Source organism: Acanthochromis polyacanthus, chromosome 6 (genome assembly GCF_021347895.1).
Source record: "Acanthochromis polyacanthus isolate Apoly-LR-REF ecotype Palm Island chromosome 6, KAUST_Apoly_ChrSc, whole genome shotgun sequence".
NCBI classification, from domain to species: domain Eukaryota; kingdom Metazoa; phylum Chordata; class Actinopteri; family Pomacentridae; genus Acanthochromis; species Acanthochromis polyacanthus.
Window position 1 is genome coordinate 13,829,146 of NC_067118.1, and position 72,089 is coordinate 13,901,234.

A 72,089-nucleotide genomic window follows, 5' to 3' on the forward strand; every position below is an offset into this window, starting at 1 on the left:
AGTCTGTTTGTTCCCTCAGTGTTTGTTGTCCTTTAGTGTGTGTTTTTGGCTTGTGTGTTTCTGTCTCCCTCTGGCTGTGTCTTCCCCTTCTGTCTCTCTTCCACTCGCTCGTCCCTTGGCTCTGTCATCTCATTTGTTCATCACTCTCACCTGTTGCAATCAGTTCTATTCATCTCACCTGGTCCCCTTCCTTCCTATTTAAGCCCTGCCTTCCCCTCAGTTCTTTGCTGGCGCATAGTTAGACCTACATGCAGCTTCTGTCTTCACTCCCCACTTTCCCTCCACCGCTGGATTGTATCACTTGTTGGACTTCGTCATTTTTCACCCTTTTCTGGATTTACCCCTTAGGACTCGATGCTTATTTGGACTCGAGTTTGCTCTTGCGTTAGTCGTTTGTTCTCCTTATGTAAGTACCTCTTTAGTCTTGCCGTTTTGCCTCTGTCTAGTTTAGCTTTTTGTCTACTCCAGTCTCACTTTCAGTTTGTAAAGGTTTTTTTTTTTTGATTTTGTTAATAAATTATTTTAACTATGCCTAGTGTTCTGTCTGTGATGTCTGCGCCTGGGTTCTCCACACCCCCCATTCCTACATTATGCGCCAGCCAAGATCGAACCCAGCAGACAAACAGTCCAGAACCTCAGACCACCCATTAACAATTTTCTTTTCTTGTAAGGAGAACGCTGAGTTTTTTAATTTTATGCTGGAAGTATGGAGGGAGTAGGTGGACGCTTCAGTAACGGAATATAGGGATAAACTGGTGATTATAGGACGCAAAGCTTCCGCCAAAAGGCTTGACCTGATTAACCACTTGCCGGATTACCTTCTGGAATTTTTGAACTCTCATGTGAGCTATGAAACCCCTCCAATCGCTGCACAGATCCTTTTGTCACTCAGGATGCCCGTTTGCCGGATAGCTTCCCAGTCACCATGACCTCCAGCGAACTATGTGACTTCTTGTTGGACAGAGCTCTGGGACTCGATAATTTTCAGTCTTGCCAGGACAGTTTACCACCAGACCCCGTACTTCAGTTTTCTGATGAGCCCCCTTCCCAAAAGAAATCTCGACGGAAGTGGGGTTCTAAGAACCTCCAGATCTTGCCGCTTCCCAGCGTCCAGACCTCGCCGCTCCCCAGCGTCGCGAGGATTCCGCCGCCGAGCGTCGCGACCACGGACGCTCCAGCCGCAGTTCCCGAGCAGGTCGACCCTTCCGCTACGAACGCCCCAGCTGCAGTTCCCGAGCAGGTCGACCCTTCCGCTACGAACGCCCCAGCTGCAGTTCCCGAGCAGGTCGACCCTTCCGCCATGGATGCCCCAGCCGCAGTTCCCGAGCAGGTCGACCCTTCCGCCATGGATGCCCCAGCCGCAGTTCCCAAGCAGGTCGACCCTTCCGCCATGGATGCCCCAGCCGCAGTTCCCAAGCAGGTCGACCCTTCTGCCTCGGACACCTCAGCCTTTGCCGTAGAGCGGGTCGACGCCGCCACCTCAGCCTTCGATCCTGAGTGGGTTGACACCACCTCCGACCCCGCAGCAGGTCCCGAGCGGGTCGAGGGCGACTGTGCTGCAGCAGCAGCAGGTCCCGAGCGGGTCGATTACGATGACTCCAAGTGGGATTACTACGACGACTCTGAGTGGGTCGAGAACGCCGCCCCAGACGCAGCAGTCTCTGAGCGAGCCGCCGGCCTTCAGAGTGTCTTTGCAGCCGCCGGTCTCCAGAGCGCCTCGGCCGTCTCTCCAGCCGGTCTCCAGAGCGCCTCGGCCGTCTCTCCAGACGCCTTCGTTTCCGAGCGCCTCGGCCGTCTCTCCAGACGCCTTCGTTTCCGAGCACCTCGGCCGTCTCTCCAGACGCCTTCGTTTCCGAGCGGGTCGACGCTGTTGACATCTCCAAACAGTCGATCCCTGCTGATGAACCACCCAGCAGAGGAATTACGCTGGAGCCAGAAGGCCCATCCTCCAGCCAAGAGACTGTTAGGCCCGAGTCAACTGCTGACTCCCCCAGCCAAGAGACTGTTGAGCTTGGGTCAGCTGACCAATTCCTTGGAGTAGAAACTATGCCACTGGAGTCAGTTTACAAAAACCTTTTCCTAACTGCAGTGGCTCCCCCTGTTTCTAAGTCTACAGAGAGCTCCCGTCACAGCTGGCCTCCAGCCCAGCTGCCAAGGGGTTCCAGTTTCGTCCACCGCCGCCGGCCTCTAGCCCGGCTGCCAAAGGGTCCTCGCCTCGTTTGCCGCCGCCTTCGTCGACTGCCTCCAGAGTGGTTCCGCCGCCAGCCTCCAGCAAACTGTAGGTGCACAGGAGGCGCACATTGAGAGGGGGGTACTGTCAGGATTTTGCCCTGTTGCTGCTTTTTTTGTTCCTTTTTCCACCTTTCCTCCCCTCATTTGGATTTAACCCTTTTAGATTCTGTTGTTTTTTGCTTTGACCTAAGTCTGCTTGTTCCCTCAGTGTTTGTTTTCCTTTAGTGTGCGTTTTTGGCTTGTGTGTTTCTGTCTCCCTCTGGCTGTGTCTTCCCCTTCTGTCCCTCTTCCACTCGCTCGTCCCTTGGCTCTGTCATCTCATTAGTTCATCACTCTCACCTGTTGCAATCAGTTCTATTCATCTCACCTGGTCCCCTTCCTTCCTATTTAAGCACTGCCTTCCCCTCAGTTCTTTGCTGGCGCATAGTTAGACCTACATGCAGCTTCTGTCTTCACTCCCCACTTTCCCTCCACCGCCGGATTGCATCACTTGTTGGACATCGTCATTTTTCACCCTTTTCTGGATTTACCCCTTAGGACTCGATGCTTATTTGGACTCTAGTTTGCTCTTGCATTAGTCGTTTGTTCTCCTTATGTAAGTACCTCTTTAGTCTTGCCATTTTGCCCCTGTCTAGTTTAGTTTTTGTCCACCCTTTTTAGTCTTGCCATTTTTGCCTCTGTCTAGTTTAGCTTTATGTCCACTCCAGTCTCACTTTCAGTTTGTAAAGGTTTTGTTTTTTTTATTTTGTTAATAAATTCTTTTAACTATGCCTAGTGTTCTGTCTGTGATGTCTGTGCCTGGGTTCTCCACACCCCCCATTCCTAACAGCAACAGTTTGGGACAAAACCAAATATTAATTGTTTCTATATTTGGATTAAAAAAAATAACCATCACCATTTGTCAAAACAATAATATTAATAATGTTGCATGAAGACAAACCTGTGAGAGATGGTGTTTTTCGCTGGCAGTCAGCACAATAACAGTAGCTTGTCTCGTCAGAACATTGCAGCAGTGGTCATCCTTCAGGGAAAAAAGAGGGAAATAATTATAGGTAAGGTACTTTATTGCATATTATTGTGCATTGAAGAAAACTATCAGTAGACTAGACTTACCTTAGATTGGCCAGATCTGCAGCCATCTGCAAGCTCACTTGGACAAGCCGCTGGGATGTTCAGAATATTGTCATTGGTCTGGGACAATGTAGGGTGCTTTGGAAATGTATGGAGACCATTGTCGAAACCAGAGTACAATGACACATTATCAAACGTTCCAAAATGTTCAGGATCGTCACGTTCCGGATAGTGTTGTACTCTGTTATCCTCCATTATTGCATCTTCCACTGACTGTACTCTGTTGTCCACTGCTGCATCCGTCATTGGTTGGCCTCTGTTCTCCAATGTTGTACTCTCTGTTGGTTGGCATCTGTTTTCCACCACTGGATCAGCAGGTCTGTATGTCCAAATGTTGCTGGTGTTTCTGTCTGCCACTGATGTGGGTTCCCTTCTTGTAGAACTGCAATTTGGATGAGTTGAATAATTGATTAGATGAGAAAAAGAAAATTAACTGCAGATATTTTGCGTATTTTTAAGTTTTTCAAGCAAAAATGTCAGTATTATCAGGTTTCAGTTCATTTACCCTGTAAGATTAGCATTTGCAAAATTACAACATCCCTTTAACCAAACATCCAAATATTATTGGACAGGATTTGTAAAGATTCAAGTAAGAAATAAATGTGTTTTTTAATAAACAGTCAAGTCATGTCTACAACAAGTAGATATTTAATTATTGTGAAATACGTTTGTCATGTTTGATTTTGAGCTAAACAGTTTAACCCTTTAAGCTTCAGTCAATTCCAGCCGTTTTCAGTACAAAAAATCGCTAATATTCTATTTTTAAATAAAAAAAATTATGAAAAATACGGGGAATATTGGACGGGCATCACGAGGTGCATTTCCTTGAAAATGACTGATTCGGGGATTTTATGCGACTTCAGGACATGTTTTGGACAAAATAGTTTACTGGCTTGTGTCGCCTGGATGTAAAAGGTTGGATTATGGCCGTTTTTTGTGGAATCTTTTTTTTTGTGTGTAGTAATGAACCCGGAAATGTGAGTCGCGCTGTGTGCGTTGAAGCCTTGTATAGAGAACGGATGGATGAATATTTGTTTTTGTCGGACAAATGTGTTTTCTCACCCACTGTAGTAATCGCATCTGAAAGTGGTTTATACCGGCGGATTCATGAGAATCTAAGCTTTCCATCGGCGTATAGTGTTTGTATAATCGTGTTTGCAGCCGTCAGACATTCTTGAAATTCCTATGCAAATTAGTAGGTGTACCGCCGGCGGTACACCTACGACGCACTGAAGCGTAAAGGGTTAAAAAAACAACCTTTTAAGTGATCCTGTTTTTTTCCTGAGTTATGTGTATTTGCCCAATAGCTAATGACAGTCGTTTATTTGATGAGGCGAGCTTTATACGGTGATTGACAGGGCAGCACCACTGAAGCATTTTTGTAAACATGTCAGCCGCCATCAGAACGGAATAGAACGAACCAGACGCTACGTTTCATGTTTTTAAGAAGGACAAACAGCTGCACGTACAGCTTTTTGTTAACAGGAAATATGTGCTTGTGACATGGGGGAAAAGAATTTCGAGTAAATGTAAATTTATGTCACAGTTTTACTGCTAGCTGAGGTTAAACATATGTTTTCTAAACTAAACAGAGCTAAAACACCCATGCAAGTCAGTGTCAGCTGTTTGTGTTTGCGTCCCATACAGATATATGTCAGTTTGCTACTGAACCGGAAATATATTTAACAATTCAAGGCTTGGATGAATAAGCAATAAATGATTTATTCTGAAAATATGTGGCTCTTGACTGAATATTTGATTCACCACCATGTCAATATGTTTTAGATTATCACTCTCATATGTAGTATTCACATACATATTTTATATTTTCCCCACATGTTTTAAAGAATATTTGTGAGATTAATATAATAATAATAGTAACAGCCTTACCATTTTGATGTCGATGTCCTCCCGCTCCATGACCTGCCGCTGCGTCCATTGTCAAGGTGCTCAGAGTGGCTTCTTTGAATGTGATACCAAATAGAATTGTAAACTCGATATTCTTAGACACAACCATCAATTCCGCAAATTACACGAAAATCTGGACTACGGCTATGTGCAGAATTAATGACTCAGTAAAGATTTGAGGGTTAGACCCACAAAGACAAAGCAAATAACACAGCGCCAAATCATTTTCTGTACCCTTCTTGTCTTCGCTAAACTGCCCGCTGTTTGTCCCATGAGCCCAAGATTATATGGTTTAGTCCATTAGGGGGTAAGACTTCTTATCATAATTATCTGGCTGCAATAAATAATCATGCCCTACATGGCATGTGTACGTAGATAATTATTGACTATAATCTGATTAAGCAGTCTTAATTAAAATGGACTTGTAGAAATGGAAAAAAAATTTTCGGCTGACAACAGCCCTCCCCCTCCACCTTCCTGGAGAAGATGGTATAGTCCAATGTACTGCGCCCCAGGAGGAAAGACCAGAAGACCGTTACCAAAAAAAAAGAGAAGAGCGCCGAGTGGAACATACATCTCTGCAGCTAAAACTGCTGCTGTTTTCTGGATTAATATTTTGAGTTCCAGTTTGTGGATTCAAGTAAAGTCAAGCTATGGATACACTGGATGAAATTACAACCGCCACAAAAGTCCAGGCAATTTCCGCCCAAAATTTCTACTGAGATTTACAGAAAGTAAATTGAATGCTGTTCTTGAACTGTTTGGAGTACATGCATGGTTGGGGTCTCATTTGAAAGCTGACAACCTGAATTTTCGCCCAGTGCAGTCAGAATTACTCTAGGTGCTACTGGCACAGAGTATTTCATGTTGGCACACACTGAATTAGGATGAATTTTTTCTCGCCTACATTTTTTCCCTAATAAAACACCTGAAAATCAGTGTGGCAGCACTGTAAGAGCTTGAAAACACAATATTGCAAAAGCCTGGGGTCTTACATAGTTCAGGTCAAAATTTCAGAGCAATACTAGAAGAAATGAGTGTTTCACACATGTATTTGTACTGATATGCTCCGCCCCTGTCAATGTTGGATACAATCTTTATACACTGTACACACTCTCTACACAGTCTTCTCCATAGTGGCTTTGGCAGTGGTCTTCCCATCCTGGAACCCCCTGGCAATGTTGTCTGGCTAGGCCGATGGTGCACGTCATGTTAGCTCTGTCACACACCATACGCCATGGCCTTGGACTCACGTAGGGTTCAGGGTTGCTCCATACACCAGGCCAAATATCCCTCTCTTTGGAATAAACTGTAGCCAAATATTGGTACTTTACCCAATAGTTGCTGGTCTCGCTCAGGCATGGAACTACCCACTCCTGGATCTCTTGCTTCTGCAGGCCCCACCAGGTAGAGGATTCACTCCTGGTGTGTCCTTCACTCCAGGCCTGTAGAATACCTTTAACAGTGTTGTTTGCCGTCAGTCCGCTGCAGTTGTAGGTCCATGTACCGTAGTATCTGTTCCATTCTTGCCATAATGGGCATCTGGGCGAGGCACCGTTACTCACATACTCTTCTCCGTCCAGTGCTTCAGCTACTTTCTTTACCACACATTGGTCAATCTTCTGGAAATCCCCTCTTGGGGCCCCAATCAGCTCTGGTGGCGTAGGAAGCTTCTGCACATACATGTCAGTTTCTGTTGGTCCTGCCAGGCCCTGGCCTGTTCTTGCATAACCCTTCGGGAATGCTCCTCTAAAGTGCTTTACTGGAACTATCCACAACCAGGGCAAAGTGTCATTAAGCCAGTTCTCATGGTGTGCCCGTGGTTCAGCTCCATACATGCCTTTAGTGACGTAGAACATCAGGTGTGTAGCTGGAGTTATTACCAGATAATTCTGAGTTTTACAGTCGGCTAGCATGTTCCAGTAACACGGGTTTAAAGCTAAGAACTTGTCTGTTACACAGGCCTTAATTATATTCCAGTAGCGGCCTCGATGACGGTTACTTCTCGGCTGGAAGTCTGGATCTACTAACTGTATAGTAGCTTTCTGGGTAGTTGTGCTCACCCCAGGTGCTGGTGTATGGGTGGCTGAAACTGAACCCGTTTCAGCAATGATGGTGGTTGGAGCTTGGGTTACATTTCTTGAGATTTCAGTCACTGTCGGAGGCTGTGCCGTTGGAGGCGGTGGGACATCACATGTGAAATTGAAGTATCCCCAAAACATCCCATCTGACGGGAGGATTCTGGTACACGTCTCGTTCTTACATTCTCTATTAGTGTATTTAAAATCCCTTTCTGGGGAGGTCTAAGTATATTTTACCATTACATTCCTGTATATATGGCCTTCCAGTATGCAATTCTACATCCATGTATGGTGCATACACTAGTTGATACGGCATTTTCACAACGACAGGTTGACCTTACTGTTGGCTGGGTTCAGGATTCTTCTTTCCTCTCCCAACTCTCTTGGTGAGGCCTTTGATTCTTGACCAAACACTCTCCTTCTCTTTCTCCCCCTTCTTGGCAGAATCTTCTTCAGGCTTCACTTCTCTCTGTACCTCGGACACGTCTGCCCCCAGCGAGTACACACCCACGAATGGCACAATGACCATGCGCACTCGCACTTTCACCGTCATCGTCTGATGCGGTCTTGTAGGCGTGGCTGCCCTTGACACCCAGGAGTTCACCAATTGGACACTTCCTTCTCGGCGCCAGTCTTCTGGTGTCACGGTGTACTCTGCAGACTTCTCTTTGGCTCTCATGCCCCGAGTGGCCCCATGCATCGAGGCTTGTGACGCTGTAGTAGAGGTTCGTGCCTCTGGCACCTTCTTCTCTTGGCACTGGTCCAGCGTCTACTAGGGGGATGGTTGAATCAGCATACACTTCTTCTACTAACCTATCCCAGGTAGTTAGCTCCCATGGTCCTTCCCAACCATGCGCTTGTGCCATCTCTCTGTGAGGGCCTGGAATCATTTCCATACCTGATGTATACTTGGGCCCATCTGGGTCACGGTAGACCCTAAACACCAGAGGGACTTGTGTTGTCGCTAGTGGCGGAGACATCATTTCTGCTGAAGCCGTGCTGTAAGGCCAGGCCCTCTGGATGGTCTTCTTCCAGAGCGGTTGCTCCCGGGCCTCACCCTTGGTGGCTCCCTTTTCTTCATCCTGTATTGGTGGATACAGTGGCGGTGCTGATGGCTCTCTCTCACCCTCGGGGGTCCAGGCTGAGGTCGATGCTTCTCTTTCGTCACCTTCAATCTCCCCTGGTTCCAACGCTTGGAGAGGATCAACCATCTTCCTCACCTGCCATCCTTCGGCTTCATCAGTCTGCACCAGCTGCCCACATTTTCTCTGGAGGCTGCAGCTGCTGCAGTAGTTGAGCATGTCTCCATCCCACTGACAAGCACACTCCGTAGTCTCTGGCCTTACCCCGCGTAGATCCCATTGGGTGATGAAGATCAGCCTGGGTAACTTATCTATTCTGCATATCCCACAAACATAGGCATCAGTTACCTTTACTGGTTTATAGTGCAGACTTTTCATCTCTCTTCGTTTTGGCTTAACCTTCGTAGGTTTTTCTTGCCCTGGTCCTTCCCATTGGACCGTCAGGGTGGTTGGCTTCCAGCAAACCACACAGTTGTTGTTCATCTTCTTCCATTCTAACATTTCTTTTTCTTCTGACAGGAATCCCTTTTTAGCGTAGTCCAATTTCTTCAGGGCTCTGCCTGCCCAGAGTCCCGTAGTACTTCTCCGCATAGTAACCACCCCTTTAACGTTGGCTACTCCGATGAAGGGTGGTAAGCCTTGTGTGCTCGTAGCCATGGTTTTTGATTCCTGGTTTTCTCTAGTCTGGAACTGGCTTAAGCTGCTCCACTCCTTGGATTTCTCCTTTCTTTAGCAAAACTGTGTTGCTATCCAAAACTTCTTTTATTATGTCAGGCTTCTCGTATTTGGCTTTCACCGCTGTGCCTGTGGGTGCGTCTCTGGCCTTCACCCACACTCGCTGTCCAACCTGGAATGGCACTTTAGGGCTCGGTGCTGCCATCTTATCTTCAGAGCCCCGCCCTATTTCTTCTGACACAAAGGGGCGTTGATTCAGCTCCTCGGAAGGGGAAGGCCTATCAGCTCGATGTCTGTCGTTCAGGGCCTTTCCTATTTCTAGGGTTTTGGTACTCCATTCTTTGGAATTTGCATTCTTGCCTATCCAGTTCTTTACCAGCCCAATGGCTCGTTCGACCACTCCGTTTGCTTGTGGCGTGTATGGGGGTGAATAAATCCTCATCACCCCATACTGTTGGCACCACGCATCCACTTTTGCATTCTTGAAGTGTGTCCCATTGTCTGTTCTCAATTCTTTTGGCACCCCTAGTATGCCACACATCTGTTCCAACATGCTAACTACACTGTTACCGTTAGCTTTCTTCACTGGTTTAGTAACCACATAGCCTGACATTGAATCAACCAGCACTAAAAGGTATTTCTCACCTCTTTTCCCTGTAACCCCCATTGGGCCTGCTACGTCCATGCAGATAGAACCCCAGGGAATAGTGCTCTTGATGGTGAGCCCGTCTACTCTTTGCCCTCGGCGTCCTGCGTTGTATCGACCACATACTTCACAGGCCCTCAGTACTTGTCGCACACGGCGCTCTGGAATCCAGAGTTGCAGCTTTTCCAGCTCCCTACGGGTAGGAAGTGTGCTCACATGGCCTAGCGCCTCATGTACGGCCCGCACCACTTCTTCCACGTACTTCTCTGGGACGATTTTTCCTTTAGGGGTTTGGTCCCATTCCTCGATCCCGACAAAGACGAATTTTCTCATCTGGACGAAATGATCCACTTCGTCGTTTCCCTTCCAGTGGGCCCCCTCTCTCGTATGGGCCCGTTGGTGCCTCACTTCGAGGTCCATGTTCGTTCTTAACTCGGCAATTTTTTGCCACAAATCACGGTGTGCTACCGTTTTGCCTTTAGCAGTTTCAAAACCATTTTCTTCCCAAATGGCTAAGTCTTCATTCAGAGCTTGTGCACAGTAAGAACTATCTGTTATTACTCTAGCTCTCTTAATCTTTCTTTTCTCTAGCTCCAGCAGGCCTTCTAGGACTGCTGTAACTTCTCCTGTCTATGCACTGCCTTCTGCTTTACCTTTCTGTCGGTAACGCTCTCTTTCACCTTGCTTAAGGATGAAGCCCCAATAGGCAGTGCTGTCTGGACCCTTTCTCGATCCGTCGGTGTACAGAGTCCATTCATATGGATCCTCTGTTTGTTCTTCAGGCTTCGGTGCTTTCTTACTTGCAGGCTGAGTTGGCCCAATCTCGAGGTCTGGGTCCAGCAAGATGTCTTCCCATCTTCCCCATCTCGCATTGGTCGCCTTGGTACTCTCTACAGTGGCCTTTCTCAGGAATCGGTGTACTTGGCTCTGGGTGTTGACTTTGATGCCCTGACCCTGTGCCAGGTCCTTCAGGGCACTCCAGTATCTTGCCAGGACTGCCAATTCCTTTTCTTCTGGTGGGTACTTCTTCTCCACGGATGTCAGTGTGTAGCTCCATAGAGCCACAATTCCTGCTCCTTCGTTACTGACTTTTACCACGGCGTCGTCGTCATCACAGCTCGTCTCAGCTACCAATCTGGTTGTCAGGCTCCTGGGTTCCAACCGTAGGGCTCCCTGGATCGGCTTCTTCAGTTCTTCCAGATGGTGCTGGTCTGTCGCTGTCCATGTCCAAGTCTTGTCATGGTCCTCCTCAGGCTGGTCTTCAGCTTTCTTCAATCTTGCATACAGTGATCTGGCGTACTTCTGGTACCCAGGGACATGGTCTCTCACGTAGTTGCACAAACCTAGGATCTGTTGCAGTTCTCTCAGTGACCCTGGAGGTCTAATTTGCTCCAGTTTCTCTCGGTATCCTTCAGAGATCCCTAGGTCGGTTGAGACCTGGAATCCTAAGTAGTTTACCTCAAACTGGCCAAATTGACACTTTTTCAGGTTCAGCTTTAGGCCTGCTTCTGTCAACTTCTCAACAATCTTTTGCAGCTTTGCCAGATGTTCTTCCTCAGAGTCGTCTGCGATGAACACGTCGTCTATGTAGATTGTCGCTCCAAGTCCTTGTAGAATATCCATTACAGCGGCTTGGAACACATTTGGCGAGTTCTTGAAGCCTTGGGGCAGTCGGGTCCACACATAAGCTTTCCCCTTATGCGTGAATGCTGTCTTGCCTTGTGAAGCTTTGGCTAGGCGCAGGGAGAAGAATCCGTTCGCCAGGTCAATGCAGGACTTGTACTTCTTGACCTGTAGGGTCTTCAGGGTGCCCTGGGGATTGATCAAACTTGCCTTGTTCGCGGTCGTCCGTTGGTTAAGGGCTTTAAAGTTGATCACTGGCCTCCATCCTCCACCTGCCGACTCAGGTTTCTTCACTGCCTGGATTGGGCTGTTGGTTATTGGATTCGGTTCCTCTCGGATTATCCCCAGTGCGCTCAGCTCTTTGACGATCAGGTCCATTTCTTCTACTGCACCTGGATTGAGGGGACATTGGCGGACCGCTGGATGCACTCCTCCAATGATAGTATGGGTGTACTTCTCCCCAAGATCCCCACAATCATTCTTGAATCGTGCCACCTTGGCTTTGGAGATGATTTCCTTCAGCCGCTCTTTTCCTGCAACTGACAGATCACTCTCTTCAACCTTCTGTGCTGCGACTTCTTCTACATCGACTGGCTTGTACCACTGCTTGAGCTGGGACTCTTCTTGTTGAGGTGTGAAGCGGATCATGCGTGCATGCAACTTCTTTAGTCTTTCGACTGGCATGTTCTTCTTGGGTTGATGTAGCCGCTTCAGGTCTTTTGTTGTTACCAGATTAAAAGGCCCAAGAACCCATACAATTCCTTTCCAAATTGCATATGGGAACTCTCTAACTGCTCCATCAGCTAGTTGGGCCTGTAGGTGTCCTGCTATATCGAGGCTCTTGCGGGTCATCGACACCTCTGCCCTGGAGTCTACTTGGTAAGGGACTCCATCCACATCAGTGTAGATTTCATCCCCCTTCCAGTAGGCATGTTCCAGGGTGACCCGCGCCTCTTGGGCCATCATTTCTCAGGCCCCTGTGTGCCTGCTGCTTGGCAAGCAGCACGGAGGGCGTCTCTCTGCTCCGGGGTCAGCTTTCTGTATTCTTCTGGGGGCAGGTAATCACTCTTCCTTTCACCAGCCGGCTTCTGGGTCTGTCAAGGCTGGAATGGTTGCTTGTTCTGGGCTGGTCTGGTCTGGTCTCTGGGGGCTGGTCGGTTAGGCCAGGACCGAGAACGCTGTGGTTGGTTTGGTTCTCTTGTTCGTTGAGGGGTCTCTTGTGGTGGCTTAGTCTTTGGTGGTTGCTGTTGTGACTCCTTTTCTTTTCTCGTCTGGTAGAACCTCCTCTTCAGGTCCCACCCCTTTACGGCTGCATTGAGCTGGGATACTGTAGTTTCATATGGCATGGCGGCGAAGTCCACCTCGTCCCTCTGGCCTTTAGTCAGGATCCTCAGGGCTCTTATATACCTTGTTGGTGGGACTTTGTCCTTGATCTCATGCCAAATGAGGGTGAGGGTCTGTCCCTTCTCCAGCCTTGCTTTGGCTCTGAGTAACCAGCTCTCTTCGTCATCTGAGTCTTCAAGCACCAACCGGTCATAATGGCTCTGAGAGGTTTCTCCCTCTTTCACTGTGTTACCTGTTGCATAGGTCAGCCACAGCTTTCTGGCTTCTTCGCACGTAGTAGTGTTCTTCACCAGTGACCAGTTGTCTCTCAGGTAATTTACCATGCTTTGCCCAGACTCTTTGTCCTTCACCAGCATTTTGACCTTTTTGAATTCTGTGAAGCCTTGGGCTGGTGTCAGCAGGCTCATTGCATTACCTGCTGCTCCAGCCGCAGATGCTGCTGGGGCCTCCTGTGGCTGTGGCTGTTGTTGGGGTCTCTCTCCGGTTTCTTCATCCTCGGAAAAGTCTTCCAACATTGCCCTTTCCACTTCTTTGGAGTAGCTATATGCTGCCCTCTTCATTCTCCGAAGCATCACATCATGGGTTATGGCGATGAAGGCCGTTCTGAAACCAGCTGTCAGCTGCGTACATGCTGCTAGAGTTCCATAACTAGGCATCATCAATATGTTAGCCCATTCCCCAAAAGTAGCACTCACTGGCAGGATTTTCCTCTCATCTGGTTTTTCAGCCCAGCTGACTGGCACATCATAGCTGGTCTGGCCGATCTCTGGCATGTATGCTTGCCTTCCATCTCTGGTTTTTATGGGGCCGAAGCTTAGATCTCTTGCCAACCTTTCTGAGGTTCTTCTTACTGACACCATTTCTACTGGTTTCTTCTCACCTTTTCTGGTGCCCACTCTGAGGTCTTTTGGAGGGTTAGGTGTCTGATGGGGGACTGATTCTAGTGACTGGTCATCTTCTTGTCCTTCTTCTTCATCAGATGATTCACTGCTGCTCACCACGATATCTGGTTCTGGTGCTGGATTGACGGTAACACGTCCTGGCTCCAAACTGGTGCGTCGTCTAGGGACAGGAGGCGTTGGTCCTGGAGTGATGGGTGAAACTGCTGGGCCTGTAGGTACAGGGGTTCTTGGGGTTCTCTGCTCCCTTGGGTCCTGCCCTGTGGTTTGCAGGTTGGTATAATCACCTTCGGGGTTTACTTCTCCCATGGCCCCTTCTTGGTCCCGTAGGTACAGCCTCTGTACCACAGCTCCCGGAGGAGTCTCTTGCTTCCATATTACCATGGACTTGGGTTGAGGCTGGCTCTGGACGTAGCTGTGTTCACCTCCAGGGTACGCTCCGGGCAGGGCTGCCTCTCCAGGTGTGGACGATTTTCTCTCCTGTTCAGGGCTGAACACTTCAGGCAGCTTTGCTCCGTCTTCTGCTGGTCGATCGGTTTTCCCTTTTGCTTTAAGGCCTCTCGCCTTCTCTGCATCTTTGCAGGGCTTCAGTATGCGATCCCTCCGTTCTTTGTTCTGAGCTTGAGAGGTCATGACCACCAGTTGCTTTAACTCATTACAGACCTCATGCGCCATCAGCTGCCATTTTGCCGCTCTCGTGGCTGCCTCCTCTGCCACCTCCCAGGGCAGCGTGTTGGACCTCAGTCCATCAGCACAAATGACCACTCTCCTGTACTTCAGGTCATTTGCTTTCGCCAGTCCTTTGATCAGGGCACCATACAGCCTTCTTCTGTACGACTCAATGTCATCCCCATCACGATACTCATCTTCTATCACATGGATTATTGAGTAGTACGTTGAATGTCCTCCGCTGGTTACCACCACAGATCTACATCCGTCTGGACGATTTCTATTCTCCTTACTGGCTTCTTCTCTTTCCTTTTTGTACTCTTCGCCACCTCTGCTTGTGAGCGCCTTTCTGAAAGTTGTATTTCTGACTTTCAGGATGGAGGAGGATATCACCAGCAGGGCATCTGCGTGGTACTGCCAAGGGTCTCCCTCGATGTAGTAAGCTGTAGCCCCCGTCTGGTTGCTGAACTTCTTACCATCTGTGGGCAACGGTGGTAAGGTGGGGAGAGTCCTCTCAGATCTGTCGCTCATCGACTCGTCCTCAATGAGGTCCTCATCAGCTGGGCACTTCGCGGCTTTGTGGGTGGCAGTATACTGCTTCAGGGACTGGAGGACCTTCTTTCTGGATGCGATGAGCTCATCAGTAGCATAAATGTCCCTTTGAGTTGTGGGGGACAGTGCTGAGTAGTCCCTTGCGAGGCTTGGTCGGGGCGTCAGGTGCGGACGACTCGGTCCACCAAACTCTGCCTGCAGAGTCTCCCAGTTGGCAAACCCTGTTGGCTCCGGCGGCCCGGCATATTCAGGTCCCTCTGCATCCGGGTCTTCTTCTTCTGAGTCATTCACCGACCCTGAGTGCGTCTGCTCGCTTCGCCGGTCTTCTTCAACCGTCATCTCACTTCTTGATGCTGCATATTCATGTATAGGCTTCAGCACATCTCGCTGGTCCTTTTGCACTGCTGTTGCCCTCACTTTGTTGGAGATCAGAACTGGAACCACTCCCGTCTCTTTGGCAAGCATCTTTACCACAGCGTCATATGCTGCAGTAGGACTCAATATCATGGCAACTTTTGACATCGGCAGACTTCTCGTTGACTCTGTCAGGTAGTTACCCCACCAGGTTATCCAATCCCCCACTTCTTGCTTCGTTTTGGGTGGCTTGGATTTTCCCTCCAGTACTGTTAGCCAGTATTTTCCATTCTTTTCGTGGGAAACGTAACACCCGTCCTGGTCGAGGCCCTTCTGAATTTGTTCCTTCAGTTGCTCTCTTGTCAGCTTCTGGTTAAAGTTGTGCACATGCTTCTTTATTTCTTCTTCCCAGGTGTCCCACCCTTTACCTGCCAGGACAATCTGGTACGGGAAGGCTGGAGTGGAGTCTGGGTGAGTCTTCTTTGAAGTGGAGTCCTTCACCACTTCGTTGATCGTTGTCTCTCCCGGCACTGGGGCTTCGGAGGATGGATCTTCTTCTCTTCGCTCACCGGACCCTCCGGCTTTTGCGTCGTCTTGTGAGGCTGTCGCTTCTTCTTCTTTATCAATGACGAGTACATCTTTGTCTTGTTGGCTCTCAGCCATCGTCTTTGTCGTCTTGAGTCGTCTGCTCTCTCAAAACCTCTCGTAGGACCGTTGAGCAGGGATGAGTGCAGACTTCGTCTGGCTGCTCCGCGGTGCCTTTTTTCCGGGATGCGCTGGCCCAAGGTCACTGCGGCTTCTTCTAGCCTGCGGTTCTCACTGTACCTCCCGTCAGGCGTGATGATCCCGAGTCTCTCTATCGGCCGATCACCCGTGCTGTGGATCCTCGGTCAGAAGGTCTCGTCTTCTCCTTCCCCGATCTCCACAGCGTGGACCCTCGGTCAGAAGAGATTAGCCCTCTCTTCCCCAGTTTCCACTGAAAGGTTCTGGCGGTTGATTCTAGGTGTCGGTGCCGGACCCTCAGAATCTTCTTTTGGACACTTTTTTCTTCACTCGTGCCCACCCAGGGACGCCATGTTCGCCAGTCTAGCCTTTTTTAACCCTTGCCTCAGGTTAAAGTTGGTCCAGCTCTCCGTTTAAAGGGTTAGATTCTATCTGCCTATTAGTATTTCACCTAACTGGTTTCAGCAGAATAAATTAAGCTGGAATCGAGAGACACTCGCCCAGGTTCTAACTGCCTTGCATCCGAATGTCTCACCCCTCTTATCTGATAAATGCTATCCCACCAAGCAGCCTTTCTAAGTAGTAGAATTGATCTATCATTCACATTCGTTATCGGACAGCTTCTCTCTAAGGACTTGCATGCACTTGGTGCTATTCCTGGGTTCGTTTTAGAGGTTTGGAAAGAACTAACCTCAGGGGTAAGGTTTAAACACTCTCACTTTGGACTAAGTAACCTTTAAGAACCATTGGATTGAATGCACACAATCAACTTAACTTTTTACCACTATGCAGATTTTCAGTGGTTTATAATAATTTCATTAGGCTTCTCTTTAAATGCAATAGAGCGTTTTATTAAGCAAGTTTAGCAAGAGCACAGCATCAATTCATGATTAAACAATTAATTATTTCTGATTAAAAATGATACTAAAGTAATTAAATTGAGCGTACCTGACAATCTTCTCTAATTATTGAATTTAGGAGAGAGAGCGAACAGCGTGGCCACTACCGTATCACTCGGTCTTGTCTTGCGTCTGGGAAAAGCACTCAGTTGTCCAGAGGACTCGGTACGATGTCTTCTTTGTGAACAAAATGATCTTATCCCTCGGCAGGGGGGAGCGGAGGAGTCCTGTAAGCCAATCGTGGTCTGGCAGTTATCTCTGGAATCAGCTGGAACGTTAGTGCTTACGCCCCAGCTGTCTTCTCTGTGGTATGGTGGTGATGGAAAACCCTCGTCCGTTCGGGCTGTAGTGGGTCACTGGGTCTCCCAGCCCCGGGGAGGGGAACAGCCCAGAGCTGTTGCCTCCTTTGCCTCTTCGGGTGTAGTCGGATCTTCCCTCTGTTGGTTTCTTCTGGATAACTGCAGAACCTCTTAGGACTCTCCGTTTGGCAGAGTGTGGTCTTTGCTTGTTGAACAAAGTCAGAAAAAGACTTTGCTTCTAACGATGTCCTCAGCGATCTCTGGAGCCTAAGTCCCGCGTCGTCTTCCCGTCTCTCAGGCAAAAGAGGAAGGTGAAGATTCTTCAGAACTCCGGCCAAGTTCCCTTTGCAGCTCTTCTGGCGGCTCCGGCGAACAACTCCCTAATAATGTCTCTGCTCTCCCATTCTTATACTCTCTCCGGACACACAAAACTGGCTAGGTATGCCCTCTGACACCGTCTAACTTATGCAATCAACTTGTCATCACATACAGCAGTAATACAGAAGTCATGTTGTTACAGCAAATACACAGTGTCCACATTCTGTTTAACACACACACATTTCAGCCAGCCCTCTTGGGTTTTTCCCAAACTTCCCTTTTTTCTGAGGAGGCTGCAATGTCATTGTGGCTGCCGAGTCATGGTGACTGTTGTTTACTGCACTTCTGCTTTCTTAAGGCCTGGACACACAAGCCTATGAGGCCTGTACGCACACACAGAGCCTAAACAAGGATTACTTCACACAGAATCACTTCTTAAATCATTCCTCTCAATCTGAACATAATAAATCATCTGAATCATTACTTTAATCAAATCAACACTTCAAAAATGTATATATATTTCAGCAAGCATAATCATATGGTTAACTTATAATGTTTCTTCTTAAGATCTTTACTTGTCTGCTTCAAAACCTTTGTTACCTTAGGGCCATAATGAGCCTGAGTCCTCTCTGAGACCTCAACATCTGCATCTTACTTGACAATATATTCAATTAAGCTAAATCTTAATAGAGCAGCATTTTAGCATTTTGAATAGAATTCCACCATTCCGGTCCCAAGCCCGGATAAATACAGAGGGTTGTGGCAGGAAGGGCATCCGACGTAAAACTTTGGCCAAATCAATCAAATGTAGCCGCAAGGGGACACAAGCCAGTGTCTTATTGTGCCGGTCCCAAGCCCGGATAAATACAGAGGGTTGTGACAGGAAGGGCATCTGACGTAAAACTTTGGCCAAATCAATCTTGCGAATCAAATGTATGACTTCCATACCGGATCGGTCGAGGCCCGGGTTAACAACGACCGCCATCGGTGCTGTCGATCTACAGGGTGCCGGTGGAAAATGGACGACTGTTGGTCGAAGAAGGAGGGGAGGTAGGTGTGTTCGTAGGAAGAGAGAAAAGAGGAACACCAAGAGTCTAGGACTGAGAGTAGGGTCTTTGAATGTTGGAACTATGACAGGAAAAGATAGAGAGCTGGTTGACATGATGCAGAGGAGGAAGGTGGACATACTGTGTGTCCAGGAGACCAGGTGGAAAGGTCGTAAAGCTAGAAGTTTAAGAGCAGGGTTCAAGTTGTTCTATCATGGTGTAGATAGGAAGAGAAATGGAGTAGGAGTTATCTTGAAGGAGGAGTTTGTTAGGAATGTCCTGGAGGTAAAAAGAGTGTCAGATCGAGTGATGAGCCTGAAGCTAGAAATCGAAGGTGTGATGTTCAATGTTGTTAGTGGGTATGCTCCACAGGTAAGATGTGAGCTGGAGGAGAAGCAGAAATTCTGGTTGGACCTTGATGAAGTGATGGTGAGCATCCCTAGAAGTGAGAGAGTTGTCATTGGTGCAGACTTCAAAGGACATGTTGGTGCAGGAAACAGAGATGATGAGGAGGTCATGGGCAGGTTTGGTATCCAGGAGAGGAACGCAGAAGGACAGATGGTGGTTGACTTTGCAAAAAGGATGGAAATGGCTGTAGTGAATACTTTCTTCCAGAAGAGGCAGGAACATAGGGTGACCTATAAGAGTGGAAGTAGGAGCACACAGGTAGACTACATCTTGTGTAGATGGTGTAATCTGAAGGAGATCAGTGACTGCAAAGTAGTGGTAGATGAGAGTGTAGCCAAACAGCATAGGATGGTGGTGTGTAGGATGACCCTGGTGGTGAAGAAGATGAAGAGGGCAAAGGCAGAGCAGAGGACCAAATGGTGGAAGCTGAAAAAGGAAGAGTGTTCTATGACTTTCAGGAAAGAGTTGAGACAGGCTTTGGATGGTCAGGAGGTGCTTCCAGATGACTGGACAACTACAGCAAATGTGATCAGGGAGACAGGTTGGAGAGTACTTGGTGTGTCATCTGGAAGGAAAGGAGATAAGGAGACTTGGTGGTGGAATGAGGAGGTGCGGGAGTGGATCCAGAGAAAGAGGTTAGCTAAGAAGTGGGACACTGAGAGGACTGAAGAGAGTAGACAGGAGTACAGGGAGATGCAGCGTAAGGTGAAAGTAGAGGTGGCAAAGGCCAAACAAGGGGCTTATGATGACTTGTATTCTAGGTTGGACAGTAAGGAGGGAGACACTGACCTGTATAGGTTGGCAAGGCAGAGAGACAGAGATGGGAAGGACGTGCAGCAGGTTAGGGTGATAAAGGATAAGGATGGAAGTGTGTTGACAGGTGCCAATAGTGTGATGGGAAGATGGAAAGAGTACTTTGAAGAGTTGATGAATGAAGAAAATGAGAGAGAACAAAGAGTAGAAGAGTGGACCAGGAAGTAGCAAAGATTAGTAAGGATGAAGTGAGGAGGGCATTGAAGAGGATGAAGAGTGGAAATAGGCGATGGGCCGAGTATGTCTATCTGCTTTCGTTTACGAAACAATTGATCCCCTGCCGGTAATTTTCTGATTTTTTAGTATTGTGTAGATAAATTATCATATAACATATAAATTAATGTTTCCAACCTCAAAAGTTGCACATTTTTATAAATAACGTTGATATATTCGTCACACGAGCTAATGAATATGCTGTTAGCTCCAGCAACCACAAACCAATGAGAGCTCTTGTTACTACTTCGTGGACTTCAATTGGCCAATCGGATTCCTCGTACTTCTGGTAAAGCCATAACACAACTTCTTGTGGAGACTGGTTAAGACGGGATGAGAGCAAACGAAGGAGAGGTAAGATATTATATTATTACTCGATTGTCATGTGAAAACTTTTGATTATTATGAGAAATTGATGCAATGGGTGCAAACGAAGCATATTGACGGCACATTGTAATGCCGAAATTAATGTTAATGTTTAATGAAACGTAACGTCGCTGCAGGTAGCATGTCACCAGTCACCAGGAACAACAGCTGCAGTAAGCTAAACAAGCGGCAGTAACTAGATGTCCAACACGTTTAAACGAGAAAAAGGTCAGATATTATTAATTTCTCGATTATCATGTCATATTTTTAATATGAAAAGTTTATGCAATGGGTGCAAACGAAGCTTATGTTTAATGAAACGTAACATTGCTGCAGGTAGCATGTCCAGATCCACCAGGAACAGCTGCAGATGTTTAATATAACAAGTGGCAGTAATAAGATGTCAAACACGTTAGATTTCCCGATCTGATCAGCTTTGCTATTGATACATGTTTAATTAATTTCTATTTGTTTGAGAGGAAGTTTGTTAGAGTTTTGTTAGAGCTTCAGTTGTTGTGCATCCGTGACTAGGATATACAAGCGTAGGTTATCATATGGACGTTAAATGAACTGACACCAGAAAAACAAATTTACTTGAACAAGATGAACTTTATACAAAAAAGTGCTATGAAAGCCACAAATTTGGCATAAGCATGCCCATGAAGCTTGCTCTCTTTTTTTCTCTTATGTCTCCTGTCCTGCAGAATTGGAGCAGTCAATACATGCACACATGTCTGTGCATGGTAGCTGGTGCTGTTTGCATGTGCATCTCCCCTGCACACATTTTAGTGCTTTGCACCGGCAATGCACTAGCTCCAAAACACTTTTCGGTGCTGGTGGAAGCGTCATCCAATGGATTGCAAAGGATTCTTCTTCAATCCTCCATCCATGTTGTGTTGGTGTTGGGATGTCTGGCTGGCTTTCTAGGCTTCTCCTGTATATCGCTGCCTGGTAATTTGCACGCTGAATGTGCAAATGTAGGGAATCTTTATTTGGAGGAAGACTTTGTTCAAAACATTTTCCTGTTTTGAACATTTGCCACCTTGCTCTATTGACTTCTGTAAGGTCCTTATGGTCATAGAGCTCACAGGTGAATGCTTCAGTTGCATTGTACAGCTCTTGCGGGATGTCAAAACTTGTGCCCAACTGTCTGAATGTGGCACAGTGTTCATGATTGGACAGAAGTGTCTTGACTGCCTTGACCTTTCCGATTCCATACATAGAACTGACCGTGTCACAGCCAGAGAAGCAGTGGAGACCAATCAGTGCATCACACATCTCTTCTCCCAGATGGTCATGGATATGCTGGAGATCAAGTGTGCGGGCATTGACTCCTCTTCCAGTGTTAAAAAACAGGTGAGCTCCGACCTTTTTGTGCAACGAAAGGGCCAACACAAACACATCAGTGTCAGGACTTTTGATGACAATATGTCTGCTAAAATTGGCAGCATGTGCACAGTGTAGCAGGAGTCTGGTGTCAGCCTCTTCCTGTGTTGTAAACAGTGCTGGTACTGGAGTGACTTCAAGCTCACCTGTCGTTTTGTTTTTTTGCAGAGCATGGCACTCTTCTCCATGACCAACAATCAGTGTGAGATCTTCAATCACATCTCTACCAGTTTGGCACCACCGGTCAAAAAAGAATTGTAGCAGGTTTTCCTTGTTTTCCCCACATGACAAAAACTTGCCCCACTGCTTTGGAGTCTTCTGGTCTACAGAATATATTTTTGTCAGTAATGCACCCTTCACAGCACGCCGACCTCGTTCAGCATTTTTAATGCTCATAACCTTGTAGGTGTCTGGTACAAAATGTATTGTCTTTGACTTACTTGTTTTAGCTGTGTTGACAATAGACCACAAAGCGCTGTCAGCAAACATCCCAAAAGTTGCTTTTGGTTTCAGAGCTTGCACAAGAGCCATTGCATCAAAGACCCAGGCTGAGCCTTCAGGAACGCTCTCCACAGTTGCTGGAATATTTACAGATGCTTCCAGAAAGTGCATTAGCTTGGCCTTGTCAGTTTTCATGAGGGAGCCATCATAATGTGCTAGTGATGCCGGTAAGGGCCCCAAACTGTACACAAGCATCTCGCTTAGATCAATTTTTCTCGCAGATCCAACTAAAATTAGTCTGGCAAATAGATCAATGTCAGCTTTAAGGATAATGTCTCTGTCTTTTGCTTTTGTTACAGATGATGTTGCTGTGTCTTTGAAGGTCTTGAGCTTCATTTTTTTAATTGGCTCATAGATGTCAACCTCATTAGTTTGTAGCCTCTTGACACAGAATTCTACAAAAGCTTTCTCACCTCTGTCTTTTGCCTCAAGCAGATCAGCAGCAATTTCCTCTGTAGCTACCTGGCCCGATGTGATATTGTAAATCCCCTCTTTGTCAACTGAAGAATGGAATGGATTGATCATGTTCTGAATCGTGGACATGATGTTCTTTACATCCTTCTCATCACGGTCTCTTCTTGTGTCATCCAGTTCAGCCCGTTGCTTTGTTGTACTGTTGTGTCCAGCCATGTCTCTGCATTCCATTGTGATAGCTACTCGCTCATGATGGGTGAGTGTCCATCTATGAACTGCTCCTATGACCCAGTCAGTCCACCTTTTGTTTTGGAGTCACGATTTGCTGTCTGCTCAATCACTTGGTCACATGCAGTGCTACAAAAACCGTATGTTGTCTTTGGGCAACAAAATCCCCTGATTGAAGTTGGTGGTTTATGTTTGGATGTGTATCCTCTAAGCATCTCATCTCCATGCAGACAGGTATCGAGCATAGTTGATCCCATCATAGGCAAAGAACCATGGCAAAATGGAATGGACAGCTGACAAATGGAGACTCCAGTTTGCCTCTCTTGTTCCTCTGATGAAGAGAAGCAGGTCCTCTACCATACTGATGTAAGTGCTCCAAAACTTAAATGTCTTGTTCGGGTTGTTTTGGATGAATTTTTCATACCCTTTGATGACGGCCAGGAATTTTTCAGATTCAACAAGATTGTCGAAATCTTCACCAGGGAACGTCATCTGCAGATCAGCTGCAGTTTCCATGATGGCTTTACTGTCATCAGCTGAAAGGGTGTCAAGGTAAGCCTGCCAGCGTAACCTTTGTAGGGCTTCACACATCAACTTGTGGGTACGTATGCTTCGGTTATAATTGTAGCGGTACTACGTTATGATTTATTGCTCTCGTTATTAATAATTGGGGCACCACCCTAGATCTCTAGGGAAAAAATTTATATTAATAAAAAAATTAATATTCATAAAAATTTTGATCAATCTCATATCAAAAAGTCTTGAATCCTCGTTTAAATTGACCACATTCTACACAAAGAAACACAAGACTGTAATTTGGTCTAAAATGAGGTATTTATTAACTATTCTATGAAAATAATTACAAGTGAACTATGTACAATGTAGATATGGTGTGTGTGTGTGTGTGCGTGCAGGACTACGTGTGTGTGTGCGTGCATGTGTGGAATGTGGGAGTGTGTGTGTGGTGTGTGCATGTGTGAGAGATGTGGAAGTAGGTGTGAGAGAGAAGGAAATATGGTGAGGATTAGCCAGAGCTAACCTGACGAGGTAACCGGTAATTTGGATTAAGAATTCTAATGATTTGTAAAAGAATAAATTGATTAAATGAATTAAATGACCAAGCGGTTAGTACATCACCCATAGAATGGAATCAGAGCAAACTCAGCTGGAGTTATTGAAGTGAACCGTCATGGGGCTGGGACTTGCGAGGCCTTCAGATTCGCAGCACACGGTCTGGACCTGCGGGTTCGGAACGGTGCGTCGTCGTTGTTGTGGCCACGCCTTGATGTCCTGCCGCGGGTTGATCGGTTCTGTGCACATGGACCTGGTTCGACAGGTCTCAGCTGAGTGTTGCTTGGCTTAAAAATGATGGTTCTCAGGCTTTAGCCAAGAAAAACGGGTGTTGATGAAAAATTGTCAAAATTAAGAAAAATAAATGCTGGTTCTGAATCGGTTCTTCAGATTAAAACGAATAACGAGCAAAATGTCTCCTTAAGTTACAAAAATGTTAAAAGATAAATAGTTAACAAAGTTAGATGGTGAGGGAATTTCAAAGATAGGAAAAACGCGCTTTAGGTAAGAAAATAATGGGAATCTCTGTTATGGATTCCTCAGGTAGTGAAGAAAGGGATAAGAGGCGGTAAGAGAGAGGGTCGGTAAGGAGAGAGGGTCGGTAAGAGAGAGTAAAAATGTGGCCTACGGCTGACTTTATCTGTGGGTCCAGCTAAGGGGAGGACCTGGGCGGAGAGAGAGAACTTTTAGGCGTGAGTCTGGTGGAATTTGGAATCTCTTTGTTCTCACAAAGTAGAGAAGAAAGAGGAGTCCAGAATGGATTAAAATATGATATTAAACGCGCAAAACACGATCTGTCTATCCCACCATATTCAGTTGTGTGAAAGTGAAATGTGTAGATTAATACATATGTTCATATGATGTGAATCATTTCATTCATAACTATATGTTTATGTTTATGACATTAAAAATATGTATCACAGTGAAAATATAACAACAAGTCAGAGATTTGGTCACAGGTAAATACAATGGTCATCATTCAACCTAAATGGAGAGGAAATTCAGAGGTTAATAAGGGAATTCAGTCCAAAATCCTGTGGGAGAGGTCAATTAACAAGGCATTTCGATATCTAGGCTTCTGTAACAAATATAACTGTCAAATTCGGATATGATGTACAACATAATCTCACTATAACTTTGGTAATCAGGAAAGAGCAAAATAAATTTTAGAAATATGAACTTTGAAGTAATTAGTCTCTTCAGTTAAAGAGTGTGTCTCTCTCTGTTCCAGCCTTCTGCCATAAAGTTTTACGACTTGTTATCTGATCTGTGGAATGCAGAGACGTCTCCGGCTGAGGGTCTCCTAAAGCTGAAAAGGGATTTTAGCATGAAAGTTCATTAAACAAACATCCATAGCATATAATTGAAAGTCATTGTCTTTTAAAAAGAAGAAATTATTCCAGGGGTTTAAATGTTCACAGGAGTTCCATCCTTCTGTGAATGAAAACCTACAGAAATACAAATGTCTCAATCCTCCTATAGAGATGGGTGTTGGTCAGTGCTGGAGAGGGGGAGAGCTTATCTGAGTTTTGATCAGCTCAGGAATTCCAGGGCCTTTGCAGTCTTGCTACATAATGATGTCCATTTATTACTCCCTCTACAGAACCTGCAGCGACAACTTCAGCTTCAACAACCACATCTTGAAATCCTGCATCCCTGAACCGTTTTCCAATACAGGACAGGTATGCCATTGCCGTATGAAACTCTCCCATTCTAAGTACAAGTCTTTTCATAAATGTGTTATCCATCCAACGGATTGTTTGTGCTTTGGAGTATATGGCCTGATCCATTACCAACACAATTTCACTAAGCTCTAGTTTGTCAGCTATTTCAATGGAACGAGTGAGGATGGTGTTTACTGTGTTAAGGTCTGTTGGACTGGCATCATTGACTGGCAGATAACCTATGGTAGACTGTGGTGGAATCATTCCTCTGTGCAGCAGAGTGTTGTGGCCAGTCCATCCCGACAGAACTCTGCTGCAGGTTTCTGGGAACTTCATGAAAAAGTAGGCACTGTCATATCTTCGTGCAGTGTCTTGTGTGTGAATGTTTTTATCTTGTCCCTGTTCAACTTTTGATCCAAATGGTTTGGGGCCTGTTCTCTTTCCTTTTATGTAGATGTCAATGTGGACAGGAGGCGGCTGAAGAGAACGTTTGCGTGTTCTATGCAGAGATACCATCTCTGAAGCTGATGCATCACAGGTAATGGGTTTTTGAATGATAATGCCATTTGTGTTGTGTGTTGTACCTTTTCCAGATAGTGTTTCTTCGCCAAAATCATTGTTGTCCCAAACCAGGGTTGCATGAACTTTAGGTTTTATGTTTGATGGGATGTATGTATCACTTCTTTGAATTTGTAGCTCTGCTAGTACAGTGTCATGTCCCAGCACTTCTGAGTGGGAGGAGCAGTGCCCAAGACCATTGAGCATTCCGATCAGCTGTGCTGATCCAGTCATATGGCTTATTGCCATGGCTAAGGAGGAATGCTTTGGCCTTAACCAGCGACCTCTCATTGTAAGGTTCATGACATCCTGGCAAGTTGACACAATTTTTTGATTGTCCTCCACACTGACATTGACACGTGAGTTGTCAGATGTAAATTCTGTGGTCATACCTCCTGTCCAAGCCATGAAGTTATATAATTCATTTGGCACAACACTGGAGGCAGTGTCCATCTTGAGGTCTTGTGATGTTGGTGGCCAGGGCATTTTTGGAGTCACTTTACACTTGGTCTCTATGATCTCTTTAAGTAGCACGGCTGAATGGTACAGGTGTCTGTCTGTGGAGAAGTCAGAGACTGTCACTACACAACCAGGTATAATGGTGAAATGCAGGTAAGCAAGGTGTGTAACATCAACTTAACTATAATTACAAGGACAATATAGATTAAGAAATGTCAAACCAACCTATGCTTGCAGGGTCATTCTTGTGTTGATGGCCTAAATGACTGGGTTCCATGCCATCCTCCTCTGAGTCACTGCTGTCTGATGAAGGCTGTGCCGGTTCATCCTGGATGACCTCTTCAGCAGTTAGGTCCTCTACATACACAAAGTCATTTCTGGCTGCTTTAAGGAATTTAAGGCATGGATGGGACTTACGAAGCCTTGATTTTAAGCTAAATGCTTTGTAAGTTGAAATGTCCAGTCCTTCCTTATCGCTAACAATTTCCTTAAAGAGGTCATTTAGCCGTGAAAGCCTCAACACTTCGCGGTTTGCCAGTAGGCGCTCTTCCACCACTGTCTGACAGAAATGTCTGTAGCCTGCCTGATATGGATTTGCCTCTTCAGAAACCTCTCTCTTTGTTCCTCTCAGGTATCGTGTGTAATTTACGAAGCAACTGTGGTGATACATGGCCTCTGACGCAACAAGATCTCTTCCACGGATTTGAAGCAACAGGTGCTCATCCTTCTTCCCCTCAGCAGCACGAAGGAGTTGATCTGCTATGGTAAACAAAGTTTATACTCGGGTAAATATATATATATTTTTTAATTTACATTTTTGATTAAAACAACACAACACACATACACAAATAACAAGAAAAAAAACAAATTAAAATCAATTCACACAAATAAATCAGCCAAGCAACAGCAAAAACAACAAAAAAAAAGAAAAAAGGGGGTCGAATCAAAAATACACAAACAGATCAGTACAAATACTACGTACAACAAAAAATGACAAAGATAAAACAACAAAGATGTCAGGGAGCAGTAAATTAGCTGTCAAAGCACACATTCATCAGATGGTGTGCATTAAATCATAATTTCTTTTATCTATGTAAATAGGAGAAAAAAAGATAAAAAAAGAAATTAAAAAAAAGCAAGAAGGTAAGAGATGCTAATTGTAATGTCTTTCTTTTATATATTCATGAACATATGACCACAAATTTCCAAGTTTCCCATCCCTGCAGGATGGAGCTGCTTGCTCCATCGTTAACAGATCAGCAAAATCATTAAGCCATGAATCTAGACAAAAGCATTCTGGCTTTCTTACTTTCCAGTTCATCAAAATTTTTCTTTTAACAGCAAGAAATGCCAGTGACAAAAGGTGTTTATACTAAGGTAAATACTATTAGTAAATATTAGTACTTAGTCATTTGTCTTTCTGAATACTTTAGTATTTACCCGAGTATATAGTAAAGTATTCAGAAAGACAAATGACTTAATTCATAAAATAAAATAAAAAAAGAAATTGTCATAAATAGGGGATATAGCTGATATTTTTATCAGGCATATTGCTTGACATAAAAAGATCACATAAAGATAAACCCTGTTTACCTGCTGTAAATGTTAAACACTGAGAGAGTTTTTCCTTAACCCTCTTTCTGTTGTGCCAGATGTTGATATATTTGTTCTCCTTGCATAGCAGGCATGCAACAGGCAGGAGGTGTGGAGCCCTTTTGGGTTGTTCTGGGCCACTTGAAGAGCGCAGAACCCGAACCTTGGATGGAGCACCGTCACTGGTATCTGGCAGCGGTACTTCTGAACATTGTAATGGCACTAAAATGTAAATTACAAGTGATCAACAATAAATGGAAATGATCTAAATTCATATTGTTTCTAACAATTGTAAATAAATAAAAAAACATACTTCTGATGTTGTGGCGAGTTTTATTTTGCTGTGGTGGTGCACTACAATCAAGTACATGTAAAAGAAATGTGATCATTGCATCACTGTGATCTTGTCTGATTAATTTCAATTTTGGCTGTTCAACTCAGATGGAGAAACATTTTTTTTAGTATGTTCACAGATAACTAAGTCATGTTGTCAAAACTATTGGCTTGCAATGAGTTAGTATGTCACATCTTTAACATATTTGGTGATCATAGTTGCAGTATTGCAATATAGATAATGGATTTGATACAAACCTTCATTTTCTTGGGCTGACTTGGCTTGCTTACAGTTTGCTCTTCGGATGTGGTCTTTGTTTGTGAAGGCACTGTAGCATTCTCTGTGGTATCCCACATTGCTAGGCACGTCAGGGACATCTTCACTGCTGATATTAAATGCTGAAAATGCTTTTTCAGCAATAAGCGTTTCAGCAGTGTTGAGCGTAACCCATTGTTTGGCACAACAGACAAATTTCTCCCAGCTTTTCTGTGAAAAAGGTGTTACTGCAGACTTTGTGTCACAGACTAAATGCATGCAGCACTTCATCTTCCCACGTACTGCCAAACACGTGGGGGGGCGGGGGGGGGGGGGTGTCACAGTGTAAGATGCTCTTCTGGGGGTACAGTATGTGTGTATGTGTGTGCAGAACTACAGTGCAGAGGTCAAGTGAGTGGACAGACCAAGGGACGGACCACAGCAGTAGAGACTTATCCATCACTGAAAATAGCCAAAAGAATCTAGTACATGGTTTTATTCTTGTAATTCAATTATGCCCATAGTTACACCTCAGTGTTGTGGGATATAAATAACACAGACACAATTTAACAGGCAATGTATGTTTTATTTGGACATTCTGGTATTTAAATAAAAACTGCTTTAAATATTGTTCATTTGACACTGTAATCGTGGCATCGTGGCAGCTGTGTCGAATTGGAAAGATAATGTAGTGTGAAATATGACAAAGAACGTCAAAGAACGTTGAATATTTAACGCCAGGAGAAAAAAATAGCGTTGATTTTTGCCGTGCAAGTGTACAATAACACTTTTAGGAATTAATATTTAGGACCATGTAGTCTAGCTTGTAAGCTCATTCGGAGGAAACATGTATTCTATTGATTTTAAGTCTTTACGAAGCCGACGTTAGCATATTTTGCCGCGGCTTCTTCCTGGTTGTCATGGAGATGACGTAAGTAGCCCCCTTCGTTTGCCTGCTCAAAATTAAAAGTTATTGCTTGCTCTCTTTCATTAATGTGCACGAATTGAAGTTGGAAACAACTACTAATAGACTTAGAATAATTTTATCTGTCTGCTGTGAAAAATATTCCTAGTTACGCGGCGGGGATCAATGAATAACACGTTTTTTGGCTTCGGCCCATAGCCTAAAAGGCACTTGGTCCTGATGATATACCTGTGGAGGTATGGAAGTGTCTTGGAGAGGTAGCAGTAGAGTTTCTGACTGGGTTGTTCAACAGGATCTTAGATAGTGAGAAGATGCCCGAGGAATGGAGAAGTGTGCTGGTGCCCATCTTTAAGAACAAGGGAGATGTGCAGAGTTGTGGCAACTACAGAGGAATAAAGCTGATGAGTCACACGATGAAGCTATGGGAAAGAGTAGTTGAAGCTAGACTAAGGGCAGAAGTGAACATCTGTGAGCAGCAGTATGTTTTCATGCCAAGAAAGAGTACAACAGATGCAATATTTGCTTTGAGGATGTTGATAGAGAATTACAGAGAAGGTCAGAAGGAGCTGCATTGTGTCTTTGTAGATCTAGAGAAAGCTTATGACAGGGTGCCCAGAGAGGAACTGTGGTTTTGTATGAGGAAGTCTGGAGTGGCAGAGAAGTATGTTAGAGTGGTGCAGGACATGTATGAGGACTGTAAGACAGTGGTGAGGTGTACTGTAGGAGTAACAGAGGAGTTCAAGGTGGAGGTGGGACTACATCAGGGATCAGCTCTGAGCCCCTTCTTGTTTGCTATGGTGATGGACAGGATGACAGACGAGGTTGCAGATGACATTGTGATCTGTAGTGAGAGCAGGGAACAGGTGGAGGAGAAGCTAGAGGCGTGGAGGTTTGCCCTGGAAAGGAGAGGAATGAAGGTTAGCCGCAGCAAGACGGAGTATCTGTGTGTGAATGAGAGGGACTCAAGTGGAAGAGTGAGGTTACAGGGAGAAGAGATCAAGGAGTTGGAGGATTTTAAGTACAGCCATGGCCATAAGTTTGGACACAAGTACCATGACGCCATCAACCAAAATGAAATATATTTCATTTTGGTTGATGGCTATGACTGGTATTTATATTGTAAGTGACAATTTTGTGGTATTTTCTAAGATTCACAAGCGTCATGGTACTTGTGTCCAAACTTATGGCCATGGCTGTACTTAGGGTCAACAGTCCAGAGCAATGGAGAGTGTGGAAAAGAGGTGAAGAAGCGTGTACAGGCAGGCTGGAACGGCTGGAGAAAAGTGTCAGGTGTGATGTGTGATAGAAGAGTTTCAGCTAAAATGAAAGGAAAGGTTTACAAAACTGTGGTGAGACCAGCCATGTTGTTTGGTCTGGAGACAGTGTCCCAGAGGAAAAGACAGGAGGCAGAGCTGGAGGTAGCAGAACTGAAGATGCTGAGGTTCTCTTTGGGAGTGACCAGGATGGATAGGATCAGGAATGAGTACATCAGAATGACAGCACATGTTAGAGGCTTTGGCAATAAAGTCAGAGAGGCCAGACTGAGATGGTTCGGACGTGTCCAGAGGAGAGAGAGCGAATATATTGGTAGAAGGATGCTGAGTTTCCCACTGTCAGGCAGGAGGCCTCGAGGAAGACCAAAGAGGAGGTTTATGGATGTGGTTAAAGAGGACATGAAGGTAGTTGGTGTGAGAGAAGAGGATGCAGAAGACAGAGTCAGATGGAGGCAATTGATTCGCTGTGGCGACCCCTGAAGGGAAAAGCCGAAAGGAAAAGAAGAAGAATAGAATTCCACAATTTGACTCCACAAAATGAAGTAGTCAGCTGGTTTGATGTAGTTTCTTCTGTCATTACCATAATTTATTATTGTTTATTTTTATGTTTGTTTTGTATGTGTGTGTGTGGGGGGGGCATGTGTGCGTGCGTGCGTGCGTGCATGCGTGCGTGCGTGCGTGCGTGCGTGCGTGCGTGCGTGTGTGAGTGTGTGTGTGCTCAGGTGCTGGCTATACTTGTGGGGACCAAATGTCCCCACAACTGTAGGAAAACCGAAAACAATGTCACTTGTGGGGACCTCATTTCGGTCTGTCACAATGTGAGGAGGTCTGTGAACATGATTAAGAAAATTAGTCTGACATTTTGAATAATCAACATATTAATTTCCACTTAGTGTAAAACAGACTGAGTTGATCACTTTGCTGCAACACAGACAGTTATTTAAAATAACAATTTTTTACTTAAGGTCTCTGTAGGCTTTAGGCGTTCATCCAGTACAAATAAAGTGCTGTGATGTTTGTTTGTTTGTTTGTTTGTTTGACACTTAAAAGCATGACACCAAAATATAATTTAATACTTCAAATAGCTACACTGATGCAACATCGAACCTGTCAACCAAACTGTAGGAGCCAAGCAAGCGATTTGTGTCGATTTTCACACATTCTTTCTTTTTATTAGTATGTTTATGTGAATGAGAGAGAGTGTGTGTGCAGTTGTGCCCTTGAGGAAGCTGTAGGTGGAGCCTAAGGTGAAGGCTTCAAGATCAGCTGCCACAGCATCTGGGTGTGGCTGAGGACGGAAAAAGTTTTTTGACCATGCGGCTACAAGAAGGAACAAGGCCTTCTTAATAGACTCTTTAGTTAAAAGCTTTGTTATTTTCTGTTCAACTTATCTGTATTCATTCAAGCAATCAATGGTCATTGGGAAGAACTGGATCCACTTCTACTCATCTTTATCTGCATGTGTCAAGGCTCAAATCCAACTCAGCCATCAGTAATAGTAAAGCGGCAAACTAAATGGGTTGACTGAAATTGCTATTACACAAACTGACAAAAACAGTTTAGTTAACCACCAAACCCCACCCCACCCACAGAAAACAAGTGAGTATATAAATAAAACAATTACAAGGTGGGGAAGCAAAAATGTCCTGTCAGGTAAAACAACTATAAATGAGTATAACTTTTTTATTCTTTTTTTAAATTCTATTTATTTCTTCAAGAACACAAAGCTTTCAGAACATGTTTATTCAAATGTCCTCCATCAGCCATGATGAAGGCCTCGATACAGCCTCTGAAAGAGGCACAAGCCCTCCTGATATCCTCCTTGGGGTAGGCCTCCCATTCCCTGGAGAATGCAGCCTTAAGAAAATCCATATTGGCATGAGGAGAGGCATTAGTCCTCAACTCAATGGCACCCCATCAGAAAAAATTCAGGGGGTTTAGATCAGGTGAGCTCGGGGGCCAAATGCCTTTGGGCCACAAGTTTGCCATATTCTACTCACAGAACTTTTGGACCTTGATTGATGTGTGAGCAGGATCCCCATCTTACTGCCACACATAGTTTTTGTCAGGGTAGGTGGCCTTCAGCCAGGGCAAAACGGTGTATCTCAGAACAGTACACATCATCCCCAATTTTCTGATCTGGCTTGAAGAAGTAGGGGGGCATCTTATTGCCATCTGAGCCCAAGACTCCTGGGACCATCTGGAGATCTCTTGGTGCCAAAACTGGATTGTCTGGCATGCTGGATGCGGCGAATGGTCCTCTCACTGATGCCAAAAATCTTGGCAATGTCCTTCTGAGGGATTTGGGCATCCAGGAGATCACAAACCCTATTACGTTTTGCTTGTTGCTTGCTCACTTCACAATGCACCAAGGTCTGATGAATACTAAAAAGATTGGTTAAAGGTAAGGAACTTTGATTTTAATTATTGTTTTGATTACCCTCACAGTTTGAGTAGGACATTCAAATTTGTCAATAGGACATTTTTGCTTCCCCACCCTGTAAAGCACTCAGAGAGCGCAGTAGAAATCAATCAACCAAAAATCATCGACCAAAATGAAATATATTTCATTTTGGTTGATGGCCATGACTGGTATTTATATTGTAAGTGACAATTTTGTGGTATTTTCTAAGATTCACAAGCGTCATGGTACTTGTGTCCAAACTTATGGCCATGGCTGTACCCTGATTGTCACACAACTCTGCCGCTTGACAAAGTAATAAAATGACTGTAAATATTTAGAAACTATGAGATAAAATGCACAATGGGACGGGAATATAAACACGAGTCAGATATCACATCTTTTCCTATTGCCCTACAGAAGTTAACAAAAGTTTTCAAAGATCCTTAGAATTTTGCACAATCTCAAATATTGTAAGAATATGTATTGTATGAAAAAATCTTTTTTGTGTGTTTCAAAAGGTGTAGCTGCAGTAGACAGACACAAACAACATGCTTCCCCAAACCATGATATTTCTTCCATCATGCTTGGCAGTTTGTACTGTACATGTTGGAGATAATGCTTTGCCTGGTCTTCTGTATACCCTCACATTAGCAGGAAGAAGATAAAACTGGAAACTGGACTCATCTGACCATAGAATCTTCTTCCATTTCCAAGCTGTCTAGTTGTTGTGTGCTTGGGCCCAACGGCACCGGGCTAACCACTGTCTCTCATTGATCAGGGGCTTCTTGACAGCCTTGTAGGACCTTCAGTCATGATCTAAAAGTCAACCACATACAGTTGAACACTGGACACCAGCTTGGTTTGACCACTGCTGCTGAAGCTCCTGTGATGTCAATCGATGGTTTTTCCTGCACATATGGATCAGGATGCAGCCATTTCTTGCTGAAGAAACCTTTGGACACCCAGATCTTGGTTTGTCTTCCAAACTATTGGTTCATCTGTACTTCTGCAGAGTGTATCCAACTGCTGAAGGATTGCATCTGCACTTCTTGGATATCTGGTGGCCGCTGTGCCCTTCCTGTCTGAGAATTTGTATCTTCAGGCATGTTTCCTGCCTTAGGTTCCTTGTTTTCACCATTTTTGTCTCTGAAGAACTTTCAAATGTGCCGGCTTTATATAGACACGAAGTACGACAAGAAAAATTGTCTTTTAATGAAAAACATGACCATTATTAGTGGATCACTGGTACCAAATGACCCAATGCTTAAAATGTCATGTATTTTTATGGAACCAAACAATTTTTAGATCTTATTATTTTTTATGAATTAGATAATTGTTTATTATTTTGGTTGTGACTGTACACTGTGTGGGATGAGAAAATAGCTGTTACATCTGGGAGTTTGAGAGAGCTATGCTGTGACTATCGCGAGACCGCCAGTGAGATTTTGGAAGACAACATGGCGGCGCCTTGCTGCTGAAGTAGAATTCACTAGTCTTAGCTCTTGTTTCTAGACAAAAGTTAATTCAATGACCGCATTACTTGAGTTTACTCATTTATATTTTGTCCCTCAAATTGCGGATTTGGAGTACCATCCAGCGTGGAGGACCTCGAGCGATTTATCGACGGATATTTTAACATTGATGGCGCCGACGCAAGTGGCAGCCTCACCAGCAGCAGCTCAGTGTGCTCTTATTCTTTATTTGCATTTATTTGTATTTTGTCTTTCTGTTTTCTACTGGAACGTATTATTCTATCCTATGGATATGGTCTACTTTGCGCCGAGACTCACTTATTCGAGGAACTTTTTACTTGCTCTGAGAGCAAAGTCTCACATCGGTGTGGTTCCCTGCTTACCTGTGGACGTTAGGAAGCCGTACCGGGGCTGCAGAGCCGGCGCTAAGCTAAAAGCTAAGCGGCTAGCTAAGAAGTGGAGATTCAAGCCTCCGGTGCCTTCAATGATCATGGGAAACGTCAACTCACTATCAAACAAGATCGACGAACTGGCTACACTGACAAAGAACCTAAAGACCTTCAGGGAGTGCAGTTTACTGTGTTTTTCTGAGACGTGGCTTACAGATAGCATACCAGATGCTAACGTGGAGCTACCGCTACCGTGGAGCTACCGCTCTGACTGTGCTGCGGACAGAGACACCAGAGCTGTAGCTAAACTTCAAACACAGCATCCTGAAGCCCTTGTGCTAATCTCTGGAGACTTTAACAATGTCACCTTGGACAATACACTGGCTGCTTTCCACCAGTATGTGGAATGTAGCACCAGGGGGAGGAGGACTTTAGACCTGATGTATGCAAACGTGAAGAATGCATACAGAGTCACCCCCTTGCCTGCACTGGGGAAAGCAGACCACAATCTGGTCCTGCTTAAACCTCACTACACACCAAGAGTGAGGAAACTACCTACAACCACACGCTCATTCAGGAAGTGGTCTCCTGAAGCCGAGCAGGCCCTGAAAGACTGCTTCGAGACCACGGACTGGGAAACACTGCAGGGGTCTCACAGCAAGGACATGGAGGAGATGGTTGACTGCACCACATGCTATATTAACTTCTGTCTGGACACTGTGGTCCCAGTTAGATCTGTACGCTGCTTTGCTAACAACAAGCCCTGGATAACGAGTGACATAAAGGGCCTTCTGAACCAGAAGAAGAAGGCCTTTAAAGATGGCAACATGTCAGAGCTCAAGCAGATACAGAGGGAACTCAGAGTCCAGCTCAGGGAGGCAAAGGAGCAGTACAGAAGGAAAATAGAAGAAAGGATGCAGACTAACAACATGAGGGAGGTGTGGGAGGGGATGAAGACCATCACTGGCTGCAGCTCCAAGAGAAGTGCTTCCACTGAGGAGGGTGTGGGAAGGGCAAACCAGTTTAACCACTTCTTCAACAAGTTTGACCACCCCAACCCATCCACACCTATAAACACAGCAGCCCCCACTCCCCCACAAGCCAACACCAACACAGATGAGGACACCACCCCTCCCCCCATAACACCTCCCATGACAATCACAGCAGCTCAGGTCTGGTGAGAGCTGAAGAGGCTGCGCCCCAACAAAGCTGCAGGACCTGATGGAGTATCCCCGAGACTACTGAAGGCCTGCGCGACGGAGCTGGGACACCCCCTCCAACACATATTCAACCTGAGCTTGGGACAGGGGCGGGTTCCCCAGCTGTGGAAGACATCCTGCATCATTCCAGTTCCAAAGAAACCACATCCTGGTGAGCTGAACGACTTCAGGCCGGTCGCCCTGACGTCCCACGTGATGAAGATCATGGAACGGTTGCTGCTACACCACCTGAGGTCACAGACCCACCATGCCCTGGACCCTCTGCAGTTTGCTTATCGGGAGAAGACCGGAGTGGAGGATGCTATAACCTTTCTGCTCTACCGATCTCTCTCTCACCTGGATAGAGGCAGTGGTGCTGTGAGGATTACATTTTTGGACTTCTCCAGTGCCTTTTATACGATCCAGCCACTGCTCCTCAGGGACAAACTGACAGATATGGGAGTTGAAACACACCTGGTGGCGTGGATTACTGACTACCTGACCAACAGACCTCAGTACGTGAGGCTGGGGGACAGCAGGTCCGACACTGTGGCCAGCAGCACAGGAGCACTGCAGGGAACTGTACTCTCTCTGGTCCTGTTCACCCTGTACATGTCCGACTTTCAGTCCAACACGGAGCTCTGCCATGTGCAGAAGTTCGCAGATGACACAGCCATCGTAGGGCGTATCAGGAGTGGACAGGAGGAGTAGGAGTACAGGAAACTGATCCAGGACTTCGTCACATGGTGTGACTCCAACCACCTGCTACTCAACATCACCAAGACCAGGGAGATGGTGGTGGACTTTAGGAGACCCAGGAACCGGTCAGATCCAGAACCGGTCATGATCAAAGGGGACCGCGTGGAGGTGGTCCACACCTACAAATACCTGGGAGTGCAGCTGGATGACAAACTGGACTGGACTGCCAACACTGATGCTCTGTGTAGAAAGGGACAGAGCCGCATGTACTTCCTCAGAAGGCTGAAATCCTTCAACATCTGCAAGAAGCTGCTACAGATCTTTTATCAGTCTGTAGTAGCGAGCGCCCTCATGTACGCAGTAGTGTGCTGGGGAAGCAGCTTGAAAAAGAAGGATGCTGCATGCCTTGAAAAACTGGTGAGGAAGGCTGGCTCTGTTGTTGACACAGAGCTGGACAGTCTAACATCAGTGGCAGAGCAACGGACATTGAACAGGCTCCAGTCCATCATAGACAATCCAAGTCATCCTCTGCACAGCAGCATCTCCAGACAGAGGAGCAGCTTTAGTGACAGACTGCTGTCACTGTCCTGCTCCACAGACAGACTGAAGAAATCGTTCCTCCCCCACGCCATCCGGCTCTTCAACACCAACCGGGGAGGGCGATAAAATGGACAAAATAAACAAAAAAACTACGGACTCACTACACACTAACACCACGCACACACACGCACATTACCACACATACCACACAATACCACACAATACCAGTCATAGCCATCAACCAAAATGAAATATATTTCATTTTGGTTGATGGCCATGACTGGTATTTATATTGTAAGTGACAATTTTGTGGTATTTTCTAAGATTCACAAGCGTCATGGTACTTGTGTCCAAACTTATGGCCATGGTTGTAGAGACAGTAATTTCAACAATTATCTATAATGATCAAACTGACTTTATTAAAGGTCGACACTCTACCAACAACGTAAGAAGGCTCTTAAATTTGATTAACATGTCACAGCAGCAGGGCAAAAAGGCAGTTATCATATCGTTGGATGCAGAAAAAGCCTTTGACAAAGTTAACTGTTCCTTCCTCTTTGCTGTTCTAAATAAGCTTGGCTTTGGAGAGTCATTTATTCACTGGGTGTCAGCACTATATGATTCTCCCAAAGCTACTGTCACCACTAATGCAATCACCTCAAAGACCTTCACTTTACAGAGAGGTACCAGACAGGGCTGCCCACTCTCTCCTCTATTATTTGCGATATTCATTGAGCCATTGGCAACAGCTGTGTGCCAGGATGTCAGGATCCAAGGAATCCGCTCTGGGGCAACAGAACACAAAATTAATTTATACGCAGATGATGTATTACTTTATTTAGAAAAACCGGCTACTTCATTAAGGGAAGTATTTAAGTTAATAACTAAATTTTCACAGTTATCAGATTATTCCATAAATTGGACAAAATCAACATTACTTCCGATCACAGAAAATTCATGGAATCCTGCAGACCAGGACCCTCACTACTCTTTCCCTACAGGCAACTTAAAATACTTAGGCATAAAAATTTCACCTAAATTATTTGAATTATCTCACTTAAATTTTGCCCAACTACTGGATAACATCACCAGTGACCTACAGTGCTGGAACAATCTCCCTATATCTCTTATGGGAGCTATAGGGAGATATAGGGAGATATAGGGAGATATGGGGGGGGGGGGGGGGGGTTGGGGGCTGGGGGCGGGGGGAGTCGGGATGTGGGGGAGGGGGGGGGGCGGGTGGTTGTGGGGGAAGTGGGGCTGTGGGCCGGTGGGGCGCCGTGTGGGTCTGCTATGGCCCGTTCTGCTGCGTGGGCCTTGGGGCTCTGGCTGTGTCAATGGTGGTCGCTCCGGGTTCCTGGGCTGGCTCTCCGCTCGGTGGCTCCTGCGTGGGGGCTGTGTGGACCTCCTTGGGCTGGAGGAGACAGTTCCCTCCTTTTGGTGGAGGTTTTCATGCATGCCAGACCCACCACACCGGCACTTACCAAAACTCAATAGAGTTTGTTCCTCTGGTCGCTGAGTCAGTGGAGGTTGCTGGGTTAGTGTTTGTGGATCTCACTCTGCTTTATCTATCCTTCTTGTGGTCTCCTGACATCTTCATGATTGATCCAAGTTGGGATTTTGTCGTATTTGGTGTTTGTGAATGGTCTTAGATTTGTAACTGGTTTTAAGGTGTGAATTAAAGAGCACAAATAAATAGAATGCACCTTTTCTCTTAGAACACCGTCTATGCCTCACCTTTCTGTCTGTCCTGTGTTTGTTTTATGTTTCACTTGGGTGTGCACAGCCCTCAATGGCATAATGTAGGAAACAGCTTGAAATAAACATGATAGGTTAATTTGCCATGAGGGCAGGTGATGGTCACAGTCACAAAGAAGAAAAAAATTGCATGAAGCTTAAGTAATGACACCATGGTTGGTTGGTGTCATTTTTGAACGGACTTGCAGACAAAAAAAAAAAGGAAAAGGTGTGTGACAATCAGTCTAATCGCTGATCAAGCGGATATGGAATAGCGGGTGACAGCCGTGCATAATGTGGCACAATGGATGCGCTGGCATTGCTGGAAGATCACGTTAAAGGTAGGCTCAGAATGGAGAGAGTTTTTAGGGACCACGGAGATTTCCTGGCCCATGATGATGACTGGCTAATAAGCCGATTCAGATTGCCTAGAGCAGTGCTCTTGGATCTATGTGCTGAACTGGGCCCTGTCTTAGACCAACCCACCCGCCGAAACCACGCCACCATGGTACAGACACAGGTGCTGACCATTCTGGGGTTTCTGGCGACCGGCTCCTTCCAGCAGGAAGTGGCCGACAGGTATGTGTTTTATATGAAGAATATATCAGATTATATACCCCCCCCCCTTTTTTGTCTAAATCCCGTTTGGGTCTGATATACAGTTAAATGATGTCCTTTAGGTCTGGGATATCACAACCATCCCTCAGCGCAATAATGCCAACTGTTTTGGATGGCATTATAAACATGACCCGTCGATACATCAGGTTTCCTTGCACTGTGGGTGAACAGGCCAACATTAAACGGCAATTTGCAGCAATGTCCAGTTTCCCAAATGTAATCGGCGCAATTGACTGCACTCTTGTTGCTATAAGGGCACAGAGTGAAAATGAATTTGTCTATGTGAACCGAAAAAATGTACATTCAATCAATTATTTGTACATCGAACATGATCATAACAAATTTAGTGGCACGGTGGCCTGGGTCAACACATGATTCATTCATCCTGGCGCACAGCAGTGTGGGGAAAAGACTGCAGGCCGGTGCTGCGCCGGATGGCTGGCTCCTGGGTAAATAGCTACATGAACACCATTGTAGCGATTCTAACCATTAAAGCTGAATAAAACATTTACTCTTGTTATATTTTGCTGGTGACAGTGGCTATCCCCTCAGACACTGGCTTCTCACCCCTTTCACTAACCCAAAGAGCGCAGAGGAGGAACATTTTAATGTTGCACACTCTCGTGCGCACTCGATTGTGGAGCGAGCCATCGGCCTCCTCAAAAGACGGTGGAGGGTTTTGGATGCTTCGGGGGGCAGACTGCTATATCACCCCAAGATCATTAGGGCTTGTGGCGTTCTACACAATATCGCCATGAGGAATGCCGTTCCCCTCCCACCTGGCCTCCCTCTCCCACACCACGAGGACCCAGACCCACAACCACCTACCCGACATGAGGAGTTCCAACGCAGAGCAAGGCTTCATGAGGATGTTATGCAACATTTACAATGAGCTTGAAAGTAAGTTTCATTTTTTAGCAAGGTCTTTAATAGAGGCGGCAATGTCAGACAGGACCTCACACGTTGTGCATTACTGTGCGTATTTGCTGGAGCTCATCCCGCACTTCATTTATGGCACCGATGGTGTCCCTTTGTGTTTGTAGGACTCTGTCTGTCAGGGCCCGACCACTTCTGGGTGTACCATGGTCTCAGGATGTACTGGGGACAGCCAGGCCTTCATCCACGGTGACAGGACACACTGTGGTCGGAACCTCCTCGTCAGCCAGCATTTCCAACTCTGGAGTGACTGAGGACAAAAGCATCAGTCCACTGCTTATTTTACAAGTCCATTTAATATATTTAATGCATTTAATAAACAGATAAAACTGTACTTTACCGGTCTCCTCTGTGGGCTCTGCCAACTCGGTGTCTCCTTCCGTCTCTGACACGATTCCACAGACACTGGCCATCCCGAGGATAGAGGCTATCCTGCTGTCCAGTGGTGTGGGCTCGGGTTTGCCCCTACCCCCACCTGTAGCAGACACGCTTTGGTGATGGCATGCCACTCTCTTCTTTGCCTCCACCTTCAAATCCGACCATTTCTTTTTCACCTCTGCCACAATTCTCTCTGTGGCACTCACACTGTTGACAGAGGTGACAACGTGCTGCCACTCAGTGCATTTTGTCTTGTTCGTGATGCCACTGCTATAACCACTGAACAAAATGCTCTTCCTGGCCTCCACCTCATCCACAAGCACCTCTATTTTGGTCTCCGAAAAATTTCTTTTTCTCTTTTCTGCCATGACTGTGCGTAAAATGCCGTAGATCAGCGGCTTATTTATATACAGAAACATTCATGAGTTACTTTGCATTGACCATTCATGGTAAAATGTGGGTGTGTTGTGGGCGGGATGTGAGGTGGATCCACCTGCAATCTTCCAAGGGGAAATTGCGTGCCGCTGTGCGTATGCACAGTTTTATAAATCAGGGGCGAAGGGCCTATGCCCATTTCAGATTTTTGGCGTACGCAAACTTTTAGTATGGATCCTACGCAATGTTTTATAAATGAGGCCCCAGCTCTCTCCACTCCTGCTGGATCATTACACTCTGCATGGTGCTCTCTGTCATTCACACATCCCTGGACTCTGTCTCTCTGCTGCTGCTCCTGGTCCGTCTGCTCCACTGTCTTCACCACGTCCCCGCTGCCAGCTCCTTCGACTTTGCCCCCACCTCGTCTCCCCCGGACATTTGTGAGTCCCTCTCCTTCGCTGCTTAGTTGAGTTTAGCCCCATCACGGCCATAAGCCATCGCCCTCAGTTATTTCCCCGTTCTGTTTATTCCCTGTGTCTCCCATGGACATCAAATAAACCTTCGCTGTTTGTGAACCTTTTTACCAATATTTCCATCAGAGGATCCTCTCAGTCTGTCTCCTCATAGTTCTAAGCAATACATTTTATGGCACTTGATGCAGCCGTCCTTGTAATCCTACCAAGTCTCCCTGACGTCCCCCAGGCAATCTTGAGAAATCGTCTTGTCAGACTTTGCCAAAGTCCTGCCCCACATCTCCATTCTGAAAGTCTGGATTTCTCCCTGACGTGGAGCTGCCTACACGCCACTCTGAACAAGCAAATCATCATCGAATTGCCGAGATCATCCGTAATCCGTCAGCGCAGGGGAAAAGAGTGACTTTAAAACTAAAATGGAAACAATTGGATTTTTTTATTTTGAGTAAACATGGCCATAGAAAGCTACTTTTTGTTGTTTTCTTTGTTGTTGTTTTTGCTTGACGACTTGTATGCAAAGCTTTAGTATGATTCTATGTCTTCAGTTTAAGATTGAAGACATGTTTGATTTTTGTAAAATAAATTCCTTATTAATTCACCTGCCTGTCTGTGCCTGCTTCCTGGGTTCACCTGTCAGTCCTTGACAGTTTGTTCCACTTCCCTCAGGGAAACGGTACAGGAGCATAAAAACTCTGACCTCCAGACTCAAAACCAGTTTTTGTCCAAGAGCTGTACAATCCATTTCCCCCCTACACACACAACAGACTCACTATGTGCAATAAAGAACTGAGTCTTGCACTAGACTGCACTTTATATTGATCCTACTGCTCATGTGCACTAAGACTGTTTACATATTTATATCTTTTCAGTATTTCTTTTAGTTGTACATAGTGTGCCTTTTTGTATTTTTTTTTTTTTTTTTTTTTATAGCTGGAAGTCACCAGCTATAAAAAATAGCTGGGAGTCACCAATCACAATTTTGCTGTGTGGAAACACAATGACAATAAAGATTCTTGATTCTTGTTTCCTACATTATCAATTGCTCATGCCATGTTGATCAAAATGTATTATAATGGGTCTCTGTTGATTAGTTTCACCCCACAACATTTAGCCATTAGTTCATTGCATAAGTCTTTACATGCAAAATGGTTGAACAGATTGTCATAATATGTCAAAGATATTTCTATACATTTCCATTGGACTTTTTTTCTAAATCTGTCCTGAATTGGTAAATTGCTCCCAGGTGAATCTTGACTTTCTCTAATGAAGGGAAATGTGTGAAGAGTCAGAATTTTCTGAAATCGCTCAAAGGTGCATTTCATGAACCATCAACTGGCAAGTATATATTTAGCCGAAGCATATCACAATGCTACAATGTCTTAGAATGGAAGAACAAGGAACTGGATGCCGTCAACAGCCAGAGAGAAGAAGAGGAAGAGGAGTGAGGCTGCATATCGGAGGACTTGAGAGGCAAAACAGAGCAAGAGGCAGAAGAGGCCAAACACATGCACGTTCCTGATGAGATGAGAGCCAAATTTGTAGACCACGTTCTAAATCATGGGCTTAAAATTTCCCGAGGCTGGTCAAAGGGTGCAGCCAAATGTTGGGAGAACAACTGTGTCCTCAGTCATTCAGATTTTTCATCGACAGAACAGGTCTGTAATTTGACAATAGGCACTGTACTGTAATATTGTATACATTCTGTAATGCTTCATATAATATTACAGTATTCCACTTGCATTTTACAATATGCAATAAGCAGATTTTGTTCTGTGACATTTTTATCTTACTCAGTTTTGTGTTTTGTTTCACTAAATTTTTTCCATAACGTCACAGGGGTGGCAGAGGGCCCCTTTTCACATCTGAACAGGAGGATGCTATTTGCACTGTGGTTGTGGAAAACAACTATGTGATATAGAGTGCCATTATCCAGTCAGCATCTCAACCACTGACACGATACTGAAAAGACACCAAATGAATATAAAGCAGTTGTACACTATTCCGTTTGAAAGAAATGGTGAAAGAGTGAAGAAGCTGCGCTACCAGTATGCATAGGTATGAGCATGAAGTAACTCTACCTCACAGTAAGTACAACATTGTATAGTAATATCCAGTACAGTAAGTGTAACTTTTACACATTTTCTACGACTGTAGAAAGGAAGATGCAATATGTGCTGTGTACGTTTGATGTAACAGAATCTTATCCAAAATGAAAATGTATATAATTCATCAAACTCATTTTGTGTCTTCTACATATAGTGTATAATGAAACTGGAAGCAAGTGAACCACCGCACAACTTCATCTAAATGGATGAGACTGGCTTCAACCTAATGAAATGCAGAAGGTGAGGTCAAAATATCATTGGCCACACAGCTACAGGTGATGTGCCAGGCCAGTGGGGCAGGAACATAACCATGGGTGCTGCTGTCTCTGAGAATGGTGTGCTAATGCATATTCCCATTATTGGGCCATACAATACAGAGCATCTCATCACCTTTATAGACACTGTCTACAAGGATCTCAGCCCTGAACAAGACACTTAATTTGCAGTTGTAAGTCTGACCCACCACAATCTGTAGTGATTACTCATCCAATTGAAGAATTATGCATCAATAATAGCTTAATCGTAAGTATCCATTATCCATGATGATGAAGATACAGCAGTACCGTAAAACGGGGCTATAAGGGACGGTGGGGTAATAAGGAACACTTTTCCGGAAAATGTTTTAAATGTAATTCTGCGGTTTTTCTGTTGAGCAGGATGCGGTTTTGTGTTGTTTTTATCAATTATTCATGAATTCTTAAAGAAATCTAGGTAAAAACTGCAGAATTACATTTAAAACATTTTCCGGAAAAGTGTCCCTTATTACCCCGCTGTCCCTTATAGCCCCGTTTTACGGTAACTTTGGTGATCCTCTAGTACTTCATCTATTGCCACACTCAGGACTAGTTAATCAAGTGACTTTGCCACCATTCTCACTTCCTTATATTTGATAGGTGAGCATTTTAGTTAGCACACTAACTATTGACTATGGCTAATATTTTTTTTCAAAACATGAGCATTTCATTGCTGTCATAGAAAGCAATGTTATGCTAATTTTAACATTTATCTCAAAGTACAGGTGTAACTAAATACAGCCTTCCATTGCTTCTGCATGACATGAAAATACCAAATGCAGCATTAAAAATGTCTCCAACGAAAGCTTGTCTGAAACTGTGTTAATTTAATGATGGTCCCCTCTTACTTTTTCATCTTCAACTAATGGATGGCTAATTTTTTTTCAATTTGCTGTCAAGTACATTTGAGAAAGAGACACCTTGCTGTTATAATCTGCATTAACTTGGTGACAGCATCAAGTCACATGTCAAGCATGTTGGCATCCCTGAGACACTCTCCACTGACTCCACTGACTGAATGTATAAATAGATACGAAACTCAAAGGATTAGTAAGAGAGAGCAACAGCCGCTCACCAGAAGAAGCATGAGACACACATACACTAAACTTCAGTAAGTTTGTATATTCAAATTGTTGGATTGATTCTCAGCAAGAAGATCCCCGGTTCAAATCCCGGGGTGGGCCTGGGATCTTTCTGCATGGAGTTTGCATGTTCTCCCTGTGCATGCATGGATTTTCTCCGGGTACTCCGGTTTCCTCCCACAGTCCAGGTTAATTGATGAGGTTAATCGATAGCTCTAAATTGTCCGTAGGTGTGAATGCGAGTGTGATTGTTTGTCTTTATATGTAGCCCTGCAACAGACTGGCGACCTGTCCAGGGTGTCCCCTGCCTTCGCACGAGTCAGCTGGGATAGGCTCCAGGAACCCCTGCGACCCTAGTGAGGATAAAGCAGTGTATAGAGGATGGATGGATAGAAACAGTTAAAGAAATAGTAATATATAATTTATCGTGAATAATTTGAAGAATTTTTGGTGATTGTACATTCAACGACACTGAACTATATGGATTGAATTACAGACTGATCAAGAAGGGATCCAAATGCAGAATAATACACTCAACTAAGAGTCAAAAACAAGCAATAAGCTTTGGCCATTCACAAGGTCAGGCAGAGAGCAAAGCCTGTAGCCTGACTCAGGAAAAGTGTTGTTATTAGTTGAACCACAGGCTGAGGAGATATTGTCTGACTCCAGAGCTTGTTTATGCTACAGTCAACTCAGACTCAAGAGCAAACTCTGGAAAAGTTACCATTGGAGTCCCTTTAAGCAAACACCTGGGGACAATGGAAAGGAAAAAACAAAACACAAGAATTCCTTCTTCCCAGGAAAGCCAAAAAATCTTGAGCAGAACCAGGCTCAGAGAGGGGCAGCCATCTTCCTCGAGCAGTTGAGGTGAGGGTGGGGATGAGGGTAGCAGGACAGCTGATGGAGAACAGGCAAGCAAAGATGTGTAGCTCCAGATCCAGAGACACCTGCAGAGAGAACAAACACATAACCTTAGGGGAAACACAGGGTTAGTTTAGGTTAGGCTAGATTTTTATTTTTATTTTTTATTTTTTTTGGGGGGTGGGGGGTAGTGCAACATGGGACTCTATCGGCAGCCATCTTATATTAGCATAGCTAAGGGACAGCTCAGGTGATCCTGAGCAGCTACATTTTATCAAAAAGAAAAATTTTCAGTTTAATCATGAACTAGAGAGGGTGTCTGTCTCCTGAACCCAAACTGGAAACTGATTCTACAACAGGAGGAGCTGATGACTGAAGGCTCTGCCTCCCATTCTTCTTCTGGAAACTCTGTGAACCACAAGTAAAGCTGCAGTCTGAGAGTGAAGGGCTCTGTTAGGCTGATGTGGCACAATAAGGCCTTTAAGATAAGATGGAGTGTGGTCATTAAGAGTTTTACATGTGAGTTTTTAATTATATCCTGGATTTTGCAGAGAACCAATAAAGACAAGCTAATACAGGAGAAATATGATCTCTCTTACTGGTTCCTGTCAGAACTCTGGCTGCAGCATTTTGCATCAGCTGGATGTTTTAAAGAGAATTATTGGTGCATCCAGATAATAAGGAATTACAGTAGTGCCTAGAAGATTAGAAGTTATAAATGCAGGGACGAGTTTTCCCAGCATCACTCTGATACAGGATGTTCCTGATTTGACAGTATTATGTAGATGAAAGAAGACTGTCCTACAGACTTCCTTTATATGCATGTTGAAGAACATATTCTGATCAAAAATAACTCACGGGTTCTTTACAGTAGAACTGGAGGCTATAAACTTATACAGTGTTTCCTACTAGTATTAAAACTATTCTATGTGCTCTTAGCGTTTCTTGTGTCTTATCACTATCTAAGCCGGGAATAACAATCTGGTGATAATACACGTGTTAGTGTTGCTTTGTTTTCCTCTCAGCCAATCAGCGCAGTGGTTACGTTCTTCCTCTGGAGGATCTACTTAGTGCTAACGTCACTAAGCTGCTTATGGCAGCAGGTGAATGGAGGGAGACACTTAAAAGATTTGTTTACGTTGATGTTGGACTAAATGATGTGCACAGACCACCATGACCACAGGTTTTTGTAGGAAGTAGATTATATTTACCCGACGGATTACTCAAGACTTTTACAGTGTGGAAGTGAAATCTCTCGTTTGTGAGCCGGCATGGAGTGTGGTGGCAAGGTAACTGCTATGTGATCAATAGGCATTGATGCTGGAAATGATTAGTTGTGGAAAAGAGGCAGGACAGACTGCTGATAACTGCACTTGACAGCATAGTTCGATCAGGCTTTAGTGGGAATTTGCTCTGATAACATGGACCATCATTCAGCACCTTGGACAGCAGTCGTTACACAGTATTTCACTATTCGAAAGTCTGGAATATGTTCTAAAAGAATTCAGATTCATTCGTATTGTGAAAGTAATCCAAGAGCATTTCTTTATTTTACAGTTCTGTTTGCTGGTGAGTCCCTATTGTTTTTGCCCAGTTTCTTATAATGAGGGACCGAGCTATTCTTATTAGGGACCAAGCCAGCGGATTAGGGACCGAGCCAGCGGAGCAGGCCAGCGGAGCTGGCGAGACCCTATTGTATTTGCTCCATTTCTTCTTATTATTATTATTAGGGTCCGAGCACCGAGGTGCCGAGGACAGGCGGTGCAAGTGCACCGGCTGTCCAAGGCACCAACGGTGCCGTAGGACCCTATTGTAACCTTAGGGTTTTTTATTATTAGGGTCCGAGCACCGAGGTGCCGAGGACAGGCGGTGCAAGGGCACCGGCTGTCCAAGGCACCAACGGTGCCGTAGGACCCTATTGAAACCCTACGGTTTATTATTATTATTATTATTATTATTTGTCTCTCAGAACAACTGCATTTTTGAGGGCCTAAACATGCTCAAAAAGTCATGAAAATTTGCACACACATCAGAACTGGCGAAAAATTTCATATTTTTTGGGGCATGTGGAGGTGTGCGCAAAAATGGCTCCATAGCTTTAATTAGGGTCCGAGCACCGAGGTGCCGAGGACAGGCGGTGCAAGGGCACCGGCTGTCCAAGGCACCAACAGTGCCGTAGGACTCTATTGAAACCCTACGGTTTATTATTATTAATAGGGTCCGAGCACCGAGGTGCCGAGGACAGGCGGTGCAAGGGCACCGGCTGTCCAAGGCACCAACGGTGCCGTAGGACCCTATTGAAACCCTACGGTTTATTATTAGGGTCCGAGCACCGAGGTGCCGAGGACAGGCGGTGCAAGGGAACCGGCTGTCCAAGGCACCAACGGTGCCGTAGGACCCTATTGAAACCCTACGGTTTATTATTATTATTAGGGTCCGAGCACCGAGGTGCCGAGGACAGGCGGTGCAAGGGCACCGGCTGTCCAAGGCACCAACGGTGCCGTAGGACCCTATTGAAACCCTACGGTTTATTAGGGTCCAAGCACCGAGGTGCCGAGGACAGGCGGTGCAAGGGCACCAGCTGTCCAAGGCACCAACGGTGCCGTAGGACCCTATTGTAACCTGAGGGTTTTTTAGGGTTCGAGCACCGAGGTGCCGAGGACAGGCGGTGCAAGGGAACCGGCTGTCCAAGGCACCAACGGTGCCGTAGGACCCTATTGAAACCCTACGGTTTATTATTATTAATAGGGTCCGAGCACCGAGGTGCCGAGGACAGGCGGTGCAAGGGCACCGGCTGTCCAAGGCACCAACGGTGCCGTAGGACCCTATTGAAACCCTACGGTTTATTATTAGGGTCCGAGCACCGAGGTGCCGAGGACAGGCGGTGCAAGGGAACCGGCTGTCCAAGGCACCAACGGTGCCGTAGGACCCTATTGAAACCCTACGGTTTATTATTATTATTAGGGTCCGAGCACCGAGGTGCCGAGGACAGGCGGTGCAAGGGCACCGGCTGTCCAAGGCACCAACGGTGCCGTAGGACCCTATTGAAACCCTACGGTTTATTAGGGTCCAAGCACCGAGGTGCCGAGGACAGGCGGTGCAAGGGCACCAGCTGTCCAAGGCACCAACGGTGCCGTAGGACCCTATTGAAACCCTACGGTTTATTAGGGTCCAAGGCACCAGCGGTGCCTAGGACCCTATTGGAACCTGACAGTTTTTTATTTTTCTTGATTAGGGTCCGAGCACCGAGGTGCCAAGGACAGGCGGTGCAAGGGCACCGACTGTCCAAGGCACCAACGGTGCCGTAGGACCCTATTGTAACCTGAGGGTTTTTTAGGGTTCGAGCACCGAGGTGCCGAGGACAGGCGGTGCAAGTGAACCGGCTGTCCAAGGCACTAACGGTGCCGTAGGACCCTAGTGTAACCTTAGGGTTTTTTTATTATTAGGGTCCGAGCACCGAGGTGCCGAGGACAGGCGGTGCAAGGGCACCGGCTGTCCAAGGCACCAACGGTGCCGTAGGACCCTATTGGAACCCTACGGTTTATTAGGGTCCGAGCACCAACGGTGTCGAAGGACGCTATTGGAACCTTAGGGTTTTTTATTATTATTATTATTATTATTATTATTATTATTATTATTATTCTGTCAAAACAACTGCATTTTTCAGGGCCTGAACATGCTCGAAAAGTCATGAAAATTTGCACACACATCAGAACTGGCGAAAAATTTCATATTTTTTAGGGCATGTGGAGGTGTGTGGCAAAATGGCTCCATAGCGCCCCCTACAAAATTTTAAAAAGTGGTATTAGGCCAACTCGGAGGGAATTTGGCCGAGAGCTAAAAAATTTGGGAGGCATATGCAGCACATCAGGAAACACAAAAAAGTCAATCACAGCCATGCTCTACACCCAACAGGAAGTGCGCCATCATGCGTTAACTGTACAAAATCTATCATGAACTCCTCCTAGGGGGAAAGTCTTAGCGATCTGAAATTTTGCCAGTACATACAGCCGGCCTTCCTGAGAAAAAGTTATTAAAATCTTCCTCCATAGTCAAAGGGTGTGGTCGTGGCGGCCTGTCAAAATTTGATCCTTCGCCATGAAACAGGAAATGCTGTGTAACTCTCCTGAACATGCTCCAATCTGAATGAAACTTTACATGTATGATCACAGACCTGCCTCGATGACATCCATATAGCAATATTCATTCACAGTCACAGCGCCACCTTGTGGTATCAAGAATTTGACATTTTTTACACTTTCTTGTACTATTCTTAGCCTGTTGCTCAGATTCACCTCAGATGTGGTGACAAAAGCCTGAACACATTGATGATGAATCACAGAAAAAATGGTGACATGTCATAAAAAGGCGTGTCTGTGACAGGACGGCAAAATTTGATGTTTCGCCATGAAAATTGAAGTGTTCATATCTCAGCTGCAAAGGATCCTATCTGTCCCAAACTTCATGTGCTGGACACCAGAACCAGTTTGAGGACATCCAGACTGAAAATTTTAGAAAAAGTCATAGCGCCACCTATTGATAACAAGAAGTTTAGAAATTACATTTGCACACGCCATTGTTCCAAACTTTTTCATATCCTTCTGAAAATTGGTCAGCTGATTCATCACACCCTGACAATGCCAAAGTGTGAAGATTTTAGCATTTGATAAAATGCTGTTGCCGTGGCAACGTGCTGTTGTTGTGACAAACAAAGTAATTTTTGACAGGCTTAGAATGTTCAGCAGCTCACCAAAATTTACACACACATCACAGTCGTCTCAAGGAATAACACTGTATGCATCTCTGCAGGGTATGTGCTATAGCGCCCCCTACAGTATGTTTAATAAACAGCCCCGGCAGCACGATTCACCGACATCCACAAAATTTGGGAGACATATAGAGCACATCAGAATGCACAAAAAAGCCTCTTGGAGCCATCCCCTAAACCCAACAGGAAGTCCGCCATTTTGAATTAAGTGGACAAATTTTCTCTATTTTTTGATATTTTTGAGAGCGAACTCCTCCTAGGGGTTAACTCCTACAGACCTCAAATTTTGCCAAGATATACAACTCAATCTCCTGATCAAAAGTTATTAAAAGATTCTTCCAGAGTCAAAGGGTGTGGCCATGGCGATATCCAGAATTTTGATGGTTCGCCATGAAACATCAAGTGCTCCCTGACTATCCTCTGCATTGTCCAATCTACCTCAGACCTCACATGATTAAACACAGTCCTGTCCTGATGACATTAAAAGGCCAAAATACATCCACAGTATGTGTCTTAGCGCCCCCTACAGCATTTTAAAATATAGCCTCCACACAGACTTTCACCTATGGCTATGAAATTTGGCTAGCAAATGTAGCATGTCAGTGCAAACAAAAAAGTCTCTTGGAGTCATTCTCTAAACCCAACAGGAAGTCCGCCATTTTGAATTAAATGTCAGATTTTTGGTGTTTTTGGTCATTTTCAACAATTCATTTCTCACAGGCAATAACTCCAAAACACCTGAATTTGGGACAATATATAAACACGCCTTCAGGTTGCATATTTGTGAAAATTGTTCACAAAACTCAAAGGGTGTGGCCATGGTGGCCAACTGAAGATTAATGTTATGCCATGAAGCAGATGTCCTTTGTAAATCCCCTGTACATGCTGCAATCTGCCTCAGACTTTACATGTGTGATCAGAGTCCAGTCCTGATTAGTTTCATAGACCAATTCCCAGTCACAGAGATAGCGCCACCTGGTGGATGGACAGAAAGTGCTGCATAAATAGCCCGTACATGCTCAAATCTGCCTGAAATTTGAGCTGAGTGCTCAGAATCCAGCCCTCGTCACATTCATGGGCCTAAATACACTCTCAGTCACAGCGTTGCCTGGTGGACATGCTTGGGGTCGCCGACCAGCAAGGATGCGAGGACCCGTCCAACGCTGCTCGCAGCTTTAATTATTATTATTATTAGGGTCCGAGCACCAAGGTGCCGAGGACAGGCGGTGCAAGGGCACCGACTGTCCAAGGCACCAACGGTGCCGAAGGACCCTATTGGAACCTTAGGGTTTTTTATTATTATTATTATTATTGTTATCCTGCCAAAAGAACTGCATTTTTCATGGCCTGAACATGCTCGAAAGTCATGAAAATTTGCACACACATCAGAACTGGCGAAAAATTTCATATTTTTTAGGACAAGTGGAGGTGTGTGGCAAAATGGCTCCATAACGCCCCCTACAAAATTTTAAAAAGTGGTATTAGGCCAACTCGGAGGGAATTTGGCCGAGAGCTAAAAAATTTGGGAGGCATATGCAGCACATCAGGAAACACAAAAAAGTCAATCACAGCCATGCTCTACACCCAACAGGAAGTGCGCCATCATGCGTTAACTGTACAAAATCTATGATGAACTCCTCCTAGGGGAAAAGTCGTGGCGGCCTGTCAAAATTTGATCCTTCGCCATGAAACAGGAAATGCTGTGTAACTCTCCTGAACATGCTCCAATCTGAATGAAACTTTACATGTATGATCACAGACCTGCCTCGATGACATCCATACAGCAAGATTCATTCACAGTCACAGCGCCACCTTGTGGTATCAAGAATTTGACATTTTTTAGACTTTCACGTACTATTCTTAGCCTGTTGCTCAGATTCACCTCAGATGTTGTGACATAAGCCTGAACACATTGATGATGAAGCACAGAAAAAATGGTGACGTGTGATGAAAAGGCGTGTCTGTGGCGGGACGGCAAAGTTTGATGTTTCGCCATGAAAATTGAAGTGTTCATATCTCAGCTGCAAAGGATCCTATCTGCCCCAAACTTCATGTGCTGGACACCAGAACCAGTTTGAGGACATCCACACTGAAAAATTTAGACAAAGTCATAGCGCCACCTCTTGGTAACAAGCAGTTTAGAAATTACATTTGCACAGATCATTGCTCCAAACTTTGTCATATCATTCTGAAAATTGGTCAGCTAATTCTTCACCCCCAGACAATACCACAGTGTGAAGATTTTGATATTTGATGAAATGCTGTTGCCGTGGCAACGCGTTGTTTTTGTGACAAACAAAGTACTTTTTGACAGGCTTAGAATGTTCAACAGCTCACCAAAATTTACACACACATCACAGTCGTCTCAAGGAATAACACTGTATGCATCTCTGCAGGGCATGTGCTATAGCGCCCCCTGCAGTATGTTTAATAAACAGCCCCCGCAGCATGTTTCACCTACATCCACAAAATTTGGGAGGCCTATAGAGCACACCAGGACACACAAAAAAGCCTCTTGGAGCCATCCCCTAAACTCAACAAGAAGTCCGCCATTTTGAATTACGTGGATAAATTTTCTCTATTTTTTTAATTTTTGAGAGCAAACTCCTCCTTGGGGTTAAGGTCTGGAGAGCTGAAATTTTGCCAAGATATACAACATGATGTTATGATCAAAAGTTATTAAAAGATTCTTGCAGAGTCAAAGGGTGTGGACATGGCGACCTCCAGAATTTTGATGGTTCGCCATGAAACATCAAGTGCTACCTAACTATCCTCTGCATGCTCCAGTCTACCTCAGACCTCACATGATTAAACACAGTCCTGTCCTGATCACATTTATTGGCCAAAATACATTCACAGCATCTACCATAGTGCCCCCTACAGCATTTAAAAAATAGCCTCCACACAGACTTTCACCTATGACTATGAAATTTGGCATGCATATGTAGCACATCAGTGCAAGCAAAAAAGTCTCTTGGAGTCATTCTCTAAACACAACAGAAAGTCAGCCATTTTGAATTAAATGTCAGATTTTTGGTGTTTTTGGTCATTTTCAACAATTCATTTGTCACTGGCAATAACTCCAAAACACCTGAATTTGGGAAAATATATAAGAAACGCCTTCAGGTTGCATATTTGTGAAAATTGTTCACAAAACTCAAAGGGCATGGCCATGGCGGCCAACTGAACTTTAATGTTACGCCATGAAGCAGGACGTCTTGTGTAAATCCCCTGTACATGCTGTAATCTACCTCAAACTTTACATGTTTGATCAGAGTCCAGTCCTGATGAGTTTCATAGACCACTATACAGTCACAGACATAGTGCCACCTGGTGGATGGATACAAAGTGCTGCAAAAATAGTCTGTACATGCTCCAATCTGTCTGAAATTTGACCTGAGTGCTCAGAATCCAGTCCTCGTTACATCCATGAGCCGAAATACACTTTGTCGCAGCATTGCCTGGTGGACATGCTTGGGGTCGCCGACCAGCAAGGATGCGAGGACCCGTTCAATGCTGCTCGCAGCTTTAATTATTATTTGTCTCTCAGAACAATTGCATTTTTGAGGCCCTAAACATGCTCAAAAAGTCATGAAAATTTGTACACACATCAGGACTGGTGAAAAATTTCATATTTTAAAGGGATTGTGGAGGTGTGTGGCAAAATGGCTCCATAGCGCCCCCTACACTTTCCCACGGCCATCATGTTTCACCTACAGCTACCAAATTTGGTACACATATGCAGCACATCAGACTGAACAAAAAAGTCAGTAACAGCCATATTCCAAACCCAACAGGAAGTGAGCTGTTTTACGGTGAATGTCAGATTTTCCCCATTTTTCATTTTTTTCCAGAGCGAAGTCCTCCCAAGGGGAAACTCCAATTCGCCTCAAATTCAACCAGTACATTCAGGAGGCCTTAATGAGCAAAAGTTATTAAAATCTTTTTCAAAAGTCAAAGGGCGTGTCCGTGGCGGTCTGTGGAATTTTGATCCTTCGCCATGAAATTTCAAGTGCTGTGTAAATGCCCTGAACATGCTCCAATCTGCCTGAAACTTTATATGTATGATCAGATTCCTGCCCTGATCACATCCATATGATGAAATCCATTCATAGTCAGAGCGCCACCTGCTGGCAACAGAAAATGTCATTTTTTACACTTTGATGTATTATTCTTTGCCTCTTTCTCAGATTCACCTCAAATGTGGTGACATAAACCTTAACATGTTGATGATGATTCACAGTGAAAATGGTGACGTGTCATCAAAAGGTGTGTCTGTGGCGGCGTGGCGAATTTCGATGTCTCGCCATGACTACTAAAATGTTTATATCTCAGCAAATCCTCATCCTATCTGCCCCAAACTTCATGTGCTGGACACCAGGCCCACTCTGAGGACATCCACACTCAAAATTTTAGGAAAAGTTGTAGCGCCACCTATTGATAACAAGAAGTTTAGAAATTACATTTGCACACACCATTGCTCCAAACTTTTTCATATCCTTCTGAAAATTGGTCAGCTGATTCATCACACCCTGACAATGCCAAAGTGTGAAGATTTTAGCATTTGATAAAATGCTGTTGCCGTGGCAACGTGTTGTTGTTGTGACAAACAAAGTACTTTTTGATAGGCTTAGAATGTTCAACAGCTCACCAAAATTTACACACACATCACAGTCGTCTCAAGGAATAACACTGTATGCATCTCCACAGGGCATGTGCTATAGCGCCCCCTGCAGTATATTTAATAAACAGCCCCGGCATCACGTTTCACCAGCATCCACAAAATTTGGGAGGCCTATAGAGCACACCAGGACACACAAAAAAGCCTCTTGGAGCCATCCCCTAAACCCAACAGGAAGTCCGCCATTTTGAATTAAGTGGACAAATTTTCTCTATTTTTTTAATTTTTGAGAGCGAACTCCTCTTCGGGGTTAAGGTCAAGAGACCTGAAATTTTGCCAGGATATACAACACGATGTTATGATCAAAAGTTATTAAAAGATTCTTCCAGAGTCAAAGGGTGTGGACATGGCGACCTCCAGAATTTTGATGGTTCGCCATGAAACATCAAGTGCTACCTAACTATCCTCTGCATGCTCCAATCTACCTCAGACCCCACATGATTAAACACAGTCCTGTCCTGATCACATTTATAGGCCAAAATACATTCACAGCATGTACCATAGCGCCCCCTACAGCATTTAAAAAATAGCCTCCACACAGACTTTCACCTATAACTATGAAATTTGACATGCATATGTAGCACATCAGTGCAAACAAAAAAGTCTCTTGGAGTAATTCTCTAAACCCAACAGGAAGTCCGCTATTTTGAATTTCATGTCATATTTTTGGTGTTTTTAGTCATTTTCAACAATTCATTTCTCACAGGAAATAACTCCAAAACACTTGAATTTGGGACAATATATACAACACGCCTACAGGTTGCATATTTGTGAAAATTGTTTGCAAAACTCAAAGGGTGTGGCCATGGCGGCCAACTGAACTTTAATGTTACGCCATGAAGCAGCACATCTTGTGTAAATCCCCTGTACATGCTGTAATGTACCTCAACCTTTACATATTTGATCAGAGTCCAGTCCTGATGAGTTTAATAGACCATTATACAGTCACAGAGATAGCGCCACCTGGTGGATGGACAGAAAGTGCTGCAAAAATAGCCTGGCCATGCTCCAATCTGCCTGAAATTTGACCTGTGTGCTCAGAATCCAACCTTTGAGACATTCATGGGCCGAAATACACTCTCACTCGTAGAATTGCCTGGTGGACATGCCTGGGGTCGCCGACCAGCAAGGATGCGAGGACCCGTCCAACGCTGCTCGCAGCTTTAATTAGGGTCCGAGCACCGAGGTGCCGAGGACAGGCTGTCCAAGGCACCAACGGTGCCGTAGGACCCTATTGAAACCCTAAAGTTTATTATTATTAGGGTCCGAGCACCAAGGTGCCGAGGACAGGCGGTGCAAGTGCACCGGCTGTCCAAGGCACCAACGGTGCCGAAGGACCCTATTGAAACCTTAGGGTTTTTTATGATTATTATTATTATTATTATTATTCTGCCAAAAGAACTGCATTTTTCATGGCCTGAACATGCTCGAAAAGTCATGAAAATTTGCACACACATCAGAACTGGCGAAAAATTTCATATTTTTTAGGGCATGTGGAGGTGTGTGCAAAAATGACTCCATAGCGCCCCCTACAAAATTTTAAAAAGTGGTATTAGGCCAACTCAGAGGGCATTTGGCCGAGAGCTAAAAAATTTGGGAGGCATATGCAGCACATCAGGAAACACAAAAAAGTCAATCACAGCCATGCTCTAAACCCAACAGGAAGGGCGCCATCATGCGTTAACTGTACAAAATCTATGATGAACTCCTCCTAGGGGGAAAGTCTGAGCGATCTGAAATTTTGCCAGTACATACAGCAGGCCTTCCTGAGAAAAATTTATCAAAATCTTCCTCCATAGTTAAAGGGTGTGGTCGTGGCGGCCTGTCAAAATTTGATCCTTCGCCATGAAACAGGAAATGCTGTCTAACTCTCCTGAACATGCTCCGATCTGAATGAAACTTTACATGTATGATCACAGACCTGCCTCGATGACATCCATATAGCAAGATTCATTCACAGTCACAGCGCCACCTTGTGGTATCAAGAATTTGACATTTTTTACACTTTCATGGACTATTCTTAGCCTGTTGGCCAGATTCACCTCAGATGTGGCGACATAAGCCTGAACACATTGATGATGAATCACAGAAAAAATGGTGACGTGTGATAAAAAGGCGTGTCTGTGGCGGGACGGCAAAGTTTGATGTTTCGCCATGAAAATTGAAGTGTTCATATCTCAGCTGCAAAGGATCCTGTCTGCCCCAAACTTCATGTGCTGGACACCAGAACCAGTTTGAGGACATCCACACTGAAAAATTTAGAAAAAGTCATAGCGCCACCTATTGGTAACAAGTAGTTTAGAAATTACATTTGCTTGCATTATTGCTCCAAACTTTCTCATATCCTTCTGGAAACTGGTCAGCTCAGTCTTCACCCCCTGACAATGCCACAGTCTGAAGATTTTGATATTTGATGAAATGCTGTTGCCGTGGCAACGCGTTGTTTTTGTGACAAACAAAGTACTTTTTGACAGGCTTAGAATGTTCAACAGCTCACCAAAATTTACACACACATCACAGTCGTCTCAAGGAATAACACTGTATGCATTTCTACAGGGCATGTGCTATAGCGCCCCCTACAGTATGTTTAATAAACAGCCCCCGCAGCATGTTTCACCAACATCCACAAAATTTGGGAGGCCTATAGAGCACACCAGGACACACAAAAAGCCTCTTGGAGCCATCCCCTAAACTCAACAGGAAGTCCGCCATTTTGAATTACGTGGATAAATTTTCTCTATTTTTTTAATTTTTGAGAGCGATCTCCTCCTAGGGGTTAACTCCTCGAGACCTCAAATTTTACCAGGATATACAACACGGTGTTATGATCAAAAGTTATTAAAAGATTCTTCCAGAGTCAAAGGGTGTGGACATGGCGACCTCCAGAAATTTGATGGTTCGCCATGAAACATCAAGTGTTATCTAACTATCCTCTGCATGCTCCAATCTACCTCATACCTCACATGATTAAACACAGTCCTGTCCTGATCACATTTATAGCCTAAAATACATTCACAGCATGTACCATAGCGTCCCCTACAGCATTTAAAAAATAGCCTCCACAGAGACTTTCACCTATGACTATTAAATTTGGCATGCATATGTAGCACATCAGTGCAAACAAAAAAGTCTCTTGGAGTCATTGTCTAAACCCAACAGGAAGTCCGCCATATTGAATTAAATGTCAGATTTTTGGTAGTTTCGGTCATTTTCAACAATTCATTTGTCACAGGCAATAACTCCAAAACACCTGAATTTGGGACAATATATAAAACATGCCTTCAGGTTGGATATTTGTGAAAATTGTTCACAAAACTCAAAGGGCGTAGCCATGGCAGCCAACGGAACTTTGTTACGCCATGAAGCAGGACGTCTTGTGTTAATCCCCTGTACATGCTGCAATCTGCCTCAAACTTTACATGTTTGATCAGAGTCCAGTCCTGATGAGTTTCATAGACCAATATATAGTCATACAGATAGCGCCACCTGGTGGATGGATACAAAGTGCTGAATTAATAGCCTGTACATGCTCCAATCTGCCTGAAATTTGACCTGTGTGCTCAGAATCAAGCCTTTGTGACATTCATGGGCCTAAATACACTCTCAGTCATAGCATTGCCTGGTGGAGATGCTTGAGGTTGCCGACCAGCAAGGATGCGAGGACCCGTTCAACGCTGCTTGCAGCTTTAATTATTATTATTATTATTATTTGTCTCTCAGAACAACTGCATTTTTGAGGGCCTAAACATGCTCGAAAAGTCATGAAAATTTGCACACACATCAGAACTGGCGAAAAATTTCATATTTTTTAGGGCATGTGGAGGTCTGTGGCAAAATGGCTCCATAGCGCCCCCTACAAAATTTTAAAAAGTGGTATTAGGCCAACTCGGAGGGAATTTGGTCGAGAGCTAAAAAATTTGGGAGGCATATGCAGCACATCAGGAAACACAAAAAAGTCAATCACAGCCATGCTCTACACCCAACAGGAAGTGCGCCATCATGCGTTAACTGTACAAAATCTATGATGAACTCCTCCTAGGGGAAAAGTCTGAGCGATCTGAAATTTTGCCAGTACATACAGCAGACCTTCCTGAGAAAAATTTATCAAAATCTTCCTCCATAGTTAAAGGGTGTGGTCGTGGCGGCCTGTCGAAATTTGATCCTTCGCCATGAAACAGGAAATGCTGTCTAACTCTCCTGAACATGCTCCGATCTGAATGAAACTTTACATGTATGATCACAGACCTGCCTCGATGACATCCATATAGCAAGATTCATTCACAGTCACAGCGCCACCTTGTGGTATCAAGAATTTGACATTTTTTACACTTTCATGGACTATTCTTAGCCTGTTGGCCAGATTCACCTCAGATGTGGCGACATAAGCCTGAACACATTGATGATGAATCACAGAAAAAATGGTGACGTGTGATAAAAAGGCGTGTCTGTGGCGGGACGGCAAAGTTTGATGTTTCGCCATGAAAATTGAAGTGTTCATATCTCAGCTGCAAAGGATCCTGTCTGCCCCAAACTTCATGTGCTGGACACCAGAACCAGTTTGAGGACATCCACACTGAAAAATTTAGAAAAAGTCATAGCGCCACCTATTGGTAACAAGTAGTTTAGAAATTACATTTGCTTGCATTATTGCTCCAAACTTTCTCATATCCTTCTGGAAACTGGTCAGCTCAGTCTTCACCCCCTGACAATGCCACAGTCTGAAGATTTTGATATTTGATGAAATGCTGTTGCCGTGGCAACGCGTTGTTTTTGTGACAAACAAAGTACTTTTTGACAGGCTTAGAATGTTCAACAGCTCACCAAAATTTACACACACATCACAGTCGTCTCAAGGAATAACACTGTATGCATTTCTACAGGGCATGTGCTATAGCGCCCCCTACAGTATGTTTAATAAACAGCCCCCGCAGCATGTTTCACCAACATCCACAAAATTTGGGAGGCCTATAGAGCACACCAGGACACACAAAAAAGCCTCTTGGAGCCATCCCCTAAACTCAACAGGAAGTCCGCCATTTTGAATTACGTGGATAAATTTTCTCTATTTTTTTAATTTTTGAGAGCGATCTCCTCCTAGGGGTTAACTCCTCGAGACCTCAAATTTTACCAGGATATACAACACGGTGTTATGATCAAAAGTTATTAAAAGATTCTTCCAGAGTCAAAGGGTGTGGACATGGCGACCTCCAGAAATTTGATGGTTCGCCATGAAACATCAAGTGTTATCTAACTATCCTCTGCATGCTCCAATCTACCTCATACCTCACATGATTAAACACAGTCCTGTCCTGATCACATTTATAGCCTAAAATACATTCACAGCATGTACCATAGCGTCCCCTACAGCATTTAAAAAATAGCCTCCACAGAGACTTTCACCTATGACTATTAAATTTGGCATGCATATGTAGCACATCAGTGCAAACAAAAAAGTCTCTTGGAGTCATTGTCTAAACCCAACAGGAAGTCCGCCATATTGAATTAAATGTCAGATTTTTGGTAGTTTCGGTCATTTTCAACAATTCATTTGTCACAGGCAATAACTCCAAAACACCTGAATTTGGGACAATATATAAAACACGCCTTCAGGTTGGATATTTGTGAAAATTGTTCACAAAACTCAAAGGGCGTAGCCATGGCAGCCAACGGAACTTTGTTACGCCATGAAGCAGGACGTCTTGTGTTAATCCCCTGTACATGCTGCAATCTGCCTCAAACTTTACATGTTTGATCAGAGTCCAGTCCTGATGAGTTTCATAGACCAATATATAGTCATACAGATAGCGCCACCTGGTGGATGGATACAAAGTGCTGAATTAATAGCCTGTACATGCTCCAATCTGCCTGAAATTTGACCTGTGTGCTCAGAATCAAGCCTTTGTGACATTCATGGGCCTAAATACACTCTGTCATAGCATTGCCTGGTGGAGATGCTTGAGGTTGCCGACCAGCAAGGATGCGAGGACCCGTTCAACGCTGCTTGCAGCTTTAATTATTATTATTATTATTATTTGTCTCTCAGAACAACTGCATTTTTGAGGGCCTAAACATGCTCGAAAAGTCATGAAAATTTGCACACACATCAGAACTGGCGAAAAATTTCATATTTTTTAGGGCATGTGGAGGTCTGTGGCAAAATGGCTCCATAGCGCCCCCTACAAAATTTTAAAAAGTGGTATTAGGCCAACTCGGAGGGAATTTGGTCGAGAGCTAAAAAATTTGGGAGGCATATGCAGCACATCAGGAAACACAAAAAAGTCAATCACAGCCATGCTCTACACCCAACAGGAAGTGCGCCATCATGCGTTAACTGTACAAAATCTATGATGAACTCCTCCTAGGGGAAAAGTCTGAGCGATCTGAAATTTTGCCAGTACATACAGCAGACCTTCCTGAGAAAAATTTATCAAAATCTTCCTCCATAGTTAAAGGGTGTGGTCGTGGCGGCCTGTCGAAATTTGATCCTTCGCCATGAAACAGGAAATGCTGTCTAACTCTCCTGAACATGCTCCGATCTGAATGAAACTTTACATGTATGATCACAGACCTGCCTCGATGACATCCATACAGCAAGATTCATTCACAGTCACAGCGCCACCTTGTGGTATCAAGAATTTGACATTTTTTACACTTTCATGGACTATTCTTAGCCTGTTGGCCAGATTCACCTCAGATGTGGCGACATAAGCCTGAACACATTGATGATGAATCACAGAAAAAATGGTGACGTGTGATAAAAAGGCGTGTCTGTGGCGGGACGGCAAAGTTTGATGTTTCGCCATGAAAATTGAAGTGTTCATATCTCAGCTGCAAAGGATCCTGTCTGCCCCAAACTTCATGTGCTGGACACCAGAACCAGTTTGAGGACATCCACACTGAAAAATTTAGAAAAAGTCATAGCGCCACCTATTGGTAACAAGTAGTTTAGAAATTACATTTGCTTGCATTATTGCTCCAAACTTTCTCATATCCTTCTGGAAACTGGTCAGCTCAGTCTTCACCCCCTGACAATGCCACAGTCTGAAGATTTTGATATTTGATGAAATGCTGTTGCCGTGGCAACGCGTTGTTTTTGTGACAAACAAAGTACTTTTTGACAGGCTTAGAATGTTCAACAGCTCACCAAAATTTACACACACATCACAGTCGTCTCAAGGAATAACACTGTATGCATTTCTACAGGGCATGTGCTATAGCGCCCCCTACAGTATGTTTAATAAACAGCCCCCGCAGCATGTTTCACCAACATCCACAGAATTTGGGAGGCCTATAGAGCACACCAGGACACACAAAAAAGCCTCTTGGAGCCATCCCCTAAACTCAACAGGAAGTCCGCCATTTTGAATTACGTGGATAAATTTTCTCTATTTTTTTAATTTTTGAGAGCGATCTCCTCCTAGGGGTTAACTCCTCGAGACCTCAAATTTTACCAGGATATACAACACGGTGTTATGATCAAAAGTTATTAAAAGATTCTTCCAGAGTCAAAGGGTGTGGACATGGCGACCTCCAGAAATTTGATGGTTCGCCATGAAACATCAAGTGTTATCTAACTATCCTCTGCATGCTCCAATCTACCTCATACCTCACATGATTAAACACAGTCCTGTCCTGATCACATTTATAGCCTAAAATACATTCACAGCATGTACCATAGCGTCCCCTACCGCATTTAAAAAATAGCCTCCACAGAGACTTTCACCTATGACTATTAAATTTGGCATGCATATGTAGCACATCAGTGCAAACAAAAAAGTCTCTTGGAGTCATTGTCTAAACCCAACAGGAAGTCCGCCATATTGAATTAAATGTCAGATTTTTGGTAGTTTCGGTCATTTTCAACAATTCATTTGTCACAGGCAATAACTCCAAAACACCTGAATTTGGGACAATATATAAAACACGCCTTCAGGTTGGATATTTGTGAAAATTGTTCACAAAACTCAAAGGGCGTAGCCATGGCAGCCAACGGAACTTTGTTACGCCATGAAGCAGGACGTCTTGTGTTAATCCCCTGTACATGCTGCAATCTGCCTCAAACTTTACATGTTTGATCAGAGTCCAGTCCTGATGAGTTTCATAGACCAATATATAGTCATACAGATAGCGCCACCTGGTGGATGGATACAAAGTGCTGAATTAATAGCCTGTACATGCTCCAATCTGCCTGAAATTTGACCTGTGTGCTCAGAATCAAGCCTTTGTGACATTCATGGGCCTAAATACACTCTCAGTCATAGCATTGCCTGGTGGAGATGCTTGAGGTTGCCGACCAGCAAGGATGCGAGGACCCGTTCAACGCTGCTTGCAGCTTTAATTATTATTATTATTATTATTTGTCTCTCAGAACAACTGCATTTTTGAGGGCCTAAACATGCTCGAAAAGTCATGAAAATTTGCACACACATCAGAACTGGCGAAAAATTTCATATTTTTTAGGGCATGTGGAGGTCTGTGGCAAAATGGCTCCATAGCGCCCCCTACAAAATTTTAAAAAGTGGTATTAGGCCAACTCGGAGGGAATTTGGTCGAGAGCTAAAAAATTTGGGAGGCATATGCAGCACATCAGGAAACACAAAAAAGTCAATCACAGCCATGCTCTACACCCAACAGGAAGTGCGCCATCATGCGTTAACTGTACAAAATCTATGATGAACTCCTCCTAGGGGAAAAGTCTGAGCGATCTGAAATTTTGCCAGTACATACAGCAGACCTTCCTGAGAAAAATTTATCAAAATCTTCCTCCATAGTTAAAGGGTGTGGTCGTGGCGGCCTGTCGAAATTTGATCCTTCGCCATGAAACAGGAAATGCTGTCTAACTCTCCTGAACATGCTCCGATCTGAATGAAACTTTACATGTATGATCACAGACCTGCCTCGATGACATCCATACAGCAAGATTCATTCACAGTCACAGCGCCACCTTGTGGTATCAAGAATTTGACATTTTTTACACTTTCATGGACTATTCTTAGCCTGTTGGCCAGATTCACCTCAGATGTGGCGACATAAGCCTGAACACATTGATGATGAATCACAGAAAAAATGGTGACGTGTGATAAAAAGGCGTGTCTGTGGCGGGACGGCAAAGTTTGATGTTTCGCCATGAAAATTGAAGTGTTCATATCTCAGCTGCAAAGGATCCTGTCTGCCCCAAACTTCATGTGCTGGACACCAGAACCAGTTTGAGGACATCCACACTGAAAAATTTAGAAAAAGTCATAGCGCCACCTATTGGTAACAAGTAGTTTAGAAATTACATTTGCTTGCATTATTGCTCCAAACTTTCTCATATCCTTCTGGAAACTGGTCAGCTCAGTCTTCACCCCCTGACAATGCCACAGTCTGAAGATTTTGATATTTGATGAAATGCTGTTGCCGTGGCAACGCGTTGTTTTTGTGACAAACAAAGTACTTTTTGACAGGCTTAGAATGTTCAACAGCTCACCAAAATTTACACACACATCACAGTCGTCTCAAGGAATAACACTGTATGCATTTCTACAGGGCATGTGCTATAGCGCCCCCTACAGTATGTTTAATAAACAGCCCCCGCAGCATGTTTCACCAACATCCACAGAATTTGGGAGGCCTATAGAGCACACCAGGACACACAAAAAAGCCTCTTGGAGCCATCCCCTAAACTCAACAGGAAGTCCGCCATTTTGAATTACGTGGATAAATTTTCTCTATTTTTTTAATTTTTGAGAGCGATCTCCTCCTAGGGGTTAACTCCTCGAGACCTCAAATTTTACCAGGATATACAACACGGTGTTATGATCAAAAGTTATTAAAAGATTCTTCCAGAGTCAAAGGGTGTGGACATGGCGACCTCCAGAAATTTGATGGTTCGCCATGAAACATCAAGTGTTATCTAACTATCCTCTGCATGCTCCAATCTACCTCATACCTCACATGATTAAACACAGTCCTGTCCTGATCACATTTATAGCCTAAAATACATTCACAGCATGTACCATAGCGTCCCCTACCGCATTTAAAAAATAGCCTCCACAGAGACTTTCACCTATGACTATTAAATTTGGCATGCATATGTAGCACATCAGTGCAAACAAAAAAGTCTCTTGGAGTCATTGTCTAAACCCAACAGGAAGTCCGCCATATTGAATTAAATGTCAGATTTTTGGTAGTTTCGGTCATTTTCAACAATTCATTTGTCACAGGCAATAACTCCAAAACACCTGAATTTGGGACAATATATAAAACACGCCTTCAGGTTGGATATTTGTGAAAATTGTTCACAAAACTCAAAGGGCGTAGCCATGGCAGCCAACGGAACTTTGTTACGCCATGAAGCAGGACGTCTTGTGTTAATCCCCTGTACATGCTGCAATCTGCCTCAAACTTTACATGTTTGATCAGAGTCCAGTCCTGATGAGTTTCATAGACCAATATATAGTCATACAGATAGCGCCACCTGGTGGATGGATACAAAGTGCTGAATTAATAGCCTGTACATGCTCCAATCTGCCTGAAATTTGACCTGTGTGCTCAGAATCAAGCCTTTGTGACATTCATGGGCCTAAATACACTCTCAGTCATAGCATTGCCTGGTGGAGATGCTTGAGGTTGCCGACCAGCAAGGATGCGAGGACCCGTTCAACGCTGCTTGCAGCTTTAATTATTATTATTATTATTATTTGTCTCTCAGAACAACTGCATTTTTGAGGGCCTAAACATGCTCGAAAAGTCATGAAAATTTGCACACACATCAGAACTGGCGAAAAATTTCATATTTTTTAGGGCATGTGGAGGTCTGTGGCAAAATGGCTCCATAGCGCCCCCTACAAAATTTTAAAAAGTGGTATTAGGCCAACTCGGAGGGAATTTGGTCGAGAGCTAAAAAATTTGGGAGGCATATGCAGCACATCAGGAAACACAAAAAAGTCAATCACAGCCATGCTCTACACCCAACAGGAAGTGCGCCATCATGCGTTAACTGTACAAAATCTATGATGAACTCCTCCTAGGGGAAAAGTCTGAGCGATCTGAAATTTTGCCAGTACATACAGCAGACCTTCCTGAGAAAAATTTATCAAAATCTTCCTCCATAGTTAAAGGGTGTGGTCGTGGCGGCCTGTCGAAATTTGATCCTTCGCCATGAAACAGGAAATGCTGTCTAACTCTCCTGAACATGCTCCGATCTGAATGAAACTTTACATGTATGATCACAGACCTGCCTCAATGACATCCATACAGCAAGATTCATTCACAGTCACAGCGCCACCTTGTGGTATCAAGAATTTGACATTTTTTAGACTTTCATGTACTATTCTTAGCCTGTTGCTCAGATTCACCTCAGATGTTGTGACATAAGCCTGAACACATTGATGATGAAGCACAGAAAATATGGTGACGTGTGATGAAAAGGCGTGTCTGTGGCGGGACGGCAAAGTTTGATGTTTCGCCATGAAAATTGAAGTGTTCATATCTCAGCTGCAAAGGATCCTATCTGCCCCAAACTTCATGTGCTGGACACCAGAACCAGTTTGAGGACATCCACACTGAAAAATTTAGAAAAAGTCATAGCGCCACCTCTTGGTAACAAGCAGTTTAGAAATTACATTTGCACACATCATTGCTCCAAACTTTGTCATATCATTCTGAAAATTGGTCAGCTAATTCTTCACCCCCAGACAATACCACAGTGTGAAGATTTTGATATTTGATGAAATGCTGTTGCCGTGGCAACGCGTTGTTTTTGTGACAAACAAAGTACTTTTTGACAGGCTTAGAATGTTCAACAGCTCACCAAAATTTACACACACATCACAGTCGTCTCAAGGAATAACACTGTATGCATCTCTGCAGGGCATGTGCTATAGCGCCCCCTGCAGTATGTTTAATAAACAGCCCCGGCAGCATGTTTCACCAACATCCACAAAATTTGGGAGGCCTATAGAGCACACCAGGACACACAAAAAAGCCTCTTGGAGCCATCCCCTAAACTCAACAGGAAGTCCGCCATTTTGAATTAAGTGGATAAAATTTCTGTATTTTTTTCATTTTTGAGAGCGAACTCCTCCTCGGGGTTAAGGTCTAGAGAGCTGAAATTTTGCCAGGATATACAACACGATGTTATGATCAAAAGTTATTAAAAGATTCTTCCAGAGTCAAAGGGTGTGGACATGGCGACCTCCAGAATTTTGATGGTTCGCCATGAAACATCAAGTGCTACCTAACTATCCTCTGCATGCTCCAATCTACCTCAGACCTCACATGATTAAACACAGTCCTGTCCTGATCACATTTATTGGCCAAAATACATTCACAGCATCTACCATAGCGCCCCCTAAAAGAATTTAAAAAAAATAGCCTCCACACAGACTTTCACCTATGACTATGAAATTTGGCATGCATATGTAGCACATCAGTGCAAGCAAAAAAGTCTCTTGGAGTCATTCTCTAAACACAACAGAAAGTCAGCCATTTTGAATTAAATGTCAGATTTTTGATGTTTTTGGTCATTTTCAACAATTCATTTGTCACTGGCAATAACTCCAAAACACCTGAATTTGGGAAAATATATAAGAAACACCTTCAGGTTGCATATTTGCGAAAATTGTTCACAAAACTCAAAGGGCATGGCCATGGCGGCCAACTGAACTTTAATGTTACGCCATGAAGCAGGACGTCTTGTGTAAATCCCCTGTACATGCTGTAATCTACCTCAAACTTTACATGTTTGATCAGAGTCCAGGCCTGATGAGTTTCATAGACCACTATACAGTCACAGACATAGTGCCACCTGGTGGATGGACACAAAGTGCTGCAAAAATAGTCTGTACATGCTCCAATCTGAATGAAACTTTACATGTATGATCACAGACCTGCCTCGATGACATCCATATAGCAAGATTCATTCACAGTCACAGCGCCACCTTGTGGTATCAAGAATTTGACAAGTTTTAGACTTTCATGTACTGTTTTTAGCCTGTTGCTCAGATTCACCTCAGATGTGGCGACATAAGCCTGAACACATTGATGATGAATCCCAGAAAAAATGGTGACGTGTGATGAAAAGGCGTGTCTGTGGCGGGACGGCAAAGTTTGATGTTTCACCATGAAAATTGAAGTGTTCATATCTCAGCTGCAAAGGATCCTATCTGCCCCAAACTTCATGTGCTGGACACCAGAACCACTTTGAGGACATCCACACTGAAAAATTTAGAAAAAGTCATAGCGCCACCTATTGGTAACAAGTAGTTTAGAAATTACATTTGCGTCCATTATTGCTCCAAACTTTGTCATATCCTTCTGGAAACTGGTCAGCTCAGTCTTCACCCCCTGACAATGCCGAAGTGTGAAGATTTTAGCGTTTGATAAAATGCTGTTGCCGTGGCAACGTGTTGTTGTTGTGACAAACAAAGTACTTTTTGACAGTGTTAGAATATTCAACAGCTCACCAAAATTTACACACACATCACAGTCGTTTCAAGGAATAACACTGTATGCATCTCTGCAGGGTATGTGCTGTTGCGCCCCCTGCAGTATGTTTAATAAACAGCCCCGGCAGCACGTTTCACCAAGATCCACAAAATTTGGGAGGCCTACAGAGCACACCAGGACACACAAAAAAGCCTCTTGGAGCCATCCCCTAAACTCCACAGGAAGTCCGCCATTTTGAATTACGTGGATAAATTTTCTCTATTTTTTTCATTTTTGAGAGCGAACTCCTCCAAGGAGTTAACTCAAAGAGACCTCAAATTTTTCCAGGATATACAACACGATGTCATGATCAAAAGTTATTAAAAAATTCTTCCAGAGTCAAAGGGTGTGGACATGGCGGCCTCCCGAATTTTGATGGTTCGCCATGAAACATCAAGTGTTATCTAACTATCCTCTGCATGCTCCAATCTACCTCAGACCTCACATGATTGAACACAGTCCTGTCCTGATCATATTTATAGGCCAAAATACATTCACAGCATGTGCCATAGCGCCCCCTACAGCATTTAAATAAAATAGCCTCCACAGGGACTTTCACCTATGACTATGAAATTTGGCATGCAATATGTAGCACGTCAGTGTAACCAAAAAAGTCTCTTGGAGTCATTCTCTAAACCCAACAGGAAGTCCGCTATTTTGAATTTAATGTCAGATTTTTGGTCATTTTCCACAATTGATTTCTCACAGGTAATAGCTCCAAAACAACTGAAATTGGGACAAAATATAAAACACGCCTTCAGGTTGCATGTTTGTGAAAATTGTTCACAAAACTCAAAGGGTGTGGCCATGGCAGCCAACTGAACTTTCATGTTACGCCATGACGCAGGGCGTCTTGTGTAAATCCCCTGTACATGCTGCAATCTGCCTCAAACTTTACATGTTTGAGCACAGTCCAGTCCTGATGAGTTTCATAGACCAATATACAGTCACAAAGATAGCGCCACCTGGTGGATGGACAGAAAGTGCTGCATAAATAGCCTGTACATGCTCCAATCTGCCTGAAATTTGACCTGTGTGCTCAGAATCCAGTCCTCGTGACATTCATGGGCCTAAATACACTCTCAGTCGCAGCATTGCCTGGTGGAAATGCTTGGGGTCGCCGACCAGCAAGGATGCGAGGACCCGTTCAACGCTGCTTGCAGCTTTAATTATTATTATTATTATTTTTTTCTCCCGTAAAGTAAATTGGCTTTTTGGCGGCCTTATCATATTCCAAAACGCGTGAAATTTGGCATGCACATCAGGACTGGCGAAAAATTTGATATTTTATGGGAGTTGCGCATGTGCGTGGCAAAATGGCTCTATAGCGCCACCTGCAAACTTGAAAAAGTAGTCATTAGGCCAACTGCCACAATGTTTCATGTACAGCTACAATATTTGGTGGGCATATGCAGAACATCAGGACACACCAAAAAGTCAATTACAGCCACGCCCTAAACCCAACAGGAAGTCGGCCATCTTCAATTTGCTGTAAATTTGTCAAAATTAATTTCTCCCGGCAAATGAATTGCCTTTTTGGGGGCCTTATCATGAACCAAAACGCGTGAAATTTGGCGTGCACATCAGGACTGGCGAAAAATTTGATATTTTATGGGAGTTGCGCATATATGTGGAAAAATGGTTCTATAGCGCCACCTGCAAAATTGAAAAAGTGGTCATTAGGCCAACTTCCACAATGTTTTATTTACAGCTACAATATTTGGTGGGCATATGCACCACATCAGGACACACCAAAAAGTCAATCACAGCCACACCCTAAACCCAACAGGAAGTCGGCCATCTTGAATTTGCTTTACATTTGTCAAAATTTATAGCTCCTAGTGGATAAGTCTGAGAGAACTGAAATTTGGCCAGTACATGCACCAGACCTTTCTGATGAAAAGTTACCAAAAACTCAACCAGAAGCCAAAAGGTGTGGCCATGGCAGAGCCTCAAACAACTGATCCTTCGCCATGAAACAGGAAGTGGTGTCTAATTCTTCTCAACATGCTCCAATCTGCCTGAAACTTTACATGTATGATGACAGTCCTGTCCTGATGTCATCCACATTGGGATATTCATTGACAGTCATAGCGCCACCTTGTGGTTTCAGGAAATAGACATCTTTTACACTTTCATACCCTATTGTTACCCGGTTGATCATATTCACTTCAAATGCAGTGACAACAGCCTAAACACATTGATGATGCATCCCAGTGAAAATGGTGACTTGTCATCAAAGGGCGTGTCTGTGGCGGCCAAACCAATTTCGATGTTTCGCCATGAAAATTTAACAATTCATATCTCAGCTGAACAAGATCCTATCTGCCCCAAACTTCACATGATGGACACCAGGTCCAGTCTGAACACATCCACACTCATAAATTCTGAAAAAGTCATAGCGCCACCTGTTGGTAATAGTAAGTTTAAGGCCTTATATTTTCAGGTACAATGGCCCCAAACGTGGTGATATCATGCTGGAAATTGGTCAGTCGAGTCTTCACCTCGTGACAATCCCACACTGTCAAGGGTGTGACATTTCATGCAAACGCTGTTGCCGTAGCAACCAAATATCGCCATGAAAAACAAAGTGCTGTTTGACAGGTTAGAAATACTCCAGTGCTCACTAAAATTACCACACACATCACCATCGACCCAAGCAACGA

The 72,089-nt window shown here is 44.4% G+C and overlaps 1 protein-coding gene across 1 annotated transcript; it reads left to right on the forward strand.

Moving 5' to 3' along the window:
• The first annotated feature begins 15,613 nt into the window (after positions 1–15,613).
• On the forward strand, positions 15,614–28,474 carry LOC127534367 (uncharacterized). Its single transcript, XM_051949381.1, has 9 exons — positions 15,614–21,637; positions 21,836–23,176; positions 23,263–23,362; positions 25,485–25,563; positions 25,750–25,887; positions 26,000–26,715; positions 26,800–26,909; positions 27,194–27,347; positions 28,244–28,474. Exon 1 carries the CDS (start codon positions 18,371–18,373, stop codon positions 19,868–19,870), a length of 1,500 nt encoding a protein of 499 aa, XP_051805341.1. The 5' UTR covers positions 15,614–18,370; the 3' UTR covers positions 19,871–21,637; positions 21,836–23,176; positions 23,263–23,362; positions 25,485–25,563; positions 25,750–25,887; positions 26,000–26,715; positions 26,800–26,909; positions 27,194–27,347; positions 28,244–28,474.
• Positions 28,475–72,089: the final 43,615 nt, after the last annotated feature.

Coding starts and splice junctions, on each gene's coding strand:
- LOC127534367 (XM_051949381.1), top strand. CDS start 18,371: ATGACTTCCATACCGGATCGGTCGAGGCCCGGGTTAACAACGACCGCC.